Below are 60948 nucleotides of genomic sequence, written 5' to 3' on the forward strand. Positions count from 1 at the left end.
TGTAGAGGCAGTTGTGGAATAGAACAAGAGACAACTGCCTGGTTTAAAATCAGGAGGGAGGGGTGTCAGGGTTGTATGTTCTTACCATATTTATTCAATCTGTATGCTGAGAAAATCCTCAGTGAAACTGGGTAATATGAAGAAGAATGTGGCATCGGGATTGGAGGAAGGCTTATTAACAAGCTAACAAAATGCACTCACCTTCGTAGTGGAATCAGCCATGAACAGCCAATCGGTTATAAGATTAGGGTGGAAGGCATCACCTTTACTTAGGTCACAGCCCTGAGGCAATGAATTGCAAGGAAATTTCCTCAGGGGGTTAGTAGCCTACTTCTATTACAATGAGGTGCTGTGGGAAAACTTGCAGTTTGCTTTTTGCTGGGTTTGGATGCTGATTTTGGTTCATCGATCTCTGGTTCTTTGAACTTGAACCAAAGGCCTGGTATGCTGCCTGCTGATTTTGGGAGTCATCAGTAGCCCATCATCTGACCTGCAGATCTCAGATTCATTTGTCTTCGCAGCCCCAATCTTGACCTGCTGACTGGATTTATCTGTCCCTGTAACCACTAGCCTGTGATGTTTCTGATGATCCTGGGCTCCTCGTCCCCTACAGCGACTCATGACAGCAGAAGCCTCCAGCCTAACGTCTGACCCATGTACTTGCACCTGCCTGCCTTCTACAACTGTGAGTCATTTTCTTTATGTACATTTCTCTCTATATGTATACATATATAAACCTCACCGGTTTTGCTTCCCTAGAGTGCCCAGTCTAAGACAGGTATTATAGACCAAAATTTGGCCATTAGGTGGGTGACTGGGTGGCATTGCCCCCACAGAATTCATTTGAAAACTTCTAGTAGTGAGATATTTTAAGTACAACAAAATAGATAAATGTATTTTAATAATATATATTTAATACAGTCTCATATCATTTCAATATAAAAATTTCATTTTATATAAAATATTAATGATGTCTTACATCTTCTGGTTTATTTTCCACATGAGTATTTTTAATCTAGTGTTTCTTTTACATTCACAGCACATCTAAATTTGGACTAATCACATTCTAAATGGTTGTCACATGTAGCTAGTGAGTACTATATTGAACAGCATACTATGGTTCTAATTTTTTTTAATCCTAACTGTTACCATTGGATATATTTTTTAATATTAATTTTTAAAATATATGATGTGTTGGGCCAGGTTGACTAGAGAAACAAATCCAAGAACACTCATATATGTGTAAGAGAGAAGTTTATATCCAGGAGCAATTGTATATTGAGAAAACATCCCAGCCCAGTCCAGATCAAGTCTATAAGCCTGATATTAGCCCATATGTCCGATGCTAGTCCATAAATTCCTCTTTAGACTCACACAGCACATGCAATGATGCCAAATGCAGGAAGATCACAGGCCAGCGGTGGAATCGTGTGGCGGTGGAAGCATCTCAATGTTGGGGTGGGTCTCCACGTGGTTCCTCCAGTTCTGAGTGTCTCCTCCACAGGAAGGTGAAGCAGCGAGAACGAGAGAGTGGCCTGCCTCTTCTGATGGCAGCATCAAGAGAGGAAGTTCCCAGAATCCTCATGAGAAGGCCATGCTCAGAAGGAGGTATCAGTGGATGGACTGAACTCCACCCCTGCACTCTTAATATCTTCAAGTTGACAGGCGACTATGTAACTACCACATATGAATAGATTGATTTAAAACGTCAATATGAAATATAAATATCTAAAAAGAAATATTAATAATAAGTTATGGCCAAACTCAAAAGGACAGGTATAACATGAGTCCTCTGAGGTAAGTACAATCAGCATGCCAAGAATAGAAGAATAAACATCTATCTCGCAATAAAGGGATAGAAGCAAAAATAGATGGATGGAGGGCAGGCCACACCTAGGGAGGTACATGAGAGCCCAACATAAAGAAGGGGGAGGGGGCAGGTGGAGGGAGAAGCGGGGCAGGGAGAAACCGAGTGGATGGCATGGGGGGCACAGGGCACTAACCCACGCAGGGGGAGAGTATTGGTTGTGTCCCACAGAACTGGAATGTGCATACAGAACCCACCATGACACGCCAAACCAGGAGGGCAACGTAACGCACAGAGGAATCCACAAATAGACTGGACCATACGCCGGCCCTAACCAGAATCAGCCCGACCCCCACCATGGAAGGGAGTACCACAGAAAATGAAAATAGATCGTCTGGTGTGGGGAAGGAACTGACCTACCACACCACACCCAGAAGGAAGCTGAAGCAAAGGAAGGACAAAGAACGGAGCAGAGCACACCTGGGCCCGCCAAGCTCAGAGGACGATAGCCCGGCTCGGAGGGCCCAATGTACACAGAGGACCATACAGCCAGCCCCACGGCAAGATGCAACATCCTGCACTGACCCATGACCCATGGCCCGTGTAGGGACAGCACTGGAGACACAGTGGGGGTTGTGCGATTGAGGTGACCCCTCCACACTGAGGCAAAACACTGGAGGCGTGCAATTGAGTGGCGGGGGAAGCAGAGCAAGGAGGTCCTGAGGGAGTGTATAGGATGGACTTTGGGGCCAGGACGTGGCATCCCATCTGACTCATCCGGAAAACACTTCTAAAGGTCAACAAACAGACCTTGAACTATTAACAGGCCTTTATCCCCCTGTTGTTTTGTTTTTTTGTTGTTGTTTTCTCTTCTTTTGAATTGTGTATGTCAGTGGCATTTTTGTTTGTTAGCTTGTCGGTGTTGCTGCTGTCAGTCCCATGTTCTTATGTGCCACTTTGTTTGGTGCTGTCGAAGCCATCTGCATTTTTATGCACGTATTACTATATATGCAGGTCCACCTAGATAAGATAGGCTGGACAAACAATGTGAGAAGAAAATAATGAATGGTCCCAGAGGGACATGAGAGTGTGGGAGGTAGGGGGAGGGAGAAGGTATTGGACAACCCAGGGACAAGGGAACAAGGAGTGGTTCAAAACCAGTGGAGGGAGGGGATGGGAGGACTGGTAGGGAGTGACCAAGGGCAAGGTAACTGAAACCAGAATGAAGGCTGAACATGGTAGTGGGACAGGAGGAAAGCGTAAGGAAATATAGGAAAAGAGTAGAAGGCAAAAGGCATACATAGAAGCCTAAATACAGACATGTATATATGTAAATATATGTATGATTAAGGGGAAACAGACCTACGTGCATATATTTATAGGTGTAGTAGTAGGGTAGCAGGTGGACATTGGGCCTCCTCGCACGCATTCTCTTAATACAAGAGCACCTTGCTCAGCTAAACGATCATTCCATGATACCCACCTTCCTGACATGATTGCTGAAGACAAATGTGTGCATAAGCAAACGTGGTGAAGAAAGCTGATGTTACCTGGCTATCAAAAGATATAGCGTCCGGGGTCTTAAAGGCTTGAAGGCAAACAAGCTGCCATCTAGCTTGGAAGCAACAAAGCCCACAGAGAAGAAGCACACAAGCCTGTGTTATCACGAGGTGTTGAAGGAATCAGGTAGCAGACACCAAAGAACAAAAACCATCATTGTGTGATCACCTTCCCCACATAAACGCTGAAAACAAATGTGTGCATAAGTAAGTGTGGTGAAGAAGGCTGATGGTGCCTGGCTATCGAGAGATATAGTGTCTGGGGACTTAAAGGCTTGAAAGTAAACAAGCAGCCATCTAACCCAGAAACAACAAAGCCCACATGGAAGTAGCACATCAACATGTGTGATCATGAAGGGCCGAAGTGACCAGGTCTCAAGCACCAAGAGGTGGGGGGGTGGGGGTGGAATCATATCATCGACGAATGAGGGGAGCACACGATGGGGACCCAATACCCATCTGTAGACAACTGGACATCCCTTACAGAGGGGTAGTGGGGAGGAGATGATTCACTCAGGGTTCAGTGTAGCAATAATGAAGCTCACAACCTTCCTCTGGTTGTTAAACACTTCCTCCAACTATCATGATCCCAATTCTACCTTGAAATCCTGGTTAGACGAGAGGATGCACAGTGGTATAGATAGGAACTGGAAACACAGGGAATCCAGGACAGATGAACCCCTCAGGACCAGTGGTGAGAGTGGTGATACCGGGAGGGAAAGGGGGGTAGAAAGGGGGAACCAATAGCAAGGATCTACATATAATTTCTTCCCTGGGGGGTGGGCAACAGAAGAGTGGGTGAAGGGAGACAATGGGCAGTGTAAGATAAGATAAAATAAAAAATTATAAATTATCAAGGGTTCATGAGGGAGGGAGGAGAGGGGAGGGAGGGAAAGGGGAAAAAGGAAAATGAGCTGATTCCAGGAACCTGATCGGAAAGCAAATTTTGAGAATGATGAGAACAATGAATGTACAAATGTGCTTTACACAATTGATGTATATGTGGATTGTGATAAGAGTTGTATAAGCCCCAATAAAATGATTTAAAAAATAATAACCAGTTACCCCAGCATCATGTGTTTAAAGTACTTTCTTTTCTCTTTTGAATTAACTTGGCCCCTTAGATGTACTGTTACATTCTCTATTCTGTTTTGTGGATATTTATTTATCCTTACACTGGTTTCACAGTATTTTTGTTACATAAGTTTATAGGTCTTGAGTTCAGGTTCATTCAGAAAGGTCCAACTTCTTTTCCAATATGCTTTTAACTAGCTTTTACATTTTCTTATAAACTTTAGAATCTGCCTGTTAATTTCTTCAAAAGACCTTTCTAGAATATTGATTAAGACTGCTTTGTATTTATAAATCAATGTGGGGAGAATATAAATCTATTTAATTTGCCTATTTAAATTTAAATATAGGTATGAATTTTAAATTGACAAAAATTTAAATACCTAAATAAATAAATGGAGATAAGCTTGCCATTTACCTCCATTTTTTGTATTTAAATTTTTATCCTGTATTTGGCTCTTTTCAGCATATTTTGTTGGATATATTTCTAAATGTTTGGCTTTTTGATGATCTAATAAATTGTATTTGTTTACATTTTAATTTTTGAAGAATACAGATATACAATTGATTTTTAAAATATCATATTCTGTACAAAAAAATTCACTTAAGAGTTCCAGGGTTTTTTAAAAATGGAATCTGGAGGCTGGCTCCAGCACCATAAATTAAGTGGATTCCTGCCCCTCCCCCGAAAAGAATTTGTTCCAAAGGACGACATTGACTCTGCAGCTCTGGGAGATGGACATATTTGATCAGAGCACACGGGAGCAGATGAAGGGGCAGGAGGAGAGAGTGGAGCACAGCCTGGCCCACCAGGCCGTGATGATGATGTTCCTGAGTAGAGCAGCCAGTCCACAGAGAGAACAACATGGCTGGCCCCACTATGAGAGATGATGTCCCTCAGTGACTAAGGGCGATACAGGGGACAGCACCGGAGACACAGTGTGGGAATTGCACCTGACCTGATCCCACCACACCGAGGCAAATCACTGGGGGAGTGCAGCGGAACAGCAAGGGAATGGAGTGGCAAGGTCCCCAGGGAATGCTGAAAGTGGACTTTGGGGCCAGGGCGTGGTGCCCCAACAGACTGGACTGGAAAACACTCCTAAGGGCCAGCAAATGATCCCTGAACTAACTACAAGCTTTTCTCTTGTGAACTGTTTTGTTCTGTTCTTTGTCAGTGGTTTGTTTTTGTTGTTTTGTTGTCTGGTTGTATACTGTTACTTTGTTTTCCTCTGTCTAGTTTTCATGCATGTTAGTGACTCCACAGGTCTGTCTGAATAGGACAGGCTGGATGAACTATCTGGAGGAAAAACAATGGGACCTACAGTTCTGGGGGGACTTGGGGTGGGGGGGTAGGGGGGGTAAGGAAGTGGTGTTAACAAACCCAGGGACAAGGGAAAAACATGGGACCCCAAATGGTAGAGAAGTGGGAGTGGCAGGCCTGGTGGGAAATGATCAAGGGTAAGGTTGCTTAGAGAAGAGGTATACTCTAGCCCAGGTGGCGATGAAGCATGGTAGTAGGGCAGGAGGAAAGTCAAGGGAGATGGAGGAAAGAGCTAGGAGTCAAAGGGCATTCATGGAGGTCTAGACAAAGACATGTACATGCAAATATATATAGGAGGATGGGGAAATAGATCTATGTGTCTATATTTATAGGTCAAGTATTAAGGTGGCGGAAGGACCTTGGGCCTCTACTCAAACACTCCCTCAATGCATGAATACCTTCTTTTATTAAATTGAAACTCTATGATGCTCACTCTCCCGACACAACGGCTGGAGCCAAAGTGGGTGAACAAGTAAATGTGGTGAAGAAAGCTGATGGTGCCCGGCTATCAAAAGAGATAGTGACTGGGGTCTTAAAGGCTTGAAGATAAACAAGCGGCCATCTAGCTCAGAAGCAACAAAGTCCACATGGAAGAACACACCACCCTGTGTGATCGAGTGGTCCCAAAGGGATCAGTTACCAGGCATCAAAGAACAAAAAATCATATCATTGACTGCACACCTCCATGATAGGATCGCTGAAGACAAATGGGTGCATAAGCAAATGTGGTGAAGAAAGCTGATGGTGCCCGGCTATCAAAAGAGATAGTGTCTGGGGTCTTAAAGGCTTGAAGGTGAACAAGCGGCCATCTAGCTCAGAAGCAAATAAGCCCACATGGAAGAAGCACACTGGCCAGTGCGATCACGAGGTGCCCAAGGGACCAGGTATAAGGCATCATGCAAAAAAAAAAAGATATAAGTGTGTGTATGTATGTGTATATGTGTGTATATGTATATATGTATGTATATATATATGTATATATATATATCATATTAAATGAAGGGGGAAGTGCAGAGTGGAGACCCAAGGCCCAAGTGTCGACCAATGGAGATCCCCTCATAGAGGGGCTTAGGAGAGGAGATGGGTTAATTAGGGTGTGAGGTAGTATCGATGAAGAACACAGCTTTCCCCCGGATCCTGGATGCTTCCTCCCCCCAACTACCATGATCTGAATTCTACCTTGCAGGGCTGGATAGGACAGAGGCTGTACACTGGTGCATATGAGGGTTGGAGGTACAGGGAATCCAGGGTGGATGATACCTTCAGGACCAAGGGTGTGAGGGACGATGCTGGGAGAGTGGAGGGTGAGTGGGTTGGAAAGGGGGAACTGATTACAAGGATCCACATGTGACCTCTTCCCTGGGAGAGGGACAGCAGAGAAGGGGGGAAGGGAGACTCCGGATAGGGCAAGATATGACAAAATAATGATGTATAAATTACCAAGGGCATATGAGGGAGGGGGGAATGGGGAGGGAGGGGGAAAAAAAAAGAGGACCTGATGCAAGGGGCTTAAGTGGAGAGCAAATGCCTTGAGAATGATTGGGGCAGGGAATGTATGGATGTGCTTTATACAATTGATGTATGTATATGTATTGATTGTGGTAAGAGTTGTATGAGTCCCTAATAAAATGTAAAAGAAGAAAAGAGAAAAAAATGATTAGGGCAAAGACTGTACAGATGTGCTTTATACAATTGATGTATGTATATGTATGAACTGTGAAAAGAATTGTATGAGCCCCAATAAATTGTTAAAATAAAAAAAATTAAAAAAAAAAGAAAGCACAAAAAAAATGGAATCTGGGGAGCCCTCGTGGTGGCGGGGGATATGCATTGGGCTCCCAACCCCAAGCTCAGCAGTTCAGAACCACAGCTATTCCATGGGAGAAAGAGGAGAGGTTCTACTACCTTAAAGAGTTATCGTTTCTATGGAATTATATCTGTATTACCGCCCGATAAGAAGGTTTTTTAAAAATTAGAATCTATTGGTTTTTCTACAAAGTCACATTATTTGTGAATAATGGTGGTTTTAGTTACTTTCCTATTTTTTTCATTTCCTCTTTTAATCGGAAACTGAAGGTTAAGTTCATTTGTATTCTAGGTCAAGACAGCGTGCAGTTTTGAGGTGGTCTGATGCCAACTGTTTGGAAATATAGTTGACAATAATGTAGCAAGAGCCATAAAAGTATTTACAGTGGTTGATTCAGTAAGTTATCTCCTAGAAATCTAGCCAAGGAAAATAATCCTAAAAATTAAAATACAGCATGCCCATTCAATGAGCTATTGCCAAAGACCAAACCCACTCCCGTCGAGTCAAGTCCACCTCAGTGGGCTCTTAGGAGCCATTCATAGTGAGATGAAAACTGACTTCTAACGGTGCTTCTCAACCTTCCTAATGCTGCTGCCCTTTGATCCAACTCCTCACATTGTGGGGACCCCCCCAACCATAACATTATTTTAGTTGCTACTTCATCACTGTCATTTTGCTACCGTTATGAATTGGCTGACCCTGTGAAAGAGTCATTTGACCCCCAAAGGGGTCGCAACCCACAGGTTGAGAACCGCTGGTAGATGCTTCCACAGGAATGTATCAGTACACCCAAGTAAAAGGAGTTTACACTCTACTTTGCCACATAATAATTAGACGAGAGGCAAGGCAATGCCAGACTTATTAAAACACTGCTAATAACCAGGCAATTTTCTCAGACTATTTGATTTTTTATCGCAGTCCTGCAGAAAATCGTCACAGAGATAATAAAAAGCATTATCATCTGAAACTTTAGCTCAGTTTCCAGTTGAAATTGTTCAGCTCCCCAAACTACTAAATTAACACGATGTCTAACAAATGTTTCATCTTTGTGTTTTCCTTGGAATTAAAAAATGTCCTACTGAGCGCCTGTGAGTTAGCGGTGATTTCGTGAGATGCATTGATGCAATTAACATCACAGGTCAAGACATCCCGGGCCTAGGACATTCCCCTCCATGCTGAAACTCCCACAAGCTTGTGACTTACCTTAAAACACTTTTTTAAAACGGTTTTATTGGTACTTCATCCATATAGCATACAATTCAGTAGTTCCATTATATCAAGAAAAGTTGTACAGTCATTACCACATCAATTATAGAACATTTTCTTCTTCACTGTACTCATTGTTATTCATGTAGTTTTTTTGTGTGGCAAAGATATACACAACAAAACATTCTCCAATTCAACAACTTCTTTGTATATAATTTGGTGCCATTGGTTATACGCTTTGTGTGGTACAACTGTTGATACCCTTTAACAAATTATTCCACCACCGATAACGTACACTCAATGCCCCCTAAGCAAAAACTCTTCCTCCTTCACCTATAAGAACCATAGGTCAAAAAAAAAAAAAAAAAAGAACCATAGGTCAAATTTGGGTTCTTTTTTTGTTTGCTTGTTTGTTTCAGTAGTTTTCTTGATATAATATTCACATAGCATACACCTCTGTTGTTAAATCGCTTTTCTCAAGCGTTGCATATGCATCGTCACAATCAGTTCCAGTGCTCCCTCCCCTCTCCCACATACATTGTTTGCTCCCCAATCCCCCTCATTCTCCCACCAACACCACCCCCACCCCACCACTCCATCCCCATTCTCAATAAACCATTGCATCTCTTATTGTCCATGTGCACCCACTCCTTCTGTGCTTCCTAAACTGGGAAACCCAACATAAGCAATAAAAGACAAAATGAAACAGCCTGAAAACTCAAGAACAAGTAACTTCTAATTTCATGGGATCAACCTGAACTAAATCATGTGATCTAGCTCCCATCGATACCGCCCTGTAGCCACGGCTCTGCAGATGGCTGAGATGATGTAACCACTAAACTCAATGTGACATTTTTAAAAATGTATTTTCAGAGATGCATGTTGTCATTACTTTTCAGCTATTCGTGGTCTTTGCCTTCCTACAGTTCTTCTTTTTTTAATAAAAAAATCAATATTTTATCGGCACTTCATCCACCTATCATACAATTCAATAGTTCAAGCATATCAAGAGGAGCATTGCAGTCAATGTTCGAACATTTTCATTTCCCCCCATATGCTCTGTGATCAGCCTCATTGGGGACCCTCATAGCGAGGACATTAGAAGGCAAAGCGAGATGCATCCAGATCTGGGAGAAAAGTTACACCTCATTTTTAAACTTGCAAGATCCCCAGGAAACAAGCTCACCCCAAGCACGCAGTTGTAAGCTGTTGTGGCCTGATCAGTGCTATTAAATCTGGAAGAGGGAAGCGCTAAATTCTAAAACCAAACGTGTGGTCATGGAGTCAGTCTGACTCACAGTAGCCAGTGAAGGGTTTTGGTGTCCAAGCCTGGAATCTTGGCGGAAGCAGACTGTGGAATGACTGTTTGTTCCACCCAGGGACTCCCTTGTCATTGCACCCTCCCACTCCCCATCCAATCCCCCCCCAAAAAAATCCTTAAGACACTGCTGTAATGGACTCGAACTTATAATTACCCTATAGGACAGAGCAGGAGCCCTGGTGGTTTAGTGATTATACATTAGGCTGCTAGCCTCAAGGTCAGCAGTTCAAAACCACCAACTGCTCAGTGTGAGAAAGATGGAGCTTTGTACTCCTATAAAGAGTTAGAGTCTCAGAATCCCACAAGGGCAGTTCTACCCTGTCCTATAGGGTCATGATGAGTTGGAGTTGATTTGATGCCACAGGTCTTTGGAGGACAGAGCAAAAAAATGCTCCAAAGAGTCTTTGTCCTGCAAAGTTGCTGGTGGGTTTTGAACAACAAATCTCTCTGTTAACAGCAGTGCCCAACCACCACACCATGAGGACTCCAGAGGGAAGCCCAGGAGCACCTAGTAACCTGGCCTTGTCATCAGCTCCGTTACCAAAATACCAAACCCATGGTGATGGAGTCCATTCCTACCGAAGGTTTCTAAGGCCATAATTATGGGAGCAGACAGCCTTCTTGGGCTATAATGGAGCAGATGGTGGTTTTGAACTGCCAACCTAGTCCTTAGCAATCCGATGCTTACTCCACAGCACTAGCAGGGATCCGGATCAGCTCTGTTGGATGGGAGCAAATTCAGACCAGCACAGATGCATTTGTATCATGGTCACTAGACAGGAAAGCGTTATTGGGAGGCAAGGACATTCCACCAGACCTTTCCCCGGCCTGTATGAATTGTCCTCCTATCAAGAGCTGCTGTAACACAGATACCACAAGCTGATGACTTTAACAAGTAAAAAACTTACTTGCTCACAATTCTGGAGGGTCTGAGTCATGTCAATTCCTTGCTTGCTAAGAGCTCTACTTGTCCCTTGGTTCCAGACAATCCTAACATATCTTTCTCAGAATGGGCACACGTATCTCTGTATGTGTGCTGCTTTCATATCTGAGAAGTAACCATGTTTGGGATCCACCCTACACTGGTGTAACCTCAATGTAACTTATTGTCTTATACCAGATTTCATATGGAGGCAATTGTGTTACATTCCAATAGAGCACCTCTCCAGGAATAAGAGTTAGGATCTTGACATGTATTTTGGAAGACACAATTCAATCCACAGTACTGGTGAATTCCCTGGAACGACACTATCTTTAAACATGAAGTCACCCTAATAATTTAAAGGTTGGCTCTGGGTGGCCTAACGTGTATTCCAGTTATCATAAAGATATAATTGCTTTGTATGGGCGGCATAGTGGTTACTTATTGGGCTGCTAATTTCAAGGTCAGGATCACTGTGAGTCAGCATCCACTTAATGACAGTGAGCTTTATTTTTTAAATTATTAAGTAATCGACATTCCAGTTTATATATGTGACCCAAAATAGATTTACCATTCTGGACCACTCACTGTACTGAGTCCTTAGGATATGTTATTGTATATCATTCTATATACAATAGATGGTTCAATTCATTAGTATTTACAAGCATATATGGAAATATTGAACATTGTCTTGAATGACACTCATTTTGATAACTGGATCCTTAAGAATCACCTACACCATAGAACCTCTGATAGTCTTTTAATTATACAATGTGTACAATGATGATATTGCTTTTTACTTCCTTTATGTAATTCCCCCAAGCACACACACACACACACACACACACACACATATATATATATATTTTTTTTCAAATTTGAAACGAGTTCAGGATTAATAGAGTATCTTACTCTCTCTAAATGTTGTAAAAAGCATCACATGGGGAAATAAACATTAGCACACAGTGAAGGTTATATGAGCCGTAGGCCGATATTATAATACTGCTTTTACGATGGAAGCTCAGAAACTGACAGGGTGGGGAAGGTTCTGAATTTCAAAAATAAAAGGTTCATCTTTAAGCGAGGGTTCTGGCCCCCAAGACGGTCATACTTTCTAAAAAGCGAAAAGATGAGATTTCGTGGAGCAAATAAAAGCCGAATCCCGTGCGCCCGTTCCGCTTCTGCAGGCTCTGTGAGAATGGTAACAAAGGAAGACATTTCCAGCTCCGTTGTGACTGTGTGCTGCTCACACTCATCACACATGTGATGAACAGTCAGCAGCATCACCGGAATTCCAGGAAGAGTCTCTGGGGATTGGCTTCAGTGACTGTGGTCATGAATTTCATGTCGGCTGGTCGATATGAGAGATGAGCTACGAGGTGGAACAGACAGACACTCAGCATCTTCTCAGAGGAACTGAGCTGTGCTCGGTGCTCAGAGTGATTGAGATACCCAAATGCATAAGCTGTTCGGTTACATGTTTCCAGCAACACAGTCTGGCTGGTGTTGCTCGTTCATAGGCATGCGACCAGAGATGGATTTTAAGCCATTTTTGAGGCCCTCTTTAAGAAAAGGAATGATGCTATCAAATGATCGTGGCAAATGTGAACCGTCATTTAAGGAAAAAATAAATAACAACAGATGACATGTTTTTAAAAGGTAACACATGGGAGGGAGGCGAGAAATAACATTTTCATTAATCAGCTGTAGGCTTGTTCAAAAGAGTCAAGGCCTTCACAGTACATTTGTCACATCAATTCAGTCGATTGAAATCAAGAGCATCGTCCCTTCACATTTTTCTCTTCGTCACAATGATTTGTTGAAGATGGCAGGAAAAGAGTCAGGTAGAACTTTCTACCTTCGGGATTTATTTCATTGCTTCCTCCTGGAGACAGAACTTATTCCTCCTCCCCTCTCTGGAATTCAGACCTAAAAGTTTAGTTAGGTGCAATTAAACAGTTTAGGATTTTTTTTTTTTTTTAGCAAGACTATTTCCAAGGCACTACAAATTGAACCATTGTAATTGGTTATGCTCTTCGGTCGAGTTGCTCTGCGATTTGTGATGTTAAAATTGACATTGTTGTAGTATAATAATTCCTTCTCCTCATCGGAGGTGCCCATGACATAATATTCAGAACCTGTGAATGCTGCGTTAGAGCAAGAGGGACTTTACAGAAATGAGTCTATGAAGGACCTTAAAGTGGGGAGATTATCCTGGATTACCTAGGTGGGCCTAATCTAGTCACATGGGTGCTTAAAAGTAGAGCACCTTCCCAGACTGCTGTTATTATTAGGTGCGGTTCTGCCCCTTGGCGACTAAGCACAATGGAAGAAAATGCTGCCTGAACCTGCTCCGTCCTCACAATGGTTCCTGTGCTTGAGCCCAGCGCTGCAGCCACTTCCCAGGCGGTCAGTAGTCAGAGGGGAATGTCGCTACTGAAGAGGCAGCAGAGAGAGAAGCAAACTTGCTGGCCTGGAAGACGGAAGAAGAAGGCCGTGAGCCAAGAAATGGGAGCAGACTGTAGATGCCTGAAACTACAAGAAAATGTATTCTCACTAGATCCTCTACAAGAAAGGACTCTCTGTCAACCCTTAATTTTAGCCCAGTGAAATCTGTGTAGCACTGTGGTCTGAGTTGGGGGGTGCCAGCCCCCACCACTAATCACGGGTTCAGTAAGCACAATTATAAGGTTGAGATGTATATCTATTATATTAAAGTCATCGAGAGCATGAGAGATAGAAGAGAGTCAAATAAAGGAGTCACATTTCATAGTAGCAGTGCTCACCTCAGCGTAAGTCACAGAAGCGTTAGCTCTCTCTGGGGATAGAGTTACACCTCGGTCCTTGGCTCTGGGCGAGAAAGAATTCATGCCGAAGCCTGGCTCGTGATCCAAGTGAGTTTAATGAGAGTTAGAAGAAGCTTCAGTTTTTACACGGCACCCATAGGATTCCTCCCGACCATGCAGCCTGGCAGAGACTGCTCGGGGTCACGCAAAGATCTCTTTCCCTATGACTCCCTGTTAGATCTCTCTCCCAAGTTCTCCTCCAAAAAGACTCTCTCCCTCTGGGCTCCTGCCTTTTCAAGGATTCCAGGGGGAGGCGTGGTGAACGACCCCAGATTGACCCCATTGGCTGAATTGCAATCACCTGGCCCAGGTGGGCTGATCCAGGTTTAACACCCACCTGTGCCCACGGGCGGGAAACCTGGGCCTCTGAGCATGTGCAGTGCGATGCCCTTTGTTCTCCTGCTTGGCTCTCTGGGCATGCGTTAATGGACATCCCATCCCTGCCTATCTGCGTAACAGAAAGGGTTGCACTATAGGGTATACAGCAATGAGAGGGGGACAATCTAGGGACATACACGCAATAGGAAGAGATGGGGGATTGGGAGTATACAGGTGACAAGATTGGCGGATCCTAGATTTAGGACGGCAGCTTAACTTTGACCTGTTCTCTGGCTCTCAGTAGGAACCATTATCAGTACAGTGTAACCCCCACCTACAGGAGCCAAATAGATGACTGCAGGCCTGTCCATTGTCCTTAACAGCAGGGAGTGTTGCCCTCAGGGAGGATGCCTGTAAGCATCTGACCTCCCCCCACATAGCACTGATCTACAGAACTGTAAGGCAAGAACTTGGTGCCACTAAGTCTGTGGACGTTTATTGTGACAGTGGGAAACGACCACACTGGCAAACATTGAACACTATCAGTCTTTTAGTTTTTACTAATTTGAAGGATTGAAAAATGACTTACAGTGATTTTCTTACATTGTAGTTTTTTTGGAATATCTTTCCAATAAAGCTATTTCTTACTTATCAAGTATCTCATTATGCAACATTCCACATTCATGACCATAGTAAAAGATCTACTACCTATCTTATACAATTATGATATATATCCAGCCGTAGTAGATGCTAAAGTGCAAGGCAACGGTTAAGATTATGTGTCACAATGGATGTAGGTGTGGGTTGTCGTAAGAGCTGTACGAGCCCCCAATAAAATGATTTTTTTTCCAGTTCATGTGTCAACTTGATTGGGCCATGATTCTCAGCAGTTTGGCAGCTACATAATAAAGTAGTTTGGCAGTTGTGCGATGATGTCATTTGGCAATTGTGCAATATGTTCACCCTCCATTTTGTGAACTGATGTGGTCACACTCCATTTTTATGTAATGTTGATTTCCACATAACAACTTGCCCTTTGAAGCTTAATCATGTTATTAAGTAAGGAGTGGGTGTATTTATCTCATGTTTTACCTCTTTTATGGAATTCCTTTTATGTTCTTTGCCCACTTTTTGTTTTAGATTGTTCTATTTTATGACTAATACCTAGGATCTTTTTTACACTCTAGAGATTAATTTTCCTAGACTACTCTATCCCCGATTGCAGAAGAGCAATGGTCACTTGAGGTATGCGTGCCTTTCAGTCACGAAGACTCAGGACTAAAAGGGTGTAAGTGCTGTTAGGTAAGCAGGTCCTGGGAAATGGAACCCTGATAGAAAAGGAGATTGGACTGATGGATTATAACAGGGCCTGCTTGCTATCTAACAGAGAGACTTTAATCTACTCTGGGTCCGGCTAGCAGTGAGAAAGCTCTTTTCTTTTTTCCCTTTTTTGTGGTGTCTATCTATATAAGACAGGCAGGATAAGCAATCCCAAGGAGACAGTGACTGAACCGAAGCTTGTGAGGGCCATGTGAGGGGAAGAGGCAGGGGGAGGTGAGCAGTGAGCCAATAGTGACAGGGACAGGGGAATAGCAAGGGTTCTAAAATTGACAGTGGGGAGGGTATAGCGTTCCTGGTCATGTTTGATCAATTCAAATGTATCTGAGAGGTGAATGATGGGTAAACATAATAGGGAAGCAGGAGAAAAGAAAAACAGGAAAGAAGAATTAAGTAAAATTTTTATATAGGCATAAATATAGATATATATATATATGAGAGAGTACCCCAAAAATGAATTTTTTTTGCAAAGCTATATAATCAATTTTTTTTACAAAACAACCTTTCCACCTTCAAAGTACTCTCATATTACCCTTAATACATTTGTCAAATCTGAAATTCCAAATTTGGAAACAATTTTCAAACTCATCTGTTTGGATGGCTGATAGCACTGCCCTTATTTTTTTCTTCTCCTCTTCTACGTTGTCAAATCGCTGTCCTTTCATGTCCCTCTTCATTTGCAGAAACAAAAAGAAGTCGCATAAAGAGAGGTCAGGTGAGTAAGGTGCAGGAGGAAAGAGAGGCATGCTGTTTTTTGCCAAACAGGCACATGGAGAGTGTTTTGTGAGCAGGTGCATTGTCGTGGTGGCAAAACCAGTTCCCCCGTCTGCCACAAATCAGGCCTTTTTTGTCACACACTGTTGCGCAGTCTTTTCAGAACCTCTAGAAAGAAAGCTTGATTAACAATCTGACCCGGTGGAACGAACTCCAAATGCACGACCAGTCTACATTTTCATCTGTTCAGGAAGTTGAAGGATGTCCAGAAAGAGGTTTGTCATCAATCAACATTTCACCTTTTTTGAACTGAGAAAAAACACTCACTCACTTGAGTTTTTCCCATAACACTATCCTTGTTAGCTGTGTTCAACATCACAACAGTTTCCGCAGCATTTTTCCCGAGCAGGAAACAAAATTTCACAGCCACATGCTGTTCTCTGAAATAGGCCATCACAAAAACCTAGGTTTGAGCAAAAATGCTTTATGAAAAAATTCACTGTGACCAGAGAGAACCTTGCCAGGTGACTCCACTCGGTGCATTAACTCAGAGCAAGTTGCTTGATATTCACCTAGTGGGGGGAAATGTATACCAGGAAAGCTCCACTTATCCAGTGCAATTCCATTTGGGGGGGAGTACCCCTCATGTGTCAGTATATAAAGATAGATGTATTTGTCTATGTATGTATATAAGTATATGCAAATGCAACAAAGAAGTAGATGGACTTTGGGACTCTACCTAAATCTTACCATATTACAAGAAAAATTTGTCCTAATAATGTGGCGCTGTATGATACTCGCCTTCCCAACACAATCGCCGAAGACAAAATGGACTTCATAAGCAAATGTGATGAAGAAAGCTGATGGTGCCCGGCTATTAAAAGATATAGCATCTGGGGGGTCTTAAAGACTTGAAGTTAAACAAGCGGCCATCTAGCAGGTAAGCAACAAAGCCCACATGGAAGAAGCACACCAGCCATGTGTGACCATAAGGTGTCGACAGGAATAGATATCAGAAGTTCAAAGCCAAGCAATCAAGTTGATGTGAAGAATGTGGACGAAGTGGAGACCCAAAATCCACCTGTAATACAATTGGACAGTCCCTCACAAAAGAGCCACACAGAAAGGATAATAAATCTAGGGAGTAGTATAGCGTTGATGAAACACAAACTATCCTCTAGTTCTTTCATACTTCCTCCCCTTACTATTATGATTTTTGTTTTACCTCACTGATCTTGTTAGACCTGCGTATGTTCATTTGTATAATTAAGATTGCTCGACACATGAAAGCCAAGATAGATAACCCTTCAGAAACAATAACTGGAGTAATGATTCCCTGAGGGTGTGGGAAGAGAGTGTGGGGAAGGGAGGAAGGAGGAGCTGATAGCAAAGATGATTGTGTAACCCTACTTGAGGTGAACGAGTAACAGAATTATAGGTAAACGGATATATTGGTATAAGACATGGCAAATAAAAATAACAATATATAGTATAATGATAAGGGTTTGTGGGGGTAGGGTGGAGGAGGGAGGGGATAAACAGGAGCTGATATCAAATAGTTCAAGAAGAAAGAAAATGTCTTGAAACCGATTGTGCTAGTTACATAATTTAACCTATCAATCAGGTCACAGCTTAATGACCTCATTTGGAGGTGCTAAGAAGATAAATAGCTCACTGGAGGACAGACCAACACTCTCTGCTTCACATTCCTGTTGACAAGCCAAGTGGAGCTACATTGATGGAGCCAGAGCCCTGGAGCTGGAGGAGCCAGGTGGAGACCCACACCAGCATGGACATGCTTCCACTGCCACTGGATCCACAAAACTTTCCATCCACTGGCCTATGATCTTCCTGCATTCAGCATCATTGTATATGTTGCATGAATCTGAAGAGGAATTTATAGACTGATGGTTGAACATATGAGCTAATATCAGATTTATGGACTTGATCTAAACTGGGCTGGGATGTTTTCTTAATATACAATTGCTCTTTTATATAAAGTTCTTTCTTACATACATATGAGTAGTCTCTAGAATTGTTTCTGAATTATACACTTACAATGGTTAAAATGATCATCTCGTTCCATTGTATTTTTTGTTACATGGAAGGGCTTCAAAAGGTCATGGTGAGAATGGACTTAAAAGACAATGGAATTTTCCCATGAACTATTGAAACCCCCCTCATATTTTACCAAAGTTGTGTTAGTCTGGGTAGACTGGAGAAACAAATTCAGGGATACTCACATGTGTATAGGAAAAAACTTTATATCGAAGAATAATTGTGTATTAAAAACATCCCAGCCTAGTCCAGATCAAGTCTACGAATCGGATATTTGCCCATATGTCCAATACCAGTCTATAAATTCTTCTTTAGATTCACATATCACATGCAATGAAGCCAAATGCCAGAAGATCACAGGCAAGTGGGTGGAAAGTCTCGTGGATCCAGTGGCAGTGGAAGCATCTCAGCACTGGCAAGGGTCTCCATGTGGCTCCTCCAGCTCCAGGGCTCTGGTGTAGCTCCATGTGTCTTGTCAGCAGGAAGATGAAGCAGAGAGTGTGGGTCTGGCCTCCAGTGAGCTATTTATCTTCTTAGCACCTCCAAATGAGGTCATACAGCTGCAACCTGATTGATAGGCTAAACTGCACCCCTTCACTCTTAAAAGTCTCAAGTTGACACCAGATTATGTAATTACCACAAAAGTGAAATAAAGAAAAAAAATAGTACCGTATCAGAGAAGACATCTCATTAAATTATCATTTTCTCCCCAATTATCTTAACACATTGTATTTTTACATTCCAGGAAAAAAATTTTTTTTAGGATTATCTGAAGCATAATATAATATGAAACATTGTAATATATAAAATCACTTATGTAAATGACATTGATTTATTGTTTTTAATAATCATAAAATTAAGAAATATTTTAATAAATATTTAATAAATAACACAAATTGTTCAAAAATTATTTTGAATAAATTTTCAAAAATTTAAAATTGCCAAGGGAAAAAAGAAAATAAAACTTAACCTGGCAACTATTGTAAGTGTTATGGGAAATAGACTTCCAAGTAACAATGTATGCACCTATGTATACACACACACACACACACTCAAAATACTTAATCTATTTTAAATATTACATTCCAATAGAGTTGTTAGGTTTCTTGGGTGAGTAATAACTTGATTCTTGGCTTCATAAGAGAAAGAATTCATGCTGAAGCCTGGTTTATAATCCAAGTGGGTTTTTATAAAGGACCAGAGAAGTTTCGGGTTTTACAGTCTTAACAAGTACATGCTATTTCTTTTTTTTTTTTTAATCATTATATTGGGGACTTGTACAACTCTTATCAGAACCCATACATCTATCCATTGTGTCAAGCACATTTGAGCATCTGTTGTCATCATCATTCTCAAAATATTTGCTTTCTACTTGAGCCCTTGGTATCAGCTTCTCATTTCTCCCTCCCTCCCAGCTCCCATCTCCCTCATGAACCCTTGATAATTTATAAATTATTATTTTGTCATATCTTACACTGTCTGAGGTCTCCCTTCATCCATTTTTCTTTTGTCCCTCTTCCTTGGGAGGAGGTTATGTGTAGATCCTTGTAATTGGTTCCCCCTTTCCACCCCACTCTTCCTCTACCCTCCCGGTATTGCCACTGTCACCACTGGTCCTGAAGGGATTATCTGTCCTGGATTCCCTGTGTTTCAGTTCCTATATGTACCATGTACATCCTCTGGTCTAGCCAGATTTGTAAGATAGAATTGGGATCATGATAGAGGGGGGCGAGGGGAGCATTTAGGAACTAGAGAAAAGTTGTATGTTTCATCATTGCTACACTGCACCCTGACTGGCTCGTCAATTCCCTGCAACCCTTCTGTAAGGGGATGTCCAGTTGCATACAGATTGCTCTTGGGTTCCAAATCTCTATTCCCCCTCACTCACAATAATTTAATTTAATTTTGTTCTTTGATGCCTGATATCTGATCCCTTCGGCACCTCGTGATCACACAGGCTGGTGTGCTTCTTCCATGTGGGCTTTGTTGCTTCTGAGCTAGATGGCTGCTTGTTTACCTTCAAGTCTTTAAGACCCCAGACGCTCTATCTTTTGATAGCCAGACACCATTAACTTTCGTCACCACATTTGCTTACGCACCCCCTTTGTCTTCAGCGATCGGAGTACGCGCTATTTCAGAGAAGCATGCCAAACAGCACAGAAGATGTGCTGGGACCTACAACTGAACACGGGCAACCTCATGGGACTGCACACCCACACATGGTGGCCTGAGGCCAGAGAGGCCACAGCATGGCAGAGCGGGGCAGGAGCTGGGGTAAAGAGAGAGAAGGGAATCCTCTCCAAGCTGCCACTGACCGAGAGCCGGGGCCCAAGGGAATAAGTGAGAAGAGAGGCTGTGGGTCCCTAATAGGCTCAGAGGAGGTGTTGAGGGGTTCTGCCCAGGCAGCAGGTATGCACTTCCTACTCCACCTGCCTCTGACAAGAAACACAGTACAAAGAGAATGACCTTCCTGCCTCCAGAATATTTAAATCCTCTGGCTGGGAAGGCATGGTCAACCCCATTGGCTGAATTAAGCCCACCTGGAAGGGGTTATGAGCCTGGGCCTAGTTTGGACCAGCCAGGTGGAACGCCCACCTGGCTGGTGGGGGTTGAGGATTGAATTGGAGAATGCCCAAATAAAGCCTTCATGGGTGGCTAATGGTTGCCTGATTTTTCTTTCCAGCCTCCTATAGGGGGCCTGTATAGGTATGGGAGGGACAATCCCCCTTCCCTGTCGTGGCTACCTAACAGAGAAAGCATCTGTTGGTCTTGTTAGCCTGATGCCCACACCCTGATTTCTTCTGGGAAACAAAAAACTACCAACGATGGGGATTCAAATGGTGTAACCACCAGTTGGCTAATGATCATGTTATGGGTAACAAAGAAATACTGAAAGGCAATGTATTATTTCATTCTGTTAATACTTAAATAAGAATGATAAAAAGAGGTACAAAAAACTGGATCATGTTATAAGAGTTTAAAAATATTAAAGAAATATATCAATAATACTTGACAAAATCAATACAACTATTATTTAAGATCTTTCCATATTGCTTCTTGATTGGTGGCCTCACTTGCAGTGTTCTTTGCTTTAATCTGAGCATCATCGGCTGTGTGATTGATCCGGAGCCATTTTTCCACTGTCAGAATAGGATCCCATTCCTTTAGAAGTAGGCCAATTAGACAAGAGTCATGTGTTTGATAAATTAGGAACAGGCGATTTCTCTTCTATGTACATATGTTCATCTTTGAAAAACCCCTTTGCACTTCTGCTGAATGTCCAGGGATTGTTCTAACAATAGTTTTAGCTCTTTGAACACATTCAGGAATTGCAAAATTCACTCATAATATCCCGTGGGATTTTGGGGTGTAAAACCAAGCTGAAACAAATGACCGTATGTCACCCTCTGGTTGTTTGGCACCTTTTCTCTTCATGTTATATGTTTGTTTACTGAAGTAAATGCAAAGGAACAAGAATGTAGCATTTCATCAAAAAGTAGAATGAGTTTTATGAAATGAATGAATAAATATTAGAAGCATAGCTCCAGCTAGTTTTCTATGCCTATGGGCAGAACGAACATTATTTTGGGTGCTTAGAATATGTTGTTGTGTATATGAACATTAAAAAATAATAAGGAACGTAACTTTGTGATTTCCACATTAAAGAGATTTCCACCTTAGAGAGAACGCTGATGACACGTGCCATTTTAACAACCAGTTCAGTGAACTCAACAAAAAAATTGGCATCACAAAAACAAAATAAAACAGTATTGGTTCCGTCCAACCAGTGGGAACGGGCTGAATCCCACCACTGGAAATTACATTAGCGGTGGTGTTGGAGGGGACCTTTGACCATAGTATGGCACACCTCCCTCTGTGGCCTTTCCTTTGGCCCCTTCGGCAGGCAGGTGGCTCCGTTTGGGTCAATTATGGTACAAATGTTGTAAGTGAACAGGGAAAGTTGGCTATTCAACTTTCTCCTGCTCCCCACGCTCAGATTCCACTCTGTCACATTCCATTCTCCAGGTGGTGATAGCATCTTGTTTGGGCCCCTTTTCTTTCATATATGCCACTTTCTTCTCACTTTCAGGCCTCATGTTCCTTGATGTAGTGTTTTAATTTGCTCATTTCCATTGTCCTGCTTATTCAGTTCTGATGGTGAATTTCCAAATTCCACATTTACTTCTCCTTTGAGCCACATCAGCAGCCACCTCCAGCACTAGCATTCTGGGTCTCTCTCTTTTAAAGCTTCAGATCCATTTGCATAATTGGCCAATGAAGGCCTCTGCCAGCTCTCACTCTTTACCCGTGGGCCTTTCATGAACAGCTCTCTGCAAGACTACTCTTTTGTAAATAAAATACCAAGTGGGGGATCTAACCACGGGTTGGTCACATTACTTTAAATCCAAGTGGCAAGAAATGGTTGAAATTACCTTTTATTTTTGGCAAGTTATATAATGTAGTCCATAGCTATCTTTTACCTGTATTTCACCTGAGCCTCTCTTAACCACATCTAATTATTGAGGGGAGGGGTGAATCAGGAATGAGACACAAGGTAAAGTAGGGTTGAGGGATTAGGTCATTAACAAAGTGAAACTCAGAACCAGTGAATTTCACAGAATGTTGGATTATGTTTTCTGAAAGTGGAAAACTTTCAATGACTAACTTTTAAGACTGAATCAAAATATTAATGACATCAAAATGACTTGATTAAAGCATGTGCTCATTGAATGTCAACAAGAGTTGACATTTAAAGAAAAGGAAATGAAAGAAAAGGAAATGAAATATGTTTATCCTTTGTTTAGCTGGGGTTTGTAAGAGTGACTTACTTTTAAAAATTCAGTCTATTAGGCTGACAATGCTACTATCTAATTGTTTTAAAGTAGTGGTTAAAATGCCCTGTAAATTCTGAAAGGTATTATTGAGAAACTTCCAATCTCAAAACCTCCAGCGCAGGAGAGATTTGTTTGTTGGCTTGTTTGTTCGTTAAGTATTGGAAGGACTAACCTCCTCATTGAAAAGTAGAGGTTGGGGGATAAAAGCTCTGGCTGTGCTGAATCTACTTCGTTCATTATTCAGACTGGTTCTCAGCATGCCAAAGTCAAAATTAAAGGGTCCAAGCCTTGTTCAAAAATCAGGGACTACAGGGCTTACTGAACACCCTGCTCACGTTAGTGTTGCTTATCTTCATCATGTAGATGTCTTTTGATAGTTCCTCGCTTTTGCTGCCTGGGAATACTCTCCAAATATTTGAAACACTTCCGTGACCTTAACTACAACTAAAATTTCTTCTCATTAAGATTCTCTCTCGTTAAAGACCCCTACGTGGGCATAGCTGGATCCTGAGTTGAATTTTACAGAAGTACTTTTTTTTTTCTTTAGAAGTACTTTGTGTGTGTGTGTGTGTGTGTGTGTGTGTGTGTGTGTGTGTGTGTGTGTGTGTAGGCAGAATGGGGAAGTGGGGAAATATTAGAATAAACTTGTCTCTCTCCACCCCCACTGATAAGGACAATCACTCTCAGTGAACACCCAGTGATTTTGTTGCCTATTTCAACCTCTGAAAGAGGGAGAGTGTGTTACAGAAAATGTGCTGATTTGAAAGAATACTTGAGGTTTTTTTTTTCATTTCAAAAAAACCCCATAGAGTGGAGACTCACATCAAGACATCAAGGGACAGACGCTTATTATGTTCACAAAACACAGGGCTTTTCTGAGAGTGTCAGCTGTCGATCTACTTTTGGGGTGCAAGAGGTGGCAGGGAAAGGAGGGATCTGGAGCAGCTATCCCAGAAGAATCCCAAAGCAGAATCCTTCGCACCAGGTGACCTAGTGACTTGCAAGTACCCTGGTAGAAGAAGCATTGGATGCTGCTTCTTTAGTGGGGTGAGGTCTACTGGGGAGCTAACGACAATGATGTCCTAGTTTGCAGCAGTCCAGCTGACCCTGAGAGCAGGGACACCCCAAGACTGCGGCACAGGACAGACGCCAGCCGGTCTCTCTCTCCCCTCCCCCTCCCATTCCCTGGGGATTGGAGTAGCATTGGAGTCGCTGACGCCATCCCTTCCCGCCCCTGGCTTGCAAGGAGCATGCGCCTCCTCCCTCACTTCCTCTCCGGGAGGGAGGTGAGTAAGGCGACGCCCTAGCCGCCCGCGGTCGGCCCGGAGTCGCAGGAACTTCAGCACCTACGGGGCGGACAGCGCCCGCGTCCACCTGAGGACCTGCGTCCCCGCCGCCCGAGCCCTACTGAGCCCGAGCGCTCCGGGACCCGCGAGTTCGCGGCACCCGGCCTGCGCGCACCCGTGCACCTGGCCCTTCCTGTTTGTACTCCTTTTCATTCATAACAAAAGCTTCAGCCTCGGGATCGGGCGCCGAGCGGGCAACAATGGGGCTCCTCTGGACCGGCTCCTGGATCCTGGTGCTGGTGCTCTATGACAGCCCCACGCAAGCTTTCCCCAAGCCGGGAGGCAGCCAAGGTAGGTGGCCAGCTGGCTTCCCGCCGCCTCTTCTCTGCAGGAGAAGGTAAAGTTTGACACACCCCGTGGGCTGTAAATCACTTTGCCTCATTCCTGATCAGACCATCTCAGTGCATATTTTTTATTTTTAATTTAGAGATCTGTTTAGCTGAATGTTTCCCCTCCGCTTGTGCTTGCTTAAGTGGTAGAGTGAAAACATAGGTCGTTTGGAAATCTGCTTTGCAAAAGAGATGTGGCTTTTCTGACTAATACAGCGACTTGATTTTATTTTCCTAAGCGTTTTACAACCTTTTTCAAATGATCTATTCATATCATGATCAAAGAGCTCTTAATTTGCCAATAATCTCCACTTACTTCAGAACCGCTTTAGAAACTGCACGTTAGATTTCTGGTAAAAAAGAAAAAGAAAGTGTGATTCTGTTAACTCAGGAAACACAGTAGGATAATAAGCGATACTGAATATCACTGTTATTGTATAGTCTTGGTACTCTTTATTAATATATATTTTTGTTTCATAATGATCCAAAATATTTCTCCCAATAGTCCTCCTTTCTCTTTATCAAAGGTGTTATTTAGTTGGAGACATTTGTGTGTTAAATTGTGGGTTAAACTTATATTTGTGTGTGTTTCGCTCTAGACAAGTCTGTACATAATAGAGAATTAAGTGCCGAAAGACCTTTGAATGAACAGGTAGGTCAAAAGCGAAATTATAACTGCTGTTTCATTTTACTCTAGTTATTACTATTCAATGTAATTATGCTGGGATATCTTAGCCACGTTAACCTTACAAACGTTAGGAGCTTAAGAGCAAATTTACAGAAACTAGGAAGATGACTCTAATGTGCCTTGAGAGTTAACTATATTGCCCTGTATAGTACACAGCTCTGGTTCTGTAATAACCCAGCAAGCCCACCATCATGTATCACATCCACTGTATTATAAGGTTGCTTAATTTAGCAAAGAGCCACTTTTCCAGTAACACAGAAGGAAGAAAAGTGTTATTTGTGGAGCATTTGCACTTGATTTCCTTTTGACCCTACAGCAATACTTTGAGAAACACCCACCTCCCTTTTATAAATGAGAAAACTAAGGTCCATGGTGATTCAATCACTTGACTGTGATAGTTGGTAAATACTGAAGCAGTGATTTAAAATCTATTTTGTCCTCTGTCTGTTTCCACAGATTGCAGAGGCAGAAGCAGATAAGATTAAAAAAACATACCCTCCAGGTAAAAATCCCTTTCATTTTTATTTATATTCCTGGTCACGCAAATCGTGTGGGCCTGGAGTATCTTCACCACAATCGTGTGCTGGCTTGGACTTTTTGTGCAGAAAACAACGCAGGAGGAAGCAATCATTCCTTTGCTGATAACTTGAACCTGCTAAAGGCAATCACAGAAAAACAAAAAATTGAGAAAGAAAAGCAGTCGGTAAGAAGCCCCCCTTATGATAATAAGTTGAATGTGGAAGATGTTGACTCAACCAAGAATCGAAGGCTAATGGATGATTATGATTCTACTAAAAGCGGACTGGACCATAAATTTCAAGGTACGTTGAGGAGGAAAAAACCCTTTTTGCGATCTATTTTCTCCAATTTGGAGTTTCCCATTTTTACTATGAGCAAGTCTTATATTTTAAAAATACCTCTTATACACACATATTCTGGGTTCAAGTCCAAAATTGAGATACTGTCCAAAGAAGCTGATAATGTACAAAGCCCCAGCTCCACAGAGGCCCAAATTTAGTTTTCTCTTCAAAGGTTGTTTTTAAAAAAAAAAAAAAAAAAGATGCTTTGAAAGCTTTTTTAAAAATCTACTATTTGAATGTTACTGAGTTCATTTTAAGATTCCCATTTGTTTTAAGAATTCATTAATGCATAAAAATATCATTATCAACTAATTACAATTTTTAAATTGTCCCAAAGTCAAAATATCCATTATTTTCTTTTCCGTATTCTGGCTCTAACCTTTCTCCCTGGGTCATGCTAACCTTGTCCACAAACTTGAATAGCATCTGATGTCCCATGTCACTAGCCCAGATTTCTCTGACCTATAGACCTGGATTTCGTCTACTTAATAGTTTCCATTGACTGTCTTAGAAGCACCTCAAACTTACCATGTCCAAGATTAAACTCAGTATCTGTGTCCCCTGACAACCTAGTCCCTTTATTTTTTTCCAACCTAGTCCTTTTACAGTAAGTAGTCTTTTCTTAGAAGGAGGGGCCCTCGAGGCATAGTGGTTACACCTTGGACTGCAGTGGGGAACCACCAGCCGATCCTCAAGAGAAATGCCGGGCTTTATACTTCCATTGAGTTAGTCTCGGAAACTCACAGTGGCAATACAACCCTGTCTTACGGGGTGGCTATGAGTTGCCATTGACTTAATGGCAATGAGATTGGTTTTTCTTTTTGTTTTGTTTTCTTGGAAGGCATTACGTCCAGTTTTCAAAACAGAAGCTTAGGAGTCAAACTAGTCCCCCCCCCCTTTTCTCTTTCCCTCACCACATGATCCACTTCACCAAAGCTCAGCAATATTATTTCCTCCATACTGATAATTTTCCCTCTATCTCCAACCACTTCCATTCTAATCTAAATTGCAATCATGTCTCACTTATCACTGGCGAAATCTTCTAACTAACTTCCTAGCATGTACTCTGCTCCTCTCCAATTCATTTTTCATGTAGCATTCCAAGTGATCCTTCCCATAGGTAAATATGAACAGGTCACTCTTTAGTAGATTTGCATTTCTCTCATTGAACACCAAAATCCTTCTCATGACTTCTGCTGCCCTGTGTGAGTTGGCTCCTGTCTACATGTCCAGGTTCATCTGGCTCACGGGATCGGATAGAAACGTTGTACCATCTCCTAGTGGTTCCTCTAGCAGTGTGCAATTTTGCATTAAGCTTGACTACCTTTCTCCAAACTAAACTGAATGTCTTTCTTCAAAACTAAACTGAAAACCTAATGAGAACAGGTACATTGTAATCCTGGTATTTAGAAGCTCATGAACCAGTGAGTGAATGAATGAATGAATGATGAAAGAAGACAGGAGAGAATAAATGAACTGCTGTATCGAGGCACTGAGAAAGAGTGTGGTTTCCATTTTGTAAACCAACCTACCGTGACTACAAATTTGCTTATTTGATTCCCTGGCCAAAAAAGAATGATGTTGATTCTCTGGCAGAAAATGAGTGCTAATTAAACTGGACTTGGGTAGGGTACCAGAGCCCTACCAGTGGGCTGTAGCTACCAGTGTGGCTCAGCAGTGTGCTACGCATCCAGAGGATGGGGTGGGAGTAATGGTTTCCATTCTGGCACATTTCCTACTGTATGCTGCTCAGGGAGATTTGCTTTTGTGTTTTAAAGTCTTCTACTTTTCACCCCAAGTATTTGGTCTAGAAATCAGTAGAGACTAGATTTCTGCATACGAAAATAGATGCCGCCACTTCGACTACATTGACCATCTGATTTCATCAGGAAAAAACTCCACAAGTCTTAATATTGGTTTGACTGAAATGAAGGGTCAAACTGGTCGTGCATCCAAGCAGAAGCACGGGTTTGTTTGAGACGTGGACACTAACTCACAAGCTTACTTTTAATCTGTCCACTAGATCATTAACATCCTGCAGGCTTTCAAAACGACCGTGTAGTCATGGTAGCTCTCAATTTACCACCCGGGCTCAGAACACTCCACCTGAGATCAGAGAAACGGGGCCAAGGTTCTTGGTGAGAATGGTCTATGGGCAAGCTTCTGGGTTCCCCTCACACCTTGCAAGTTAGGGAAGGATTTCCCAATTAAGAAAGGCAAGTACTAGTTTCATTAGCACAATGAATGCTAGGGAAGCCAACTTGGTGGCTATAAACCAGTCTACACCATATTTATAGATTAAAATGCCCTTGATTGAAATCACAAAGATGGGGGGCCAATGTGGTGACTAGACTGCCAGAACCATGTGGATTCACATCCCTGAAGAGAGGGTGGGGAACGGGATGCTTTTCCGATGTTAATCACCTCCAAATCATCTTGGGCTATAAAACCCACCAAGTCCCCTTTTTCCAACATTTACGATAGTGGGAGTGATTCGGGGTCTCCCAGGTTTCCTGTATGAATTCGTGCTTTGGTGCTCCATTCTGCATTTATCCTATACATGGGGGTGCATGTAGGCAGGGACCACACTGAATGCACACAGTCACACCTCTCTTGTGGTAGGGTCTGACAAATATTAAAGCTTCAATTTTAAAGGTATTGACCAAAGCAGGGCCAAATATCATTCTAGGTGCTGAGATTCGAAACAACTGGAGCGATGATGATTTGAGATGGACTCTCACATCCAGGGAGCATCTCGTGGAGACGTGGCCAACCTTATCTATGTGGCACCTTATACCGCTTTTCTCTGAGAGTTGCTAGAGGAGGGTGAAATGCCCTTTACAAGCAGTAGGGAAGTCATGACGAGTCAGTCTGTGCATTTTAGAAGAGTCCGGGGGGACCAGTGAAAGATAAGGAGAAGCATTCACGGGCTTCCCACTGAACCTCATCCAGCATCATCCTGGTGGTACTGCCCAGTAAGCGTTGGACCGTTAACAGCAAGGCCAGGGTGTCAAACCTACCAGCTCCTCCTCGGGAGCAAGTGGAGACTGTAACCATTTAGAAGGTCATGAACACGCCGTGTAGGGTCATATGATGGGAACCCCACATTCAGTCATTTTGGGCAGGGGCGATTTAGCAAAGCTCTGCGAGGGTAGGTGCCTGAGTTTCCTGACTTAAGAAAAGACAGCAGCACTGTGGTGGAAAGAGGCAATTTTTCCAGTTTGCTGCTAACATTCTCCCTGTTGTGAAGTCAATGCACTGAAAAAGTCATCTCAGTTATTTTTCCGGCTGCAGCCCGTCATCATCTTTGTTCCGATCCTGAGGGATGAGTGGGAAGGGAGATAAACTCTCCCACCTCTGCATGTACCCGGACAGTTTCTGTCCCGCATATTCCCAAGGGCCTGACTTCCAACCCACACATGGAAAACTCTTACCTAAATAATATTCAGTCTGCTCCTGGAGGATGGATGATGAGCTCAGTTCTCAGCCAGCCAGGAGGGGGACTGGTGTGTGTGTGTGTGTGTGTGTGTGTGTGTGTGTGTGTGTGTGTGTGTGTGTGTGTGTATGTGTGTGCATATATGTAAGTGTGTTGATGTGTGTGTATATATTGATGTGCATATATGTATATGTGTGTGTATCCTTTAGGTGTGTATATATATCTCCTTAAGGTGTTTTTCTGCCTTTTCTATAGAGTTTGCAGATTCCCAAGGGAGAAATTCCATCCCTTGAATCCCCAAAAGCCGTAGGAGAAAAGAACAGAGGCTAAATCAAAATACTAGGAGGTGGGAGTTGGTTGGTTGGTTTTAATGAATGAGGATTCACCGGGCAAAATCTGACCAGAAATGCAATGCCTATTTTCTGGAGAAAACACTTTTACACCTTTTATCGTGCTTTGCGATTTACATAGTATGTTATCTGATCCTCACCAACAATCCCCAGGAAAAGGCTATTTGCATAACCTTCCTTTACAGTGGTCCAAAGACATGGTGATAGCAAGAGGGTTCACTGGGGTTAAACGTCTCATTTCCCCCCAACCTGCCTAGAGGTGACAGAGTTCAGTGCCTTGTAAACTGGATCTGCTCTGTGGAGGAGAGATTGCAAAAGACCAATTGATTGCTGGTAATTCTCCACGAACATGTTGCTCTGCGTCATCGCCACCAGCTCGGCTGGGTCCTTTCTTTCTCTCACAATGAGCTCTTGCTTTAGTCTGAATTGGCGCTGCCAGATGTGGGCCCAGGAAAGCCAAGGATACTTGCTTGCATGCCTGTCTCCAAAAATGTACATAGATTTACAATACGATGTGACACAAATCTGTTGGCACATTTTGAAAGTTGGATTTCTAGTCACCTAAACAAAGTTCCGTAGTCCCCAGAGAACAGGACTTGTCACTTCAAATGCTGTCCTTCCTAAAGGTACTCACACACACTCCATGAGAAGGAAATACCTACTGCAGGTAGGTCATAAAACCTTCAATGCATGCTCTCTGGTTCTAGGTTCGAAACAGATTCCATCAACCTCCAGTCTAGGGGTTTGCCTGCAAGGGGAATACGTGTGGGGAATATTTTCTCGGTCCTCTACACAAGGATGAAATATCAAGTCATATAGCATGCACACAGGGGCAGTTCTACCCTGATCGGTAGTGGTAAAGGGCAGTAAAATGAGGTAGGTCACACACTACACTATATAGATGTAACATAGTACATAAATACAGCATACTGTCGAAATGAAAAGTGCACCGCTTACATTATTAGTGATAATCGTAGAGGAAGCTTTCGTGTTGTTTCCAGCTCTTTTTGCTTAGAATCACATGAACTATTTCAAGTTTTCTATTATCCTAACTTGAAACCCAATTTTATTTCAAACAAAGAGTAGAGCAGACATCACCAAACCTACAATCCAAAGATATCCACGTAGACACAAAGGAAGTCTAGATTACACGGAGACTTGGCTCTATGAGGCAGGTCTGTGAGCACTTGACATACAAGTGTGCTTGGTCTGTCCAGATGATCCCGATGGCCTTCATCAACTAGACGGGACCCCTCTCACTGCTGAAGACATTGTTCAAAAAATCGCTGCCAGGATCTATGAGGAAAACGACAGAGGAGTATTTGACAAGATTGTTTCTAAGCTACTGAATCTTGGCCTGGTAAGTCACACGTATGAGAGCGAGTTACATGATTCGTGCAGTTTGGAGTCTGCGGGATTCCAGGAGCCAACTACTGACAATGCATCTACTTTGCACTAGATTCCGTAGGTTTCAGGGACAAGGAAGGTGCCACTCTTTCCATCCAGGAGGTTACAGTCTATCAGACGAACTGACCAGCAACCACACAACCAAACACAAACTGTGGAAGAGCCTTAACAGCAGCTCAGCATGCGAAAGGATGACTGATAGCCAGTTGGGTAGCAAGGAAAATCTTTCATTCAATTCGACCTTGCACTTAGCAGTTAGAACTCAACCCGCCACACCTTGGGGGGAAAGTGCAGCCGCCTGCTCCTGGAAAGATTTCCCCGTCTCAGAACCTCTAAGGAGCAGTTCTACTCCGCCCTAGAGGGTGACTATGAATCAGCGTCAACTCGATGGTAGTGGGCTTAGTTTCTCAGTTAGCTTGACTCACAAGCCCGGACACAGGGACAAGCTTGCAGTCAGTGCAAACTTTGTGGCCTTTCAAAGGTGATCTACGCCCTGCAGCTGTGCAGGGGACAACTCCTCGGCTGTTTCTCAGAGTAAATGTCCATGGCCTCCAAGAGAAAGGACTGGCCGCCTGCTTGCTAGGCTGAGACGCTCCTGCTACAGGCAGTATGTACTGGCAGCATTGATGAGGGCTCTTCAGAAGATGCACCCCCTCTTTTGAAAAGTTGGGTCAGGGACAGAGTTTAATCTCGATTTTTCAAAAAACACAAAAATGGAGATAGCTGTTACTTGTGTTTCGCCTTTTCATAACAGATTACAGAAAGCCAGGCACACACACTAGAAGATGAAGTAGCAGAAGTTTTACAACAATTAATCTCAAAGGAAGCCAGCAATTATGAGGAAGGGCCCGGTAAACCCACAAGCCGAACAGAGAGCCAGGCTGGGAAAATACCAGAGAAAGTGGTATGTATATGTGAAATATATGTGTATGCGTGTTGTGTCTGGGTGTATACTTCCACCTCTATGCGATTAATACCTTACTTGGTACCAAAGAAGATTTGGGGTATATGACATTTTTACCCCACTTGAAATGTATGTGCACGAAATACTAACAAGTGAATTTATATATAAACTCTATCCCAAATACGAGGGACAGGGGAGGCAGAGTTAATAGGCTTAAAGTGTGAGGCGGCTAGGAAAAAAAGAAATTGATTTTTTTTTTTTTAACAAATGGCCTAAAAACTCTTCTTTGCGCTCCCTACTTCCCATCCCCACAGCTGGCACCTTTTAAACAGCTTTAAGATCCGCCCACTCGAGGAAAACACGACCTTCATCAGAGAACCCAATTGGCATCGAAGCTACACCTGGAGTAGCTATTTGCATGATCCTCCACTCCCTTTACGTCTCCCTTCTTCGCCGCTCTCTAAGATTTCCACATGCTTGATCTGTTTGATCATGTTATCTCAGTGCGTGCACTAACCTCTTCGTCCAACTAGTATTTATTACCAGCTGTGCCCTAAGCTGACATCGTGCTAATTTAAAAAGGCATAGTCCATGCTCTTGTGACATTTATGGTCTAGAGCAGTGGTTCTCAACCTTCCTCATGCCGCGACCCTTTAATACAGTTCCTCGTGTGATGGTGACCCCACCAACCATAACATTGTTTTTGTTGCTACTTCATAACTATAATCTTGCTACTGTTATGAGTTGGGGTGACCCACAGGTTGAGAACTTCTGGTCTAGTGGAAGCAGTAGATGGCCTTCAAGTCATCAACCTATTTTTACGAACAATGCATGAAGCCCTCAGAGAACAGAAATGTGGTTCTATTTGTCCTCAGCAAAGCAACTCGCTCTGGACTCGAAGTCTGAATTGTGGACACGCGGGACAGTCTGTAGAGGAGCAATGGACACAAAGACAGTGTGACTGGCACATAGGATTTTCAGAGATGAGATTAGACAATGGGACCCAGGCCAGACCATGCAGGGCTTTGTGAGACTCATATGTGAATTCTAATCTTTATTGTAAGTGACAGGGAAACACTGAAAGATTTTAAGTAAAGGGGTTACAGGATCTGATTGATTTTTAAAATCATTTTATTAGAGGCTCATACAACTCTTATCACAATCCATACATACACCAGTTGTGTAAAGCACATTTGTACATTCATTGCCCTCATCATTCTCAAAACATTTGCTTTCCACTTAAGCCCCTGGCATCAGATCCTCATTTTCACCCTCCCCTTGTTCCTCCTCCCTCATGAGCCCTTGATAATTTATAAATTATTATTTTGTCATATCTTGCCCTGTCCAACGTCTCCCTTCAGCCACTTTTCTGTTGTCCGTCCCCCAGGGAGAAGGTCACATGTAGATCCTTGTAATCGGTTTCCCCTTTCCAACCCACCCTCCCTCTACCCTCCCGGTATCGCCACTCTCACCACTGGTCCTGAGGGGATCATCTGTCCTGGATTCCATGTGTTTCCAGTTCCTATCTGTACCAGTGTACATCATCTGGTCTAGCCAGATTTCCAAGGTAGAATTGGGATCATGACAGTGGGGGGAAAGTTGCTTGTCTCCTCCCCGAGAGCTTTCTGTAAGGGGATGTCCAGTGGCCTACAAATGGGCTTTGGGTCTCCACTCTGCACAACCTCCCTCATTCACAATGATCTTTTGTTCTGATGATGCCTGATACCTGATGCCTTAGACACCTCGTGATCACACAGGCTGGTGTGCTTCTTCCATGTGGGCTTTGTTGCTTCTGAGCTAGATGGCCGCATGTTTACCTTCAAGCCTTTAAGATCCCAGATGCTATCTCTTTTGATAGCCGGGCACCATCAGCTTTCTTCGTCACCTGATTGATTTTTTTTAAGATAACTCTGGCCATAGTGGGGAGAGTGCACTGTGAGAAATGGATTAGAGATGGATATATAGATAGCAGTTAGAAGGTGAGGGGTGAAGGTCAATTTGACTAATGTGGAATAGAGGAAAAGGAGAGATGTTTGAAAATTTTGGAATAGATTTTGAAAGTAGGCCAATGAAGCTACTGAGGGATTGGATAGGGGAGAGAAAGAAGAACCAGGTAAGGCTCTTAGATTTCTGTCTAGTCCTCTGAATTGAGATGGGAAACGTGGGACAGGAATACAGTCCGGGAGTCCCTATACTGCTAGTATTAGATATTCTGGAAGGCTCACCTGTCTGGGAGGTTTTCCTGGAGGGTCAAAGTCTGTCCTCCAGTCCCTAGCTGTCTACCTTTCCATGTAACTAGATCCCCACGTGCCTAGAAAAGGTTTTGAACCCACAGGAGCTCACAAAGGAGGAGCACACCTGCCCTTCACGTTCAAGGGCACCACAGAAGGAAGAAGCTGACATTTCATTAGTTCTAACAACATCTTTATTTGTAATCGATTTTTCCCACCACTGGAGACTCCGCTGGCAACAGTTGAAGACGGCTTTACTAATGGCGAAAATGATGAAACAGTATCTAACACCTTAACCTTGACCAATGGCTTGGAAAGAAGAACTAACACCTACAGAGAAGACACTTTTGAGGAACTCCAATATTTCCCAAACTTCTATGCGTTACTGAAAAGTATTGATTCAGGTAATCACTGTGTGTCTGACCACGTGGAACAGAAAGAACGAATCCAGGAAATGTGTGGGTGGGTGGGGTTTGGGTTCTTTTTGTTTTTTTTTTTAATGTTTTCGGTTTCTAAATGCAAACTTCAATGGCATACACCGTGGGCTCAGGAAAGTAGTTTACATTGATTTTTTTTAAGACATGTACTTAGCTATGAAAATATTTAGGAAAGGGCAATCAGGAAAGGTGGAGTTTCTGGATCCTTTAATGCGTTTGTTAACAAAAAGTTCACTTATTTGTTTAACTAACAGTTATTGAAATGTGCTGTGTGAACCTTGTCCAGATACATAAACGAATCCATGTCCCTGCTTTTACCCTGTTCAACCCCAATTCTTATTGTAATTTTTAAAAAATGCTTTTTATTCATTTCCTCATGTGAGTCCATGTGTGGAACATCACATCCTTTTTGAGATGAATCAGGATGTTGCTTTGGAGATATTTTCAGCTTCAGCCCTCAAATGAGTTTAAATGGAAGGCATTGGTCTACAGGAGACCAGGAATCCAAAACATACTCAGAAAATTATATATATATTAAATTATATATATATATTAAAAGCAAGTCCTTCATATGTCTTTCTCTCTTACCTGTATGTGTGCCAAGGATTTCTGCTAGTGCCTATTTTGGGCTAATCTGGGAGGAGGAGGGGGATGGGGAAGAGGGGGGAGGGGTGGAGGAAAAGGAAGAGGAGGAGGAGGAGGAGGGGAAGGAAAGTTTCTGTTGTTCTTGTTATTGGCCTGGCAGATCTTTATACTGTCTTCATAGCTGTTCCTTGCTCTGTTTGAAGACTTGCTTCTCAACTGAACATTTGTGCAAATGTTACTGTAATTGCCAATTATTTGCCTGTAGCATAGAACACCCCTAGTCCTTCAATCCAGACGCTGACCAGATGGCACCAGCCTCTCTGCTGGCGTTCACAGGGTCTGGACATCTTAAGATCCCATTCTGAGCCATCTTGCCCCCAGTGGTTGGCAGGTGCCCAGCTCAGAAGCTCTTGTCATCCTGGTGAGTCACTTCTTGCTCGTGAGAGACACCAGCACGGTGCCCAGTACTCATGCAGACGTGACACTGGCTAAACAGGGCGGTGACTCATGTTATTCTCTGCCGCCCCTTTCCAACCTCTCTTCCCTTTCCTTCTGCCCAACCGTGAGTGGTTTCCGTTTTTGTCTTCCTAGTGCCTCCATGCCGCCCATCCTGCCTTCATTTCTCTAGAATGCTGAGTTAAATATTTACACACAGGGACTTAAAAGAAGCTCATAGGAAAAAATCCTTTATCTTTCCGTTCTATTTGCCCATGAACTCTTTGAAATCCTGTCGTACTGAGATCTTTGGCAATATTCGTTCTTCTCAAAAGTACCAAGAAACATCTGAACCCCTTGAGCAATACTAAGCCACGTAGAAACTCAAAGTAGCATCTCTATTCCTGATAAAAACTGGCTTGTAGCTTACTATGAGACCTAAAAATGGGCTTGCCTACTCCCTGCTCCTCAGCCTAGACCTTGGGAGAGCCGATCCCAGGGAAAGCTTGAATCTACAGATCAAGCCCTCTCCTCAGGTCCCTGCTTTCCATTGTGTCAGGGGATCAGGGTAAAGAAACATTCCAGTCTCAGCTGGCTCATAGAGACTTCTGGTTATTACCCACCAACTGTATCTCTGTGGATGATAGGAAAATGGGCTCAATCCCTCTTCTTAGGAACTAAGTCAAATTTGAGGGGTTTGCAAGAAGCTCAATAGCGGTTGACTCTAGGGAGTAGGAGAATCACCTAGAGGCCTAGTGGTTACGCTTTGGGTTGATGAAAGTGAGGTCAACAGTTTGAAACTACCGGCCACTCCAAGGGAAAAAGAGGAGTTTTCACTCCTGTTAAAAGTTATCATCTCAGAAACCCACAGGGGCAGTTCTGCCTTGTCCTGTAGGGTTGCTCTCAGCCAGCACTGGCTTGATGGCAGTGAGTTCCTCCGTTATAGGGAGTAGGACGGAGCACTGGTGGCGGAGTGGGTGACTCATTGAGCTGCTAATGGCAAGGTCAGCAGTTCAAACCCACTGCTCTCTCTGTGGGAGGAAGAGGAGCTTGTCTGCTCCCGTATGATTTGAAGCAGTGAATCTGAGCTGACAGGGAGTAGGAGGTGGTGGGGAGAGCAAGGAAGAGTATCCTTTCACTTTAATTTCCTACTGTACTCTGAGAATACACTTGCTATGTGCTTATTGCCTTTGAAATAAAATAGGGTTTAAACAACAATATGTGCTACTGTTTAAAAATCAAAGGACACGTCAGACAGGGAAAGCTATGACAAAATAATAGTTTATAAATTATCAAGCGTTCATGAGGAAGGTGGAAGCGGGGAGGGAGGGGAAAATGAGGAGCTGATGCCAGGGGCTTAGGTGGCAAGCAAATGTTTCGAGAATGATGAGGGCAATGAATGTAGAAATGTGCTTGACACAATTGATTGTGATAAGAGTTGTATGAGCCCCTAATAAAAAGATTTTAAAAAAAGAATGGAATCACAGATTTGACAAGTGTATTAAGTGTAATGGAGAGTACTTTGAAAGTCATATGGCGGTTTTGTAAATAAATAGCTTGGGGGAACATTCCAAAAAATCAAAGTACATTTAAAAAATCAAAATACACATGTGTTTGTGTTTTCAAGGACTAAGCTTAGTGAATGAGTACCAGGGGGCTTCAAAGAGTTCATGGGAAAATGAATGAAAAGATAATGGAATTTCCCCCTTGAACTTTTTGCTGCCCACTTGCATGTTCCATGAAGCCTAGCTACTTCTCTACTCTCCCGGTTGTCATTGGTTTCAAAGATATCTTTGGACATCTGTGGTTGCCCTCAATGGCTTAACCGCCCGAGTAGGGGAAAGTTCTTGGCCCACTTATCTTCTATTTTGAGTTTATATTATCTTGGGCTGGAAAAGGAACTCTTTATTGCCTAATCTACTAATAAAATCTTTGACATTAAGTAGACCTTTGGAAGATCTTATCAATGCTTATTTGGGGGTGAAAGTATACCAGACAAGTAGCCTACATTCCCAATCAAGTCAAAGACTTTCTATAAATTAAATACCAGTGACTTAAGCTATACATGTGGTGATAAATGCTTCCATAAGGTAGTGTACTTTACCATTGACGTTGACAGATAAAGCTCTATTCTAATGTTTACATCATAATTTTATCCTTTCAGAAAAAGAGGCGAAAGAGAAAGAAACACTGATAACTATCATGAAGACATTGATCGACTTTGTGAAGAAGATGGTGAAATATGGCACAATCTCTCCCGAGGAAGGCGTTTCCTACCTTGGTGAGAGCTCCGTCTGTTTTGTTTTTACTGCAGTTGTGTCCGTCGTTCAGAGGGAATTCAAGATCTGCCAATAATGACCTCACTCATTTGATCACTGAATGCCCAACTCGCCTGAATTATCTGTGTGACCAGGATTTCCCAGCTGGGGAGCCTCCATCTCATCCTTCCAGCCCAGCAGTCCCAGTAGGAAGACAGCCTCTTTACCCCATGGTCCTGTCATTGAGTCTCGTTGTCCTGGCTGGAACCATCAAGCTTAGCCTTGAACCCATCACTATAACCAGGGAATTAAATGAACTTGATTAGCTGGCCGCGAGGTATTCAACTGCTGATGTGGTCTATCAGGTAAAGAGCGAGAGAACACTGGATTCTCCAAAGGAAAATCAAGGTGCAGCTCGCCAAGTGTGTGGAGTCCGTCAGAACCACAGATGCTCGCTGATGCCATTCCTGAGATTGCTCCTTCTGTAAATGCACTGAGTAGGAGGCTAAGCGATTGCTCTCAAATGGTGTGACTTTCCAGGGTCTGTGAATCCTAGAAGTAAAACCAAGGTCAAGGTGCCGGACTAGCAGTGTTAATATTATGGAATTGCTACGGTGGTGTTCCTAGTGAGATGCACACATTTTTAGTAAAAGTTTGATCGGGCCTTTTAGAAAATAAAACTGTCTTTCTGTCAGGGAAACCTCTCCATTGCACTTCAGGTTGTAGACTCTCTAGAGAGCAAATGCGGTCTAGTGGATGTGCATCAGAATATTTCTCCTGATGGGGTGCTTAGGATGGGGGGGGGGGACTGCACCTGTTTTAATGGCCTGGTTTAGATCTTGAGACATCTTGGTTCTTTGAGGCAGCAGTGGAGAAATTTAAGCAGGGTTTTGTCACTCCCTTTCCTTTCTGAAACATGCTCAGCAAACTGCACCCGATAGCTACAGTTTAGTAAAGTATGGCTTTAGCAATGATGGAGCTAATTTAATTTTTTTGAACTAATTTCTTTCCCTCCTTCCTTCAGAAAACTTGGATGAAACGATTGCTCTTCAGACCAAGAACAAGCTAGAAAAAAATGCTACTGATAATAAAAGTAAGCTTTTACCAGGTATGAAGCATTTAACCAACCTTTAAAGCTTGTAGAACCACATAGTTCTTTTAAGCGGTAAAAAGGAACATCCACGCACAGATGAGGAATTACTCGTGTAGAAATCTTAAATCTGAAATACAGCCAGAAAGCGGGTGTGAAGTACCTTTGTGGTAGCTCTTATGCGCACTGGTCCTATCTGTATAGAACATAATAAAGGACGCTGGCTTGGCACGCTCCGCACAGTGGCTGTCCGAGCCCCTTGTCTTAGCCCCAGTGTCAGTCCATCTCTTGGAGGGAGATTAAGCAGACGTAAATGAAATGTACTTGGCTGTGTTGTGGCCAGCCTGGACACGGAATAGGACCCTAAGAACAAGCATTAAAAGATCACATAGATCTTTACTGAAGAGTTCTTGAGGCTGGTGGAAAGGGAAGGGACTCCATCACAAAACTGAGTCATCTTCATGTAGGTATATTTCTCTCCCCCTCGACCAGCGGTTCTCAACCTGTGGGTCGAGACCCCTTTGGGGGTCGAATTACCCTTTCAAAGGGGTCGCCAGATTCATAACAGCAAATGACAGTAATGACAGTAGCAAAGTGACAGCTATGAAGTGGCAATGAAAATAATTTTATGGTTAGGGTGGTCACCACCACATGAACTGTATTAAAGGGTCACGGCACGAGGAAGATGGAGAACCACTGCCTTAGACGATAACGTCTCCAAGCCCCTCTCTAGTGATCTGCCCACTCCCCACTCTTCCTCCCTCCCTTTCTCCCTCCTTCCTTCACGTCCTTCCTTCTCACTTTCCTGTCTGACTTCTTCTCTTCTCTGGGTTGGTTCGGGGCCCTCATATAGCACAAGTGCAATGGGATCTCCATCTCCATTCATCACCCTGTTCAGCACATCTAATGCCACAGTGCACAGGAGCCCCCTTTCCCTCATAGGGCAAAGTGTAACGAAAGGAAAGAAACTTTGCAAATTCTAATGTGACTAGTCTGTCCCTATCACGGAGAGGTCTACATCCACTTTGTACATCGCCTACGGTGCAATCATATAAAATGGTGTTTCCAAGGAGTTTTTCACGACCTGGAAAATCCTGAATACAATAGCAGAGGACAGAATTCTACCACTGCTCTAAAAAGAAATACACATAAAAAAGAGAGCAAGAAATGAACCACAGGACAAATCGCGGATATGTTGGCATAATCAGAGAATGCCTGGGTTGGCTTTTTTCCTTCTCACTCCTATGTTTTTTATTTTTCATGTAAGAAAAAACTCCTTTTATTAAGGGGGAAAAGTTTGTTGTTAGGCCGCTAGCAGTTCCTACTGCATTGGCTCTGGTGGTGCTTCACAATCGTCATTCACTGGCCCCTTCCTCCAAGGTGTGTACTTGTATAGACTCACAGAGGGTTTTCCTCCAGGAAACACAGTTGTTTTCAGTGAGAGGCAAACAGGACAGAGTCCAACCCCACATATTGCCGTGAGTGCCTGGCACATCCAGCTCAAAGGCCTCTAGTGAGTCAGGAAAATATGGTAAGCTGAAATGACACAGCGGCAAATGGGGGAAAAAAACACACTCAATCTGGGGGGTTTGAGTCACCTCTTCTGCTAGCTAAATGGGCATCCTCCTCCAGGTCTCTCCCCTTCCGGAGCCTCAGTTTCCTCATCTGTGCAGTGGAGAGGATTGGACTAGAGGGTCGTTACAATCCAACTCAGAAAATTATCCAACCTCAAACTGTGCCTATTTAATAAGGCTTATTTCTACGGTGGGAATTAGATGGCAGGCAACATCGTGGTCATGACAGTGAGCAATCTGATTACAGCACCGTCTGAGAAGAGTCACGAAGAGGCAGACAGTACCAAGGAGGAAGCAGCCAAGATGGAGAAGGAATATGGAACCTTGAAGGATTCCACAAAAGATGACAACTTCAACCCCGGGGGGAAGGCAGAAGAGCCCAAAGGTATGAATGGCCGGCTTGAAGTTGGCCATGAAATTGGGGGAGCCAAAAACTGTTGTCCCCCAAAGCCAATCCCACTGAATCTAGAGAAATTAGTGTGATCTTGATAGAAAGATCCTGCATCTTTGCTGAGTGGTATCTTTATTTGAACAGCGCTCTTTTTAAATGATCGGGAGCCTCCTAGAATGACAAATTGGTTTTATCTCTTGTTGGTATTTAGTATCCAAGGGACTTTCACACTTAGGAGGGGATGCTGACTGCTACTTGTGTTTTATCTGATGCCCAGTTTACCATTTTATTCCATGATTAAGCAAATATTTCTTAAACTTACCACTCCTCTAAATAGCTACATACAACTTAACAGGATCATTTGACACGTTTTCTTAATTATTTAAGCATTGACTGCACCTTGCCAAACACTTTTAAGGACTTGATCCAAATCACAAATCCAATATATGAACTTTTCTTAAATAATCCAAGTACCTCAAAACACAAAAAGAGATACATATAACCAGCCCAATTATTATAAAATCGATGAATACCCTTTCATCAAAACCAGTCACAAAGATGTCAACACGATGGGTTTTTTGTCTCTTGTCTCCTCGTTTTACTCTGCTCTAGTAAGTCTACAACCTAAGGTTTTCTTAAACTCCATGAGACTTTCAAAGAAAAAGACTGAGGGAGGAGGATGGGAGTTTGATGCTGTTAACCTTTTCATTCCACATCAGAATGTGTTCTCTATTTGCACAGTATGGTGGTTCAGGCAGCATTCAATGCTACAACCACCCAGACACCCACAGCCATTGAGTTGATTCTGGGTCATCAGTATGCTATGAAGGATTTCCAAAATTTTTGTAACAGCGTCATCACTCTCCTGTGGAGTGGCTTGGGGCTTCGAACTGCTGGCCTTGCAGTTAGTAGGCCAACACTCACCCCACAGTGCCATTGGGTCGCCTTACAAAGGGAGTACATCACAGAAAAAGTCTCGCCCTCTCTCTCAGGTTAGCTATTTTTGTTCCGAACCTTGATGACTTCACTAGAAGTTGTGAACACATGGTTTGCATCCACCTTATGTTTTGGTCGGTATGATATTATGTCAGGCTCGGTTTCCTTGAGAAACAGAACTAGCAACACTCATACTTGTATGAGAAGGAACTTTAAATTGATGTATGCATTGTTATAAGAGCCTCCAGTAAAATAACTTTTTTTTAAAAAAGAAAGAACTTTATATCAAGAAGTAAATTTACATCAAGAAAGCATCCCAGACCAGTCCAACTTAAGTCTATGGGTCTTATGCTAGCCAGGACCCTCTTTGGATGCACACAACTGCAGGCCGATGATGCAGCAGGTGAAGGGGGACGCAGGGAGATCACAGACCAATGAGTACAGCGTGGTGTGGAGCCAAGGTTGGTGAAAACATGACAGGACACCGGCATATCTTGGTCCGGTGGCCTACATGCGGCTGTCCCTGGAGACAGACACAGAATCTGAACAGGAAGGGCGAGGGGCAGGATCCCCATTGGATCTCTTATTAAAGGCCACTCCTCCCTGGTGACATCATGAGGCGGTGTCTGGTTGACAGGTTAGACTCCACCCTTACATAAGTGCAGGTTGACCTGATCTCTAACTTCCACAGATATATCGACTGTTCAGTGTAATAGGAGCCTTACTCATGTCTTATCAGTATCTCATTAGTAGTATCATGTAGAGGGTTTTCCCCTGAGAGCTGAGGAAGTAGGCCGGTGAACCTCTCTTTCGTCAGAAGAGCAAGAGTGAAATTCAACTAACGTAGCATCTGAAGACACACCGTTGGGGTCTGTTTTTTTTTAAATCATTTTATTGGGAGTTCATACAACTCTTATCACAATCCATACATACATCAATTGCATAAAGCACATTTGTACATTTGTTACCCTCATCATTCTCAAAACATTTGCTCTCCCCTTAAGCCCCGGGCATCAGCTCCTCATTTTAAACCCCTCCCTCCCTGCTGCCTCCTCCCTCATGAACCCTTGATAATTTATAAATTATTATTTTGTTATATCTTGATCTGTCTGATATTTCACTTCACCCACTTTTCTGTTGTCCGTCTCCCAGGGAGATCCCAGGTTACCCCTTTCTACCTGACCTTCCCTCTACCCTCCCAGTATCGCCACTCATACCATTGGTCCTGAAGGGATCATCTGTCCTGGATTCCCTGTGTTTCCAGTTCCTATCTGTACCAGTGTACATCCTCTGGTCTAGCCAGATTTGTAAGGTAGAATTGGGATCATGATAGTGGGGGAGGAGGAAGCATTTAGGAACCAGAGGAAAGTTGTATTTTTCATCGATGCTACATTGCACCCTGACTGGCTCATCTCCTCCCCAAGACCCTTCTCTAAGGACTCTGTTTTAATTGACTATTATGCATAACCAACCAACAGCCATGAACCGATAGATTTTGCTTTTTTATCTTTTAGCCATTGATGTTATATGATAATACAAGGGTTAACCAGACCTTCCTGGTCAAAGTAGATTTTCATTTGGCAGGCGCTGTTTGGCCCACTGATAGGTTCCCCTACTCAAACTCTCTTGCTTACATAGACAGAACAGGTTTGATTTCTTACTTGATAATAGACCCATAGTTAACAACATCTGTACGGAGGAGCCCGCACGACATAGTGGTTACGCGCCGGACTGTGAACCGAGAGGTCAGCAGTTGGAAATGACTCACCACTCTGTGAGAGAAAGACAGGGCTTTCTACTCCCATAAAGGGTTATAATCTTGGGAACAGCTCTACTGTGCCATAGAGGGTCACTATGGGTCTTCATTGACTTGATGACGGGGACTCTGGTTTTGGTTTTGGTGTATGAAGTAGAATAGAAACTAGCTATGTATTTAATACCTCATAATATAATACACATGATAAATTATTTTTCATATGAATGCTCCCCGCTTTTATGAATTTTTTACTGAGAATTTGGAGTGGGGGGATTTGTTTGCATTTCAGACATCAACTCTGACCATCAACATTTCAGTTCCATTTGTATACGTTGTTACAGTTGACTACTATTATCACTGTTGTTTTATGCTTCAAATCTTGGCACCGATGTCTTTCCCAAGTGGCTCCCGTTTTGCTTTCAGCACTGCCTCCAAGGTTTTTTAAAGCACCTTTGCTCTCTGGCAGCCACCCCAGAGTCTAGACCCACCCTGAATTTTCCTGTCCCCAGACTTGAAATTCATTCCCCTTCCAGGAGGTCTGAAGCACTGTTTCTTTAAGAAGATGTAATTAATCTTCCAAGGGAGCATCAAAAGTTTGTGGAAACATGAACTTGAAAGCTAATGGCATTTTCCCACAAATTTTTTAAAAGCCCTGCTCTATCTTTGTGTTAACAGTTGCCTCATTTACACGCCTTTCAAAGGCTGTTTTGCTTCTCTTTGATAAAATCCAGTGAGCAAACAGCTCTTATTTCCAGGCAGGAAAATGAAAGCGCCCACGTGGGGGAAGGCAGGGCTGGCCCAGTTTCCTGAGTCCTTTCCTTGGCAGTAAATAAACATTTCTTCGGAGAGTATACCAATATGTGGTCAAGCCCCACCCAGATCAAACACACATGGACTGATCCATCCGATTGATGAGCCAGGCGTGTATAGAGCCGGCCCGCTTTAGAAGAGAAATTGCAAGAGATTATAGGGTAGAGTCAGAAATGAGGCAATAGCCCAGCTAAACCCACTTAAAGAAATAATTACAAGCAGGACACGTTGGCAGGAAGCGCTGTAGAGCGTTTTCTTACGGTCCTTCAATGGGAGATGGTCTCATCCAACCACAGCACAGATTGATCAACCATGCCAAGCACTGTGCCGAGTCCTCCGAAGAATATAAACAAAATAGCATAGGTACATGGAATAGAGTTTACATTCAATATAAAAATAGCAGTAATACTCTGCGTTTTTTTAAACAATTTATTAGGGGCTCATACAACTCTTATCACAGTTCATACATATACATACATCAATTGTATAAAGCACATCTGTACATTCTTTGCCCTAATAATTTTTTTCTCCTCTTTTCTTTTTTTACATTTTATTAGGGACTCATACAGCTCTTATCACAATCCATACATATACATACATCAATTGTATAAAGCACATCCATACATTCCCTGCCCCAAAGCATTTGCTCTCCACTTAAGCCCTTTGCATCAGGTCCTCTTTTTTTTTTTTCCCCTCCCTCCCTATACTCTGCATTTATATGTCTCCTGAGTTTGTTTACAAAGCAAGTTTAAGTCGATCTCATTCCAGGATAACGTAAACAGAAAAAAAAACAGTTTAATGACCAATAACTAAAAAAAATGATACATTTACAATACAGTTTAAGCAGCTAAGCTGTTGCTCTCTAGAGGGATATTAAGAATAGTATTTTTATGGATTGTGATAAAAGTTGTACGAGTCGCCAATAAAGTGATTGTTTTTAAAGAATAGTATTTTTAACAATGGATGTAGATATGGATTGTGATAAGAGCTGTAAGAGCCCCCAATAAAATGATTTTTTTTAAAAAGAATAGTATTTTTAAAATATTTCTAAGTGCTACAGTTATTTAATTTTAAAATGATTTCTAAAATTAGAACGCTGGCCACCAAAATATAAGCGTCTCATCTCAACGTTATTTGTAAAGTTGTTTCGTTTTTCCAGTTAATTGTCCTCTGGAGACTTCAGCAGAGCACGGTCAAGCTTATTTCCATTATGTAAGACTCTCCTTTTACCAGAGGGTGTTTGCTCATTTATCTCTGACCTGTGAGTCACTGAAATCATTTTCGTAAAATCATCCAACAGATGGAAAAAGCCTTATGACACCCCTAAACACATTCTCAGACTATCGTTTATCAAGATTATGGCTAAATGATCTTAGCTATCATTTATCAAGGTTCTGACTAAATAGTGGAGCTAATTTCTTTTCAATGTGATCTCTAAGTTGCCTTTCATCTAAATCGCCTTTGATCCCTGCCAGTTGAAGTATGGTTGTTAATCAGTCTGCTGACTTAGGGAGCTTTCTTATCTCTCTAAGTCATGGAGAAGATGAAGGTCCTATTAGTGGCCCTGTGAAGAAAGACACACGGACAGACCCTGCTCTGTACCATCCTCATAACAATTGTTCGGTTTCAGCAGCCATGGTGACAGTCCATTTACTGAACAGTCCTCCCACTGTGCCAAGCATGGTGTCCTTCTCTGGGGACTGGTCTCCCTGACAACACGTCTGAAGTCGATGAAACGAAGGCTCCTTATACTCCCTTCTAAGGATCATCTGTACTTATTCCAAGACTGATTTGCTACTAGATGAGAAAACAAAGGTATTTGAGGAGGAAATGGCATACCCCCATCCAAGTCTCAAGGCCTTTCTGCGAGAAAGCTCCTAAAATATTGACCTGATCTAACTTCTCATCGAGTTACAGGCTCAGCAACCCACAGGGGCAGTTCTACCCTGGCCTAGAGGGTCCCGGAGTCGGCAGGGTCTCAAAGGCAGTGAGGTCAGGAGCAAAGCTCACCAGGCCCGGGAGACCCACCCGCACACTGCAGCTCAGGCTTTCCAAGGGCAACGAGGGATCCTTTCTTCCCACATGGAGAGATCTCAACTTCCCTTCTTAGAAACCGACCTCTTCTTAGAAATCCAGTTTACAGGTGAATTTTTAAAGATAAGGCTTGAAGACCAAATGGCTTGGCCAAAATGTCCGTGTCAAAGGAATTGGACTTTCAACCTGTGTCTCCCGGCTCCCCATCCCGGGTTCTGCACTTTATTCAGGGCTGTATCTCATGCACATGTAAACTATCGTTTCGCAGAGCTCCTCAATGCGCAGAATGGCTTTGGGGCCCCTGGGTGCACCCGGGGTGTCAGTCTCGGTTGCTTGGCTTTGTCATCGTGTACCCTTTCTATAATTGTAAGCACAGCATCACACTTAGGTTTTAGAGAGGCTCTTTTAGAATATCTAATATTTTTCAGCATCACTAGTGTTCAGTAGATTAACTCCTATGGATTTCTACAGTGCTGGGAGTCAGGACAGCCCGTGAGAGGCAGGAAAAATCCACGCATCTGAAAAGCAAAAAAAGATTTCTAGTTCAGTGCTTAACACCAGAACAGCCTGACAAGCAGGGATGTGTCCTAACTCTGGCCCTTTTTCCATCTGCTGCAGCATATGTTTTAAGGCTTCTGCCATATTACCTCAGCCATGAGCTATTTTTTTCCAAAGGAAGCTAAAATAGATTGGAGGAAAAATAGTCCAACTTTCCAAAATGGAATCTCACGGGCTTTCAGAGCACACTGTGTAAATGAAATAAAAAAATAATAAAACGCATTTGCTTCCCAGCAGCTCCTGAGAGGAGACAGCATCAACAGGAACCAGCTGCTGCTCTTAAAAGCAGGGCACACCTGGTTTCAAACCTGCTGTCAGCAGCGATGCAGTAAGTGGGCCGTGGGCCCGACGCTTGGGGCAGTGGGCGCCACGTTTGCTGACCACCTAAGCCGCCTCAATATCATTTAAAAATACTGATGGGGCTTTCCTACCCCCCAGATCATTTTATTGGTCGGAATTGAAGAGCAACCTGGACGGTGTGGTTCTTGCTGTCATGTTTTCCAAAGCTCCCTTGGTGGTGCAGATGGTTAAGTGCCAGACTGTGTACCAGCAGGTTGGAAGTTCAAACCCACTCAGCGGTACCTCCGAGGAAGACCTTGGCATCTGCTTCTCACAGCATAGAGACGTCTTCAACGACTGTGGTTCATATGTCTTTCAGCTTTTCTTTCAGTAAACCCATCCTGTGTGGCAGGCGGATGTCAATGTAGAGATAAAACCACCTTTCTTACATTTCTTGCTTGGTAAATTCAACACCATTTTAAAAAGAAGAAGAAACTAGGTAATTGATTCCTAAGCAAAAATGCAGCCTAGGTAATGCTGAGGTTTCTATTTCGAATTGCCCTGGGTTGGGCTTTCCTTGAGGCAATTCCTTTAAAAAGGATTTGTTGTCAAGCAGTTTGGTATGGGGATGATCCCAGGATGCACCAGGGAAGCACCAGGGATATGAGACAGGGACGAGGGACAAACCACTCTCAGGTGGGAATGAGCAGGTTTTGACTGGCCAGCCACAGAGGCTCCCCACCCACCCCCAGGCCGCTGGGAGACACTGCAGCGTGGCTCAGGGCTGTCCCACCTGAGGAACAAAGAGGCTGGGTTATTGATCTTCCAGTGCCACAATCCTTGATTGCAGCCTGCTTCGTGACATTTCTGGAGAGGGGGAGGGGTAACACTAGCTGCTACACTATTGTAGAAATGTCTTATATCTTTAAAGAATTCTTTTAATTCAGAGTGAAGCACAGTGGTCCTTTCCTCCAATTCTCTGTATTGTGATGTGAGTTCATATACGAGACTGTGGAGAGAACGCTTTGAAACGATATTCAATCGTTCTCAAATGTTTCGGAAGCCCTAATTGCCTAATGTGGAAATGATACATCATGATTATCTATTCATTGGAGCAGGTCCAGGAGGATGCCTAATTCGATTTAATCTCTCAAAATCATGAGCTTGCGTTCTTTCGAAATACTCCACATTAAGACATCATTCCTTGCGCGAAATGCCTTTTCTAACGGAATTAACTTGAAACCGAGAATACTGTTTTTATGTTACCAAATCCATTTGACCTTCTCAGCAATGGGCAGCAGACCATGAAAATCTCTGTATTGATCGCCTGTAATGTTGTAACATCGGCCAGAAGGACATTGGCCTTGCACGTGCTCTGACAACCCCGAAAGCCAAACACAGAGTCAAGGTTGTTTGCTAGAGATGACGGGTCTCTTCCTGTGTCCACTTACTCCTTTCTGCATGGACCAGATAACCAGAAGTCCCAACAGTGAGGCAGGAGCGAGTTTACAGGAGCAGGAAGAAAGATACTCAGGAAGTCATTTAAGGAAAGACGGTGGCAGAAATTGGAACACTGGGAAATGTTAAGGCGGTGATATATTGTACATAAACCACGGTCAGATGTACCCAGGTTTAAGACTGTGAATGGTAAGTTTGGTGGTTCAAACCCAGCAGCCACTATGTGGGAAAAAGATGAGGCTGTCTGCTCCCATAAAAATTGACAGCCTCAGAAACCCTGCTATATACTATCGCAGAAATCAGATTCAATGGCAGTGGGCTGTTTTGTTTTTAAGTCGCACACTCCTTCTTCTACTTCTTTTTAGTTAAAAGATCATTTGACACTACTTTTTTAAAATCATTGTATTGGGGGCTCATACAACTCTTTTCACAATTCGTACATACATCATTTGTGTCCAGCACATTCGCACATATGCTGCCATCATCATTCTCAAAACGTCCACTTTCTACTTGAGCCCTTGGGATCAGCTCCTTATTTTCCCCTCCCTCCCCGCTCCCCCTCCCCCTGAGCCCTTGATAATTTATTGACAGTACTTGAAGGAGCCCTGGTGGTGCCATGTTTACGTGCTGGACTGCAAACCTCCGGCAGCTCCGCAGGACAAACACTGGACTTTCTTATTCCCATAACCAGTGACAGTCTCAGAAACCCACAGGGGGTCGACGAGTCAGCATTGACTCGATGGCAGTGAGGCTGGTGTTTTGGGAGGTATTGTTGGGCAAGTCATGGATTCGGTTCAAGCCGAACTGCTTCTCTGGAGGAGAACGTTGAGGCTCACGGCGCTTGTAAAGATGTTTAGCCTTGGACACCCCCTATGGAGTCGATAGAAGTTGGAAGCAACTCAATGACAATGGGTTTATACTTTTATCCCCCTCTTGAATGTTTTTATCAGCATGATTCTCAACAATCAGAAATAGGAAACAATACAAATATTGCTTAGCTGATGGATGGATACGCAAAATGTGGCCTTTCTGTACAAGGAAATATTCAGCCAAACAGAGCATGAAGTATTGACGCCTGCTGCAACATAAATGATGTCCGACATACTACTCACAAAGGAGCTCTGGTGGTGTAGTGGACTATGCACTTGGCTGTGTAACCAAAGGGTGGCCACCTCAAACCCACCAGCTGCTCCTTGGGAGGAAGAAGAAGTTCATGACCGAATAAAGATTTCAAGATGTAGAGCCTTAGAAACCCTAAGGAGCAGTTGTGCTGTGCCCTGTAGGGTGCCGTGAGTCGGAATTGACTCCATGGCTGTAACATAGTTTTGCGTTTATATTCCTTTTAGCCATGTGACCTTGTCAGGTTACTTTCTCTCTTTGTGCCTGTTTCTTCAGCTATAAAATAACAAGACTGCCGTCAAGGATACTGTCCAAGTAAACGAGAAAATGCAATTTGGAACACAAAGCATTATGCCTGGGACATCATTACCAGACAGTATAGAGAGCTCCAGCAGCCCTAGTGGGCTAGTGGATTCCTGGTAGGCTCCGAAACACATGGTCAGCAGTTTGAAACCACCAGCCACTGTGTGGGACAAAGACGAGGCTTTTGGCACCTGTAAAGAGGTACAGTCTTAAAAACCTACAGGGGCAGATCTACCCTGTCTCATAGGCTCCCTGGGAATCAAAATAAACTTAATGGCAGTGAGTTTGTTTGGTTGGTTGGTTGGTTGGTTGGTCGGTTTGGCTTATAGGTAGGCAGTACAACCGAGAGGTCTGGAGAGTAGACTAAAGGTCACACTGCCATCTGGTTCATTCTGACAGAGTACACCTGCCCTGTTTGGCTTTCAAGGTTGTAAATCTTCATGGAGGCAGAGAGGGCCATCTCTCTCCCATTGAGCTGCCGGGGTCTGAACGACCAACGTTTTTGTCAGTGCTGGCCACTGATCACCGGCACTAGAAGTAACAGGATGTAAAGGGTTGGTCACTACACTGAGCTTTGGAAGCCATTGCTTCCGTAGAGGGTTTTGACTTTGCAGGTCTCTTAAGCCATGAACTCGCTCCAAGCCTTCTGGACTCTTGTGCAGACACCCTAACATTAGAGACCTTGTCTGTCCTTGAGATGAAACAAGGCTACATCCGTTTTTTGATGTCTGCGGATGAAATCTCTTCTTTCGAGAAGCTGAAACCAAGGGCTCAAGTAGAAAGACAATGTTTTGAGAATGATGATAGCAACAAATGTACAAAGGTGCTTGACCCAATGGATGTATGGATGGATTATGATAAGAGCTGTAGGAGTCCCCAATAAAATGATTTAAAATAGAAAGACAGAAAGCTCTTGATTTAGATAATGCAGGTAACAGGAACTAGACTGATAAGGGTTCAAATTCTAGCTCAGTTTATTTCCAGTGTGGCTTTCGCCAAGACACCCTCATTGAACCTTAATTTTCCCTTATATATGAGGAGGTATGCCCCCCCCAAAAAAAACAGGAAAAAAGTGCAGTGCGGTGGAATTTGCATAGTACAAATTTTTCCTGTTAGGCGAGTATATAGCAACTTGCTTTGAGTTAGTGCGCCCAGTGGTGTTGCCTGGGAAGGTTCTCTCTGGTCACAGTAATTTTTTCGTAGAAGTGGTTTTGCTCAAACCTCATTTTTTGTGATGGCTGATTTAAGAGAACGCGTGTGGCTGTGAAATTTTGTTTCCTGCTTGGGAAAAATGACACAGCAACTGTTGTGATGCTGAACACAGCTGACAAGGACAGCGCTATGGGGAATACTCAAGTGTACAGTGGTTTTCCCATTTCCAAAAAGGTAAAATGTCAATTGTTGACAAACCTCGTTCTGGATGTCCATCAACTTCCTGAATGGACGAAAATGTCAACATGTAGCGCATTTGGAGTTCATCCCACCAGGTCAGACTGTTCATCAAGCTTTCTACTTAGAGGTTCTGAAAAGATTGCATAACAGTGTGTGACAAAAAAAGGCCTGATTTATGAAGGATTGGTTTTGCCACCACGACAATACACTTGCTCATGCAGCCATCTCAGTGCTTCAGTTTTGGGCAAAAAACCCAGCATGCCTTTCTTGCTCCATGTACCTTACTCAGCTGACCTCGCTCCGTGTGACCTCTTTTTGTTTCCACAAATGAAGAGGAACATGAAAGGACAGTGATTTGACGACATAGAAGCGAAGAAAAAAAAACAAAACGAGGTGCTGTCTGCTATCCATTTGAAAAATGTTTCCACAAATGGAATCACAGATGTGGCAAATGTATTAAGTATAATGGGGAGTACTTTGAAGGTAATAAGGTGGTTTTGTAAAAAAAAAAAAAATTGAATACATAGTTTTGAAATAAAACTGCATTTGGGGGGGATACCCCCTCGTAAGTTGATGATGTGAACCCCCACATTTCAGACAACAATACAGACAAAGGGCATCATTGGTGCCTAATAGTCTCTTAAAACACACGAGGCCCATTCAAGAATGTTTGTGTCCGTGTTGTTAGAACTAGTTCTCAGGCTCACCACCCATCTGAGTTTTTAACACACATACCCCACCCCCCATCCCCCCAGAACGGGGCAGCAGACTGCACAGTCATTTACAGAGTCGCACACTTGGCCTTGTAACTGAGGTGAAGGAGTTTCTCCGCTGGTCCCTTTCCGGCTTTGACCTCATGTTGCGCTTCAGTTTGAAATAAACTATCCCTAATAATGAATAGCTCAATCAACAATTATAGGACCCCACCCACCTAAAGAGTAACCTGAACAAAAACTCTTTGTCTAGACACCCAACTGGAGTTGTGTAGTGGAGGAAATTATGGTTCCTTGACCTTTACCTGCTTCCTCCTGTCTCCTGGAATTGCATCCCCTATCTGCTCACTTCAATGCCTCCCAGGTACACACACAGACATACACATGCTCCGCAGCTTATGGACAACATCTCACACGTGCTTGATAAGGTCAACATTGGTTTGTGGTTTTACATCTGTGTGCTCACTGAGACTTCTCTAAGACTCACTTCAAGCCCAGAATCAAACTCACCCCCTGGCTCAGCTTCAGGCCAAACAATAGCAGGCCTTTCAGGTAAGCAATGAAATACTCCAGAGAACAATCAAACATACTGAAACAAAAGGGAGCGTTTGCCCAGGGATAAAGCTGGAAAGGCAGGAAGTGCCACAAGAGGCAGAGGAGTGAAAACCCGGATGGAAGGGAGCAAGTGGGAACAGTGCTATTTACCTTGCGGGGATCAATCAATGTCAGGAATCATAATGTGTGAGAATTGCTGAAGGCAAAACCAATATGCCCCATAAACTTTCACTCACGTCCCAAGAGAAAGAAAAGTAAAGGTGGTAAATAAAAATGTCTCACATATGTCAAATGTATATATACTCTTTAGAAAATATGCAGTATTTACTTGATAGATTTAATGTGGTTGTCTTGCCTTCTCCAGGGAAAACAGAAGCCTATTTGGAAGCCATCAGGAAAAATATTGACTGGCTGAAGAAGCATGACAAAAAAGGAAATAAAGAAGGTAGGGATTTGGTGTGCTGGACAATAAAAATGTCAACCGTTTTGTTTTAGTCTAGGTATTTTAGAGAAACAAATCCACAGAAACTCATGTATAACAGAGAGTTTTATATAAAGGTTAAGTGTGTATCAAGAAAACATCCCAACCCAGTGCTGCCCAAGCCCACAAGTCCAACATTAACCCATATGTCCAACACCAATCCACAAAGTCCTCCTCCATCTCATCAAACAGACGCAATGATGTTGCCTGCAGGAGGAAATCTGAATCCGCAAACATGTAAGCATCTCAGCCTGGCAGGGGTCTCCACACGGGTACTCCAACACCCAGGGCTGCATCGGGGTAGGTCCATGTGGCTTCTCCTCAGGGATGTCTTGCAGGAAGTGAGCCTTGCCAGCTGAAGCAGGGAACTGACTAAGGTAGCTGCACCCAGGTCTGACCATCATAAAGCAAGAGACCCGAGAACTAGAAAGGCGAGGCTCACTGAGCCATTTATCCCTCCGCCCTTCAATTAACCCCACATGTGTTTATCGGCCAGGTTGGCACAATGAACTAACTACCTCACATTTGTTGGGAGTTCTTTTAACATAAAGAGTCTCACAATCTTATAGACCGGACGAAAATCTCCCCTCCCAGACCAAAATGACTCCACTTGCCTCTTAGAAGCAGAAAGGAGCAGAACCTCCATATTCTTATTTTCCAAAGCAATCTTTTAAGCAACGCCACCTTCACTGTTGATGAAAGCCGTCGGGCAAAAGTAGAGCGTGTAGTGTAATGAACTCCCGTGCATCCATCACCTTCCATCAGCATTAACATTTGCCCGTCTCCTTGTATCCACCAGACACTGCCCAGTTAGCGCCACCTCGTGGCAAAGCCCACGAATGCCAGCGCGGAACTGCGCGCCATACAGTTTCAAAGGCTGTGTTGTTTGTTTGTTTTTATAAGATCAATTTACTGGGGACTCTTACTCTTGTTGCAATCCATACAGCAATTGCATCTGAAATATTTGTACATATATTGCCATCATTCTGGAGTCCTTGGAATCAGCTCTTTTCTTCCTCCTCGCCCTCACGGCCCCTTGATAGATTATCGATTGTTATTGTGTTCATATCTCACACCGACCGCTATCTCCCTTCCCCCTCTAGTTTCTGTGGTTCTCCCCCCTGGATGGGGGCGTGTGGTTACGTGCCATTCATTGTAATCGGTTCCCCCGTCCTCTCCTCCTCTCCCCCGCTTCCCCGTACACTTTTGGTAGCGCTTTTCCCATTCCTGTTCCTGGGTTCTGTGTGTTGTGAGCTTTATCACTTGCTTATACCTATGTACATGTTCCCGTCTAGTCTAGACTGGGATGTGGCACTGGGGCCATGATGGGGGGTGGCGGGGAAGTGGGGGTAGGGGTTTGGGGTGTGAGGAGACCTCAAGGGATCAGAGGTATATTGCATAATCCATCGGTGCTCTACTGCACCCTGACTGACACATCCCTTCCCTGCAACCCCTCTGTTGGGGGATGTTCCATTGTCCACAGATGGGCTTTGGGCCTCTGCTCTGACCACCCTCGTTGTCAACAATGTGTTTTTATTTGTTATGAATCTTCTGATGCATGTTACCCATTTCCAATGACACCTCATGATCGCACTAGCTAGTGTGCTTCTTCCATGTGGGCTTTGTTGCTTCTGAGCTAGATGGCCGCTTGTTTATCTTCAAGCCTTTAAGACCCCAGATGCTAGATCTTTTGATAGCCAGGCACCATCAGCTTTTTTCACCACATTTGCTTATGCACCGCTTTGTCTTCAGTGATCATGGGGGGTGGGGGAGAGAGGGAGGCTGCATTTTTGGAAATAGATTTCCCCAGCTTCCCCATCGACTCGCCAGCCTTTCAGTAAGTAGCCCAGCAGTGGCCATTTATACCACAGAGTCCTTGTTTTATCTACTGCCCCTCTTTTCCTGGAGCATTTTAAACCAACATATTTTCTGAATACTGATGAGAGATGAAAGCTGTCATTCATTCATTTAAGACACAGAACTAGACTCTGCCCTGAGGGTCAAAGATTCAAAGCTTGGTGAAATGCAGCACCCACCCTTCTCCAGAGCCCACGGCTGTGCAGAGGTGGAGGGAGGACGGAGGGGTGTGTTCTCATGCAGGTAGAGACAGGTAAGAGAAAGGGCCACAGGGGAGCCTTGACCGGAACCGCGCGTAGGAATTTGTCAACCATAGACAGGTGGAGGCAGAGGGAGCCCTGAGAGTCCAGAGAGAGGGATGAGAGAGCGTGGTGCTTGCTGGGAACTGGAGCCATTTAGTTTCCCAGGAGTGTGGGGTATCTGTCGGAAGACTGGCAGACAGCCCTGGGCAGGTGGGAAGACAGGACGGGGCTTGGGCAGCCTGCAAACCAGGTTAGGTTTAGGCCAAACCGAAAACCAAAGTCAACGCCATTGAGTTCCTTCAGGCTCAGAGCAACTCTCTAGGTCAAAGTAGGACTGTCCCTGTGGGTTTCTGAGATTACATATATGAGCGGAAATTAAGGCCTCATGAGATTACGAGCTGAGAAGTCTACTTGGCAGCTATGTGATCCCAGATAAATAAAAGAGAGACGCTGGGAACTGGGAAAGCGCTAGAGACACGAGGGTCTGGAGTCGAAAGGATGAGGCTGAAGCAGAGAGAGGGGGAATAGAGAATTGGGGTGCGGAGGGAGTGACATCACAAGACTAGTGGGAAGGGAAAGGTGTCTGGTCAGAGCAGAAGCAAAATGATGCTTTTCAAGTGCAAGGTGCCTGCAGATCACCTGGGGACCGTCTTGCCCGAAACCCAGGTCAGACACAAGCAGAAACTCTAGGGTGGGACCCAAACATCAGCATTTTCAAAACTCCTCAGGTGATTTTAGTGTGCAGCTAAGTTTAATGGCCACTGAGATGTGGAGCGCGGTGGAAAGAAGTACTTTCAGCACCCTTTGGGCTTGTAAAGGAGCCCTGGTGGTACCGTGGGTTTGGGCCGGGTCGCCAACTGCCAAGTCAGTAGTGGTTCAAACTCACCCGCTGCTCCAGGGGAGAAAGCAAGGCCTGGCCTGATGCTCCTGCAGAGACTCACAGTCTACGAGACTCTCTGTAGGGTTGTTAAGAGTTGGAATTGACTCCGTGGCCATGGGGTTAGGGTTGGTGGCTCTTGGCTGGTGAGCTTGTACATTGATAGAAGGTGTTCAGCCGAGGTACATCACTCTGTCTTTGATTTCAAAAAGATGTGGGTTGCCCAGCAGCCTAAACTTCACATGCACCGTTTCACCAAATCTCTCATCGGTTGAGAAATGCATCATTGTTTTATGTACAACTAAGGAAGAAAAAAAAATATGGCCAAGTAAATGATACGATGTCATCCAGGTCTGCAAAGACTTAAAAAAAAACCCCCAACTCTTTTCTTTTTTTTAATTAAAAGATAATTTTATTGAGTGCTCTTATCACAATCCATACATCGATTATATCGAGCACATTTGTACATATGTTGCCATCATGATTTTCTAGACATTTACTTTCTATCGAGTCCTTGGTATCAGCTCCTCTTTCTTCCCTCCCTCTTATTTCCTTTATTGTGGATAGGTGAGGATTGACATGTCAGATCATCAATTTTGTATTCCACAGTTGAGACGATTTATCACCCCACCCCCAGAGTTGACCTTACCTGATCCTTTGATTTCTCTTCACCCGCTTGTAGATTATTCTTGCCCCCTCCACCCAAGTTAATATCTGCTAATCCCCTAGCCTGCTGCTTCCTCCTCTTCCCTTTAGTAAGCTCCAAAGTCTATTGCCTTTGGTATGAAAGAAAAACATATATATGTGTGTGTATATATATCAGTGAAATACAGTATGTATTCTAACATCAATACAAATGGCCTAATAGCCTGCCCTGCCAATTGATGTGCGCTGTTGCTTTCGCCGACTCCCACATGAATGTGGCTCTCGGTCATAAGCAGCACCATCCTGGAATTCAGTCTTCCAATTGCCGAAGTGGTCAGCCTAGTGAGGCATGAAACTAGGGTGCCTGCCCATTGAAGGCGCTGTCAACAGACGTCAGAAGAAAAGAGCAGTGTCAACAGACTTCAGAAGAGCAGTGTTGGGTTCGATGCTCCCCTCTGCCTGCAGTACACGTGTGCAGAAGGGAGAATTTTCTCCTTCTCCCCTGTCAGTGCTCTGCTTGACCTGGGGAGATTGCAGCCTGGGGAGATCGCAGCCTGGGGAGAACTGGGGCCTGGGGCCACCCAGTGGTTGACAGCAGCTATGTGAGCAGGAAGCCTTTCTATTCTCGGACACCCCCCCCCCCCTTAGGCTTTGCTAATGTCCCTTTGATAGAGGCCTGTCTTCCCCGAACCCAGGAAAGTAAGTCCCAGGGAATGTGACAGTGAAGGGTTGTAAGAAATCTGATGCAAACATAAATCTAGAAAGGAAAAAAAAAAGGCTTCACCTTTAAAAAAGCGTATCACAGCCCTATCTCGCTTTTGAGCCTCACAAACACTTGGAGGTTAGCGAGGTGGTTCCGTGGTTTGTGCGACACATCCTGGCATTCCGGGCAGGGCTGGGATTCGCTCCCAGGGCCTTTCCCTGCACTTTGCTGATTTCCCGGCTGGACACCGTACTAGCTCTGCTAGTTACATTCAACAGACACGCGGTCGGGTGGTCTCATTGCTTCAAAAGCATCATGATTTCCTGTTTGCTCGCTCAGATGACCAGGACCTCTGTACATATGTCCTTGGGAGCCTGCGGTTAGTTCCATAAAGGTGTGGCCATTGTCACCGATTCTCAAGAGCCCGTGCTCAGAGCCCATCGCCAGTGATGCGCAGGTGGCCCACTGTGGCCTCTGAGTCAGTCAGGGGCGAACAAGCGACCGCTGTGCACACGGGGGAGATCCCGTCCTCCGACCTGCAAAGCGCACCTGAATGAGACGGCAGGGCCTGCCCTCAGTCTGCTATTGAACCCTCCAGCCCCACTGGGTGCGGGGGCGTGGCTGAGGGTATCAGCCCAGCCCCGTGGCTGAGTTCAGGCGCATGGGTGTGATGTACTCTCGCTGGTGCCCAGTGTGGGTGTGCCCAGGTTGATGTCCACCTGGGCCTGGGTGATCTGGGTCTGAGCATGCTCAGCTTTGGATTGTCCTCACAGGTGTCTAACGTGTGCCTGGTTTCTTTGCAATCCTTGATTGTGGCCTGGCCAGCTAAGTTTTGTTTAGCATAGGCTTTGGGTGGAGACAACCCTCTCTATGCCTGACTTTATTATCTTTCATTCATATACTTAAGAATCATGCATAAACATCACCCGGGAGCCCTTGTTAAAGTGTAGACTCTGTTTCAGTCTCTGGGGTGGAAAGGCAAAGGAACCTGTGTGAAGCCCTGCCTGCAAAGCACTACATCAATGCAGATGATTACAATGTTTTCTAATATTGAAGTAGGCGCCCTGGTTTCGCGGTGGGCTGCGATCTACAAGGTCGGCGGTTCAAAACCACTAGCAGCTTCAAGGGAGACAGATGAGGCTTTCAACTCCCTTAAAGAGTTACAGTCTCAGAAACTCACGGGAGCAGTTCTACCGCGTCCTACTGACTCGATGGCAGTGAGTGCTCATATGAAAGACAGGGAGATAGCTGCCGTGTTATTGAAGCAAAATGCTTCTCGGTTCATGGGAGTCACCGGGTTGGATCATGAAGCGTCACACTTGCTGATGAACACTCTCGTGATTTTTCAGATTATGACCTTTCGAAGATGAGGGACTTCATCACCCAACAGGCTGACGCGTATGTGGAAAAAGGCATTCTCGATCAAGGAGAAGCCGAAGCCATCAAGCGCATCTACAGCAGCCTGTAAACACGGCACAGGAGCCGGGAGTCTTTCGACTGTTTCAGAAACCATAACGCAGCTTCTAAAACACCTCTACTTATGTGATTAAAGTTGTCTTGACCTACAGATCATTCAAGTGCTAAATTTATAGTCATTAACGTTTTAGAAGTGGTAGAAACCTCGCTTTCTCGCCATCAACACTATCTGAGAAGTAAAGTTGTGTGTAAGCTGAATCTTTGTATCTAGAATCCTTATTTCCTCTTAGACCTGAAGAGCAAGCGGGAGCTTCTGTTAAAAAATGGGAGCGTTTATTGATGACAAAAAACAATCCAGGATCGGCAGTGCCTTCCAGGACTCACCAGAGTACCGCAGTGAAAGGAAATCTCTTCACAGCTGACCTAGGCACAGCATCCAGGAACTGACAAGAACATCTGATTAGTTCACATATACATTTACAAAGTAGGCTGTTGCTGACATCAGACAACGGCAAGGCCTCTCAAACATTGTTTTTCTACTTGGAGTGAAAGGAGGGAAGGTGGGAGGGGGCCTGAAGGCATCCTGGGAGAAACTGGTTGGTTGACTTTCTCAAAATAAACAGTAAACAGAAGAAAGAAAGCAAAAGTCCGACCTGCATCTTCAGCAGAAGCCCCTCCTTTTGCCAAACACCTAGCTCTTCTGAGCATTTCCAAAGACTGATTGTACAATTAGAATTGTGCTCCCTGGAAGAGCCTCTAATGATCTGGACATAAACCAGAGCCCTCTTCCCTCGGCCACTCACATGAAAGCGCTCCCTGAAGAACTAAGGGGGCTCTTGTGTTAGCGCGAGAAACTGAAGCACTGGGTAGAGGAGAACACGTCTGTTAGGAGATGTCGTTTCCACTAGCAGTGCCCTTTTGGAAGCTCAGATGAATTCGTGTTTTCCCCAAAGCCTCTGAAGCTTGAAAGCGAGCCATCTGCTTATTCAGCCATTGTTTTTAGCTGCCTCTGCTGCAGGCCCCATGGGCACCAAAAGGAAAGTGAAAAATAAGCGAAGAGCTCACTAATAAATTAACAACTTCTCCCCACTGTAAACATTTTTACTCGTAAGTTTTCAGACATTGGCGTTTGGGCCCAGGTCTTGCTTGGCCCGGCTGGAAACAGAGGGGCTGATGAAAGCGAAGGGGAAGCTGTACTTTGGCTGATGAAGGAGTGGTCCACACTAGAGTTATCGAGGCACGCTCCGGAAAAAGGGTTTTGCATTTTTGTACCTGTGTAACCAGGAAGCAAATGGAGGGGGTTATGAATATGTAACAGATGTCCAAGGAATGGTCATGAATATGCATCAGGGCAGATTTTGACTCGT

General features: G+C 43.7%; 1 protein-coding gene across 2 annotated transcripts; it reads left to right on the plus strand.

Annotated features, from left to right (window-relative positions):
- Positions 1-24412: 24412 nt before the first annotated feature.
- On the plus strand, positions 24413-59732 carry SCG3 (secretogranin III). 2 transcript variants are annotated; one of them, XM_075530688.1, is made up of 12 exons: positions 24413-24763; positions 25401-25453; positions 25946-25991; positions 26095-26310; positions 31353-31495; positions 32297-32446; positions 34904-35081; positions 38299-38415; positions 39417-39500; positions 41304-41441; positions 53725-53805; positions 59515-59732. In XM_075530688.1, the coding sequence occupies exons 1-12, from the start codon at positions 24673-24675 to the stop codon at positions 59631-59633; spliced, it is 1416 nt and encodes a 471-aa protein (XP_075386803.1). In that variant the 5' UTR covers positions 24413-24672; the 3' UTR covers positions 59634-59732. The 2 variants fall into 2 exon arrangements, with proteins under 2 accessions (XP_075386803.1, XP_075386804.1); XM_075530689.1 differs by having other exon boundaries at positions 39417-39485.
- Positions 59733-60948: the final 1216 nt, after the last annotated feature.

Source organism: Tenrec ecaudatus, chromosome 14 (assembly GCF_050624435.1).
Source record: "Tenrec ecaudatus isolate mTenEca1 chromosome 14, mTenEca1.hap1, whole genome shotgun sequence".
Taxonomy (NCBI): domain Eukaryota; kingdom Metazoa; phylum Chordata; class Mammalia; order Afrosoricida; family Tenrecidae; genus Tenrec; species Tenrec ecaudatus.

Coding starts and splice junctions, on each gene's coding strand:
- SCG3 (XM_075530688.1), top strand. CDS start 24,673: ATGGGGCTCCTCTGGACCGGCTCCTGGATCCTGGTGCTGGTGCTCTAT. Junction 35,082..38,298: donor ACTGAAAAGTATTGATTCAG/GTAATCACTGTG, acceptor TTATCCTTTCAG/AAAAAGAGGCGAAAGAGAAA. Junction 39,501..41,303: donor TAAAAGTAAGCTTTTACCAG/GTATGAAGCATT, acceptor ATCTGATTACAG/CACCGTCTGAGAAGAGTCAC.